This window comes from Saccoglossus kowalevskii, chromosome 12 (assembly GCF_978046115.1).
Source record: "Saccoglossus kowalevskii chromosome 12, keSacKowa6.1, whole genome shotgun sequence".
NCBI lineage: Eukaryota > Metazoa > Hemichordata > Enteropneusta > Harrimaniidae > Saccoglossus > Saccoglossus kowalevskii.
The window spans coordinates 14,164,858-14,236,946 of NC_140652.1; the positions used below are offsets into that span (position 1 = coordinate 14,164,858).

Here is a 72,089-nt window from a genome sequence, read left to right on the forward strand (position 1 = left end):
CAGAAATAGAAATAACAAGGTGATCTTTATGATCACGCTCAAAAGATGTAAGAGGCAGAACAGTCATAATATTTGTGTTAGGATTCTACATCATGTAATTTATAGAGACAAAATAAACGAATCCAAGTAATATGAAAATTCAAATATCCTTCATGGCAACAAAACGTCAGAGCCATGCATAACACAATATACTTGTATGATATATATATTCTGCACCTTTGATATGTCAATATCTAGTTGCCCTGACTGAATACATCATCATATTCACTAGAAATACAAATTCACAATTAACGATTGAATACATATGGAACCCGCGGAGAAACATTCTCTAACACAGCAAAGTTCATAATATGTAGAACTAGTACAAGGTCGTTGTGAGACATGACTCAGATATGAGGCAAATGTCCCCTCTTTGCATAAGGATACCGCACACTTTGCAGGAACAATATTGACCTGCATCGATGTGTGAGTTCTCATAATTAGCACACGATTGTAAATCGGCTTAGGAGGTTTGGTATGTGAATCCAACACTGTGTGGCCATACTTAGACATACGATCCGAGAGCTATTTCTTACATGCTGATCAACTATCACTCGCCAACTGAACATTTCGGTGTTTTGATATTGCTTTCGTTCATCAAAATGCAATACTAATCATCGATACACAATAAAAATGTAGTCCGGATGTTAGCTTAGCCTAAAAAGGACAACAAGGACATATAACAATTTTACAGTGCATGTTATTGTATAAAGTAATATTATTACAGTGCGACAAAATACAACTTGGAAAAAAAATCACGACTAAAGCTAAATAAAAAAAGTTTTCACGCCCAAACTTGAAGTTGTGAAAAAACACGTTGTATATCAGATAGTGAAACTTTGGTCTGTTAAATTGTCAATAATTGCAAGGCTTCGGTTCTAAAATAAATATATTGCAAACTCTCTATGCTGCTTACACATATGTACTAACATACACCCATGTAGAAGTGTCCCAAGATGTCAACAAAACATGAACAAGACACAACAAGAAATTTGTGCAAGACTCAGCTGCTCTGTGGGATCAAATCGTGCTTCCTCTCTTGACTGAGAAGATTATGTAAACCTTAAAAATAACGACTACTTGTTTAAAATGACAAAATACTTTGATTTGAAATGATAGCAGAACAAATAGTCACTCCATAAACATGAATGCACTACCCCCATCCCAAAAAAAAACACGCTATTCAAAGCATGCTACCCTCGTGTTTATTGTCTTACAAAACATAATTTAAATGAAAGGCTACTTCATGGCTACTTACTGTCAATCGACTCTTGAAATCATGCTAACAGATAGATATATTGGCTAGGTGCTGTTAAAGCTGCTACAATTTACGTCGTTATTACACTTTGTACAACTGCATAGTAGATTGACGTTATCACACTGAACGTTTTCTGATGTTCACGCTACATAAGTAAAAAATTTCCAATAGTGACATACCCTTGATCATGCCATTGTCTATAGTGCACTAAAACAAACAATGCAAGCTTTGAATTATTACATTTTATATAACTATAAACCACTTAAGGTAGAGATGCAGTTTATTTGTGAATTTCAATCAAAAATATTTTTTTTCGTTTTTTATATAGATTTTTATCTAAAGAACATTCTGTTAAAATTTGACCAATGAATTCTTATTGGAACACCGTTAAAATTGCTGTTTATTTTCTGGTTAAAAATTAAAAACACTCACACGTGGCAATGTTTATGTCCAATTGCCTAATTTGCATGAGTAATCAAATAACAGGACCTTTGATTGACAATATGCAAATCGAGATTGTACTGGTCATAGTTCATTCAATTCACGCGCATGTGCAACTATTCTCAAATCAGTTATCGCTCGCGAGCAAACCAAACATATTTCCTCAGCGTTTTTTCCTAGTGTTTATCATTACATTATGCGTGGTGTGAAAAGAAAGAGAGGTAGAAAGATGATTTATATGTCGGAAAAGGCAAAAGCTACACTGAAGGCATCAGCCCACGGAACAAAAAACAAAATCGATGTGAGCGTCCAAACGTGACTTTCCCTGAAGGCGTGAATCCGAGTTTCTGATTGACTGAGAGATTTTATTTTTAAATAATTGTTCTCAAAAAATAAACTGAGCATGTGAAGAATAATTTAACATTGTTTACAGTGATAACTGCTCATTGTCGAAACGAAGCTTACCCATTCACGCTAGTCACAATAAACATCATACTCTTGAATAGGCGTCAATGACTACGGTAAAACTTAGACTCTATTTTAGGCATTAGGAATGATTGAAATGTCCGACAATGACGCCAAAATACACCTTAAAAGTCCCATTTTATTTTTTTCTAAATCCCATCGCGAATTTACGGCAGAATCTGGTCTCTCAAATAAGGGACACCTGAGCTTTGATTCTAACCGGATATATTGCACTGGATCGGGGAGATACACACTTTCGTGTATCTTTTGTCCAACGGGTACCTGTACTTCGATCATTCGCAAGTTTTGCTACACAGCTGCTGATCGAAAACGTAATTATAGCGTTATAAGATGGATCAAAATTACGTTTTTAAAAAAACGTTATAATAACCAAAAAAATGAGTCCAACTTTATAACATTAATAAATGATGCATTTACAATGTAAATAATTATGTTATAATGACATTTGCAAAAAAATAGCATAATTATGCTTTGCAATATCATACTAATAACGTTTTTTAAACGTTATTATAACGTAATTTTATAACGTTATAATACTGTTATTTTTAAATGCCACATATGTATCTTCCCTGGGTACGTCACAGTGACGTTTGCCAAAAAATGCTTGTATTGCAGTTTTAAATGTCATAACTTTAGTGTCATTGTAAAAAAAACATTATAATAATGGTATTTTATAACAGAAAAATACAGTCCTTTTTATGTGATTTATTTACGTAAATTGTCATAATGCCATAATTACGTTTTTCAGTGATGCATAAAATACGTTGTATACCGTTATTAAAAATAAACTGATCTGATAGTAATATACGTACTATATTTAACAATACAATATCGCCATTTATACACAAAATTACATTGTAATATAATTGGGACGGAATACTAAAATAGGAGTTGTATACTTGTGTAATTTAAAAACAAATCTTGATTATCCGGCAACAAGCAACAACACTCAGACATATTATCATTTAATTTCATTTTCCAACAACATTATTCTGAAACACAAACAAAGCAAGAAATGTTACGAAAGTAAGTTCATTTAAATACAATTTGTCCCCGAACCACCAACACAGGGGAGAACAAAATTCAAATTTGCCAGCAAGTTCAAAATGGCCGGTCTCTGCTTAGCGTAGCAACCATCTTTCTGATTGATAAGCTTGAATAATCATAGTTTTCTGAGTAAAATCTTTGTCTGAATCATATATATTAATATTAATATACAACTTGTATAGATTATACAACTATTTGACCACTTACCATGCGAAGAATGAAGATAATGCCGGCAACAGTTATACCCAAAAGCTTTATCGTTGCGGGAAAGCCAGCGGATTGAGCATGCTCAGTACTGAGCTTATGGTCCATACCATTTTTTGTATAGGGGTGCAAAGATAAAAACAGTACTAGTATTTATCCGCAATTAAATTACGCTATAATAACATTTTCATAAGAAAAATAATAATATTATTTAACAATTACATCTTTAAAATATAATATACATGTAAGTGTGATTGACTTAACTTGGTTCTCTTAAAACTTATGTGTCTACACAACTAAGTAAACAGTGAATAGCTGCTAATAAATTACGTTATAATAACGTTTTAGAATTTTAGAATTATGAAATAAACATGATTTCAATATACTTTAATTTTGAAAATGGCAAGTCATTACAAAACACTAATACTTAATACGTAATATAATTATGCTGTAATAACGTTTCTGTTTTGGACCAGTATAATAGCAGTATATAAAATTGCATTATCATCGTTTTAAAATAGTTCATATTGAGCCTCATTTTATTACGTTATCATAACGTTTGAAATAAAAACATCATAAATAAGTTATATAAAAACATTGGCGGGAAATTATTTAATGATAGTCCAATACTGATATTTAATAACATATTAAATATATTGTAGAAAATTACGTTATAATGATGTAATTAGAAAATGTTTCGATGTCATGATTTTTCAGATGGTTTTTATGACGTCTCAAAAATACGTTGCATAATTATAGTTGTAAATGTCATAATGACGTTTTCAAAAAACGTATTTTCACCATAACAATAAATAACAGTATAATTACGTAATTAATTATATCATAATTACGTTTCATATGATAACGCTATAATTACGTTTTCAATCAGCAGCTGTGTAGGTGGTGCGAGACAGCTTTGTTTGCAACCGGACGAACTCCGTTTAATTCAATGAAGCAAACAACTGACAATGCTAAAATAAATTGCAGAGGTACGCTAAAATTAATTGAAAGCAACCAAATAATTTCAATGAAAAATAAATCACAGAGAGAGGTAACTTGATTCATTAACGACTCTTTTGACGCGCTGACCGCTTCTCCGCGTCTGGTGTTTTGTTTTCCTTGTCATAATACTTACTGATTGATGATTTGTTTTGATTTTTGAGTTTTTCAGTCTGCAACTCGGCCACGACCTTTGCTTTTTCCGTGAAAAATGGGGAAGTTTACGTCAATTTGACGGACATTCCATTTTTTTTAAACTAACGAAGCACACTGTTTAGCACTCCTATTTTTTTCATTTGCCGATTTCTATTCAGAAAAAAACGACCGCTCGAAAATGCACCTTAATTTTGCACTCTTAAAACATGTCAGATTTCCAACACAAATTATTTAAAACCGGGCGAAATTTTAAAACATTTACGTTACGAGCTGGAGCTCTCTTCTTGCAGGCGACCGTCGCCGGTAGTACAACAGCATGTTTTGTACGTACGTCCGTGCGCTGATTGTCTGCGTCTGTCTTAGAAAATCCCTAAATAAGGCGTTACCAAAATCGGAAAAAATAAAAAAATTGCCTCCTTAAAAAACGAACAGAATTCAAATATTTCTTTTAACAAATGTGTTGCAGTGGGAAAAATGGGATTGGAAACGATGAACAAAACTTCTGTGCCTCGCGTTTCGATTCTAGGATTATGCGATTATTCATTATTGTGCGTTCGCTTCCTGGAGTTGGTTCTCAATACTACATAAAAATCATCGAGGATAAATAATTGAATATCCCACTTTGTACTCTTCACGGTAAACCATAGGCTCTGAAATACTCGTAGATTTTTTATTGAAAATACATCGAAGAGAAGCCATGATGTTTTGATCGTGATAAAAGGTCACCTTCCTAGGACCGCCCCCTGTTTAATAATTCATGAGATGACATCATATTTACTGGCCATTGCCACGTGTTTTTACCGACCCCATCAAAACACTGGTGTGGATGACGTATTTCTGATTTATATATTCAAGTTCAGTTGTTCTGGTCCAACGTTTTTACATAAAATGTTTGTCTATACGTTAACTTTCAATTTCAATAGTCTAGAAAGTATGACAAAGCAGTAATTCCCGGTTTAACGCGCAAATATGCAAATTAGCCTTTTTCTCGTCTTCTATTTTTGGTGAATTCTTGGGGTTTAAATTAAAATAGCTGATAAACGCTTTGGCCATTTGCCTCGAAATTTTCACACATTATTGAAAAGGTGTTCCCCCTTCAAAATGCGTCCTGACAGTTTATTACGGCGAGTGGAACAAAAATAACAAGTCCGCAATTAACATGGATATATAAATTATGCAAAAATAGAAAAGAGTGAACTTTGAGGTCATGCTGTGCGACTTTGAAAGCCGTTAGAGAGATGAGTGGACGCATTTGAATTAGTAGTATACCAAGGTATCCAGTGATGTAATTTTACCCACAAACGGACTTGAAGTTTTTAAGCCATTTTTTTAAAACCAATTTTGTCCAAAAAAGCATATTTTTGACCCAAAATCAAAAACGCATTCTGGATATTTAAAATAAAGACAAGTTTTACAAAGTTTGTATAATAAGCTTTCAGAAAATATATAACATGTTGGATATGTAATACCATCTTCATTGTCTAATTACTCAATTAAAAAGCAAGCCAAATAAACTGCATCTCTACCTTAAATTACTTAAATGTTACAATTAACCCTTTGGAAATGAACCAATATGACACAAATACAATGTCACGGTAATTATGCCTCCTTGTTGCTCGCCTACATATGTAATGCAATATAATCGAAAAACGGCTGGTCGAAACAACTCACGCCAACGAACATGGGGAGCAACGATTACATTGTCCACACACACAAATTCTCCGTAGGGAAACAGATGCATACTTTCCTAATATGTTAGTTATGCATTGGGAGAAACAGTGTATGAATATAAATAAATTTAATATTATCATCCCAATCTTGCTAAGAGTGTCTTTGTTTAAATTTGCGGAAAGACAAATTAGGCTAATTCAAGCAAAATAAATATGATCAGATAAGACATCACTACAAGTAGAGAAGTTATTGATAATATCACAAAATGGTCGGCAATACGCCAATAAGACCTGGTCTGTATCTATTTCATGATAGCAGACTCTCAATGGACTCGTTAATGTCACTTTGCTGCTGAAGGACAAATTTGGCCAATTCAAGAAAAATATTCAGATAAGACACGGCAAACAAAAAATGCACTAAAGAATTGTAACACTAAACTTTAGTCGATGTTATATGTCAGGACAAAGTTGAAGCAACATCCAATTTCTTATTGTTACGCCATGTAAGATAAACAGTGCCGTAAGTGACGGTCCCTCGATCGAGCCATTGAGACTAGTCTGTCCACTGTAATAACATACGAACTTAACCGCAATTCAAATCAAGTGTCTCGCTCCTCAAATAATCACCACTGTCACGCAAACCAGATTTCCTATTTATGTCTTGTATGAATGCCAAAAGTTTCTCAGAAAACAAAATGCTGGGTTAAAACGACTCGAAACACTCGTACCTGGAGAAAGTTACTACGTTATCTACAAATCAGTCAATCGTTACTCTCGTAATGGGTGACGTATAATTGTGCCCATGACGATCATTTAACAACAACTATAACACAGTGTATGTAACAAAGAAGAGGTGTAATTCTCCAAATATGTTACTTATATCGTGGACCAAAAAGTGTATGAATATAAATTAAAAATAATCATGCCAGTCTGGGTGAGAATGTAGTCGATTAAATAGATACGAGGGTGCAATTGGTGATGGACGCTGCAGAAAGACAGATTTGGCCAATTCAAGAAAAATCATCAGATAAAAATTGTAATAACGAACTGTCACACTAAACTATGTCAGTATAACGTTGAAGCAACAGAAAACAAAATGCCGGCATAAAACGACTCGACGTCGACGGATCTGGAGACAATGACCACGTTATCTACAAATCAGCCAATCGTTACTCTCGTAATATCTGACGTACAATTGTGTACATGGTGATTTGCTTGACAACAACTGTGACAAATTCTCCGAACAGAAAGGAGGTGTAATTCTCCGAACATGTTCCCTATATCATGGAACAAACAGTGTATGAATATAAATAAGTTTACTACGATCATGGCAGTCCGGGTAAGAATAAAGTCGATTAAATCGGAAGATGGTAAAATTGTATAAACATAAGATAATACAGCACAAACAAAAATTTTACTAAAGAATTTTCACACTAAACTTTAGTTATGTCACTGCAAAGTTGAAGAAACATCCATTTACTGATTTTCACGCCACGTAAGATAAACAATGTCATTAATGACGGACCCTTGATCAAAACACTATAACAATTGTATGAACTGCTCCGCAATTTAAATTAAATGCAAAAACTAAGACTTCTTAGTTAGGTATTTTGAAAAATGCCAAAAAATCTCTTATGAAAAAAAAGGCTGGGTAAAAACAGCTTGCTGCCAACGGACATGGAAACAACGACCACGTTATCTATTTTTTTTTTCAACAACAATTATCACACTTTCCATAACGGAGAAGAGGGGTGCGCATGTCGTAGAACAATGAGTGTATGTATTTAAACTATTTTTTGACATAGCTGTGTAAAAAATCAAAACGACGGTAATCCAACTGTAAATTTGCATGCGTCTTCTCATGTCGTAGGTGGATATTTAAAAATTCCTTATAGTCTTGAATTCGGAAGGCATTTACTAAACTGGTATATTCACTGATATATTGAATATTAACAAGCAAGTCCGAATTTAAATTTAAGCAAAATCATTAGTGCGTGGATTAAAGACTATGGTTTGCTGTGCCAGGTCACTTCGTCTGATATTAGTGCACGTTATCATGCCAAGCATAGTTTTTCATAACACCACAACTATTTATGGTTTCAGGTGACAAAAATAGCCAACAGTGATGACCTTTGCAAACATAATGCAACCCTGGACTTTGATATATTTAATTTTTTGATTATGTACCATCTTAATTTAAGTGGTAAAATTCACCATTCCACAATTGAACTATAATATCGCAATTTTAAAATACTCACCAATAGAGGACAATGAAATATACTACTTTGTTGTTCATCCACTTATGCAGCCTAATGATGAACTACTAACAATTTTCGTAAGAACACGACCGTGTAGAAACGACTCGAAGCCAACGGGCCTAAAAACTAAGATCACGTTATCTACAATCCAGCCAATCGTAACTCTCGAATTAAGTAACGTACATTGTGTCAAAGTTCATCTAGTTATCGATAACTATGACATATTTCCCGTCATGCAGAACAGGGGTATTCATATCGTACAAGAAACAATGCATGTAACTAAAGTTTTTCAACTTTGCCAAACATGTCTGGAGAATTGAAACGGTGTTTATCAGACTCTAGCTTGACATTTCTCTTCTCGTGCCATGGGTGAATGCATACAAAATTCCGCATGTTCTTGAACTTAGAAGGCATTTACTAAACCGATATATTCACTGATATTTTGAATATTCTCAAGTAAAATCCGAATTTTATTTGTAGTAAATCAATAGGGCGTGGATTAAATATATAGGTGACCCTAGCCAGCATTGTCAGGTCATTTCGTCTGGTAATAGTGCGCGTTATCACACCAAGCATCATTTTGCATTACAACTTCGGATTGATAAAATCAAACTTTGTGGCGATTTGTTGTATGCGATAAATTTGTCGTAAATTTTCACACATCTTCATTTGAATCAGTTTGTGTGCACTAAATTGAATGGCCATTTGATGGAGAGATGGCCGTTTATCGTTCCAAACATGAATATGTCATCTGTTGCAATAATGTACAATGTGTCATCACTAGTTCTTGCTATTTGCAAGTAAAAGGTGCGAGAGAGACAACACTGATATTCAATGTCCGGAAATGTCGGCTGGCAGAAAAACATTATTTAAGAAGTAATACAAATGTTTCAGTTCATGTGTTTTTATAGAAGAAGAGAACAGAAAACAGCGCATCGTTGTCATGTGTTTTATTACTAATGAATTCAATAGTATTGAATTACATACACAATCACGAATGGTTATATACTATTATCATTTCCTATGTAGTGGCAAATTAGCAAAAACAAATCGCACACTATGAGAAAGAAGTTATGCGTGTGTTTTATACGCTGAGGCTTAAAATTTACATTGAGTACGTTCGATGAGAACAACATATATAATAGCGAGAACTGGACGTTTTGTTGTTAGGCTACTTATGGATAGAAACGACCTTATGCCAGCAGACCTGTAGATAATGACAACGGTATCTATATTTCAAACAACTTTAATTCCCCTAATAAATATGTACCCCATGTCGTGGAACAAACAGTGCATGAATATAAATTAGTTTAATATTATCATGTCAGTTTGCTATACAAAAACAAGTGCGTAGTGCTGAATAATTATCACACTGAACTGTGTACAATGTTATTGGTTAATACAAAGTCGAAGCACCAGCCATTTTCTGATTGTCGTATAAAACAAACATTGCCAATAGTGACGGAAACGTGATCAAGCCATTGCATGTAGAACACTATAATAACCATATGAACCAAATAACTTCAAATGGTTCAATTCTAAAAAAATCTTTCTCTCAAAAAAAGGACCGGCTGGGGGGAAACGACTCGACGCCAAAGGACCTAGAGTTAATGGCCACGTTATCTACAAATAAGCCAATCGTAACTCCCGCAACATGTGACGTACAATTGTGTCCATAGTGATAAATAGTGCGTAACAAAGACGAAGTGTAATTCTCCCAATTTGTTAATTATAATGTGGAACAACAGTCTATGAATATGAATCACTTTGATAATATTATGCCAGTCTGGGTTAAATGTGGTCAATTAAATCTAAACGTAAGTAAAATTGCGTACCTGGACACAATGACCACGTTATCTACAAATTAGCCAATCGTAATCCTCGTAATAGGTGACGTACAATTGTGTCCATGGTGATTTGTTTAAATAACAACCATGAATTCTGCGAACAGAGAGGGGGTGCAATTCGCCGAATATGTCGCTTATATCATGAAACAAACAGTGTATAAATGTAAATATAATATAAATTAGTTTACTACTATCATGGCAATCTGGATAAGAAATAGTCGATTCAATTGAAAGAATGGTGAAATAGTATAAACATAAAATAAGACACCACAAACAAAAATTGTAAAGACAGATTTGTTCAATTCAAGAAAATAAATAATAAATAAACAATAAACTTTAGTATAACAGCTGCAATGTTTTATCATGCCAGTCTGTGTGGCAATATAGTCGATTAAACTGAAACGACGGTTAAATTAGATTAGGGTGCTGCCGAAAGACAGATTCTGCCAATTCATGAAAAATATTCAGATAAGACACCGCAAAAAAAAATGCACTAAAACATTGTCACACTAAACTTTAGTCTATGTTATATGTCGAACAAAGTTTAAACAATACCCAATTTCTGGTTGTCACGCCACATAAGATAAACAGTGCCGTTAGTGACGGACCCTTGATCAACCTTTTTCTGTAGCCAACTATAACGAACATATGAACTTCTCCGCAATTTAAATTAAGTGTCTCGATTCGGAAATACTCATCTCTATCACGAAAACTAGATTTCCTACTTAGGTCTTGTAAAAAAATGTTAAAATTTTCTCAGAAAACAAAATGCTAGGTAGAAACTGGAGACAGTGATCACGTTATATACAAATTAGCCAATCGTAATCCTCGTAATAGTTACGTAAAATTGTATCCATGGTGTTTTGTTTTAACAAGAATAACTATGACAAATTCTCCGAAAAGAGAGGAGGTGTAATTCTCCTAATATGTTCCTTATATCAATGAACAAACTGTGTATGAATTTGAATTAGTTTACTACAATCATGGCAGCCAGGGTAAAAATATAGTCGATTAAATCGAAAGGATTGTGAAAATGTATAAATGGTACTGCGGAAAGAGGGATGTGGCCAATTCAAGAAAATACAAATATTCAGTTGAGACACCACAATCAAAAATTGCCCTAAAGTATTGTCACTCTATACTATGTTATATGTCAGTACAAAGTTGAAGCAATAGCCATTTTCTGATTTTCTCGCCAAGTAATAAATCAGTGTTATTCATGAATGACGGACCCTTGATCAAATTGACCTAAATTACTAAAACTAAGACTTCTTTTTTAGGTCTTTGAAAAAAATGCTAAAAATTTTCCTATAAAACAAAAAGCTGGGTAGAAACAGCTTAACGCCAACGGTGACCAAGTTTTCTGCAAATCAGCCTATAGTAACTCTCGCAAAAAACGTAATGTAAAATGTGTCAAAGATTATTTTTTCAACAACAAATATGACACTCTCCATAACGGACACAAATGTGCTCATATTGTAGAACAAAGAGGGCATGTATTTGAACTATTTTTTGACATAGCTGTCTAGAAAATCGGAACGGCAGTAATCAAACTCTAACTTCTAATCCCTCTCCTCATGTCATAGGTGGATATTTAAAAATGCCCTCATAGTCTCGAATTCAGAAGGCATTTACTAAACTGATATATTCACTGATATTTTTTAATTTTCACATGCAACTCCAAACTTAAATTTGAGCAAATCATTAGCGGGTGAACTAAATTTATGACTGACTATGGTTTGTAGTGCCAGGTCACTTCGTATGGCATTAGTGCATGTTATCATACCAGGCATCCTTTTTGCATAACATCACAACTATTTATGGTTTCAGGTGACAAAATAGCCAACAGTGACGACCTTTGCAAACATAATGCAACCCTAAACGTCGATACATTTAGTTTTTTTGATTGTGGTCCAACTTAATTTAAATGGTAAAATTCTCCCTTCCACAATTGAACTAAAATGTCGCTATTCTATAGTTCAAAGTTGAAGCAACAGCCATTTTCTGATTTTCACGCCACGTAAGATAAACAGTGCCATTTTGACGGACCCTCGATCAAGCCATTGGCTGTTGTCCTCTGTAACAACATATGAACTTCTCCGCAATTTAAATTAAGTGTCTCGATTTTAAAATACTCACCCCTGTCGCGAAAACCAGATTTCCTAATTATGTCTTGTATAAAAATGCTAAAAATTCTCTCAGAAACAAAGTGCTGGGTAAAACGACTCGACGCCGACGGATCTGGAGACAATGACCACGTTATCTACAAATCAAGCCATCGTTACTCTCGAAACAGGTGACGTGCAATTATGTCCATGGTGATGCTTTAACAACAACTATGACTCACTGTAAGTAACAAAGAAGAGGTGTGGTTCTCCCAATATGTTACTTATATCGTGAACCAAAACGTGTATGAATATGAATTCGTTTAATAATATCATGCTTGTTTGGGTAAGAATGTAGTCGATTAAATCGAAACGAGGGTAAAATTGCGTGAAGGACGTTGCCGAATAACAGATTTGGCCAATTCACAAAAACTTTAATTCAAACTAAACTTTAGTGTATGTTATATGTCAGTACAAAGTTGAAACAACGGCCATTTTATGTCATGCCAGTCTGAGTAAGAATGAAGACAATTGAATCGAAAAGACGGTAAAATTGCATAAACGGTGGTGCGGAACGACAGATTTGTCCAATTCAAAAAAATATATAAATATTAAGTTGAGACATTGCAAACAGAAATTGCACTAAAGAATTATCACACTAAACTTTAGTCCATGATATATGTCAGCAACAATTTGACGCAACAACCATTTTCTGATTTCCACGACACGTATTTTAAACAGTCCAATAATGGCGGACCATTGATCAAGCCATTTTCTGTAGTCCACTATAACAACCATATGAACTTCTCTGCAAATTAAATTAAAGGTCTCGATTCTAAAATACTCACCACTCGCGCGAAAAACAAAACTTCCTACTTAAGTCTTGTAAAAAAAGCTGAAAATTATCTCAGAAAACATGCTGGGTAGAAACGACTCTACGTCAACAGACCAGTACACAATGGTCACGTTATCTACAAATCAGCCAATCGTAACCCTCATAATAGGTGACGTACAACTGTATCCATGGTGATTTGTGTTAACAGCAACTAGGAAAAATTCTCCGAACAGAGAGAAGATGTAATTCTCCGAATATGTTCATTATATCATTGAACAAACAGTGTATGAATATAAATTATTTTACTACTATCATGGCAGGCTGGGTAAGAATATAGTCGATTAAATCGAAAGTAAAATTGTTAAAATTGTATAAACATAAGATAAGACACCACAAATAAAAATTGTACTAAAGAATTATCACACTAAACTTTAGTACAATATTGAAGCAACAGCCATTTTCGGATATTTACGCCTCGTAAGATCAACAGTGCCATTAATGACAGACCCTTGATCAAAACATTTTTTGTAGTGCACTGTAACATCTATATGAACTTCTCTGCAATTTAATTTAGGCGTCTCGATTCTCAAAAACTCGCGAAAACTAAGAATTAGTTAGGTCTTTTAAAAAATGATAAATATTCTCTCATAAAACAAAAGGACATGGAGACAATGCCCACGTCATCTACAAATCAGCCTATAGTACATTTCGTAAAAAAGTAACGTACAATGTGTCAAAGCTTATTGTTACATGTTCTCCATAACTGAGAAGAGGGGTGCTCATATCGTAGAACAAAGAGTGCATGTATTTAAACTATTTTTGTCATCGCAGTCTAGAAAATCGAAACGGCGGTAATCAAACTGTAACTTAGTATCCTTCTTCTCATGTCTTAGGTGGGTATTTAAAAATGTCTTCATAGTCTCGAATTCTGATATATTCACTGACATATTGAATGTTCACAAATCATTAGCGCGTGGACTAAATGTATGACTGACTATGGTTTGCAGTGCCAGGTCAATTCGTCTGGCATTAGTGCACGTTATCATACCAAGCATCGTTTTGCATAACACCACAACTATTTATGGTTCCATGTGACAAAAATAGCCAACAGTGACGACCTTTGCAAACATAATGCAACCCTGAACTTTGATACATTTAGTTTTTTGATTATGGAAAATCTTATTTTAAGTGGTAAAATTCACCATTCCACAATTGAACTATAATATCGCAATTCTAAAATACTCACCAATAGTGGACAGTGAAATATACTTCTTTGTTGTTCGTCCACTTATGTAGTGTAATAGGTAAGCTACTAACAATTCTCGTAAGAACACGGCCGTGTAGAAACGACTCGAAGCCAACGGGCCTAAAAACAATGATCACGTTATCTACAATCCAGCCAATCGTAACTCTCGTATTAAGTGATGTACATTGTGTCAAAGTTCATTTAGTTATCGATAACTATGACATATTTCCCGTTATGCAGAAAAGGGGTACTCATATCGTAGAATAAACAATGCATGTAACTAAAGTTTTTCAACTTTGCAATACATGTCTGGAAAATTGAAACGGCGGTTGTCAGACATATATGGCCATGTTTTATGCAACTTACAAAAAAAATATGGCCAATAACACTGAAGGAAAATCACAGTAGACAATAGCACTGAATATTTGGCCTTCAATAGCTTTGAAAACTTTACCCGCGTATCTATCACCCTCTTTCAGGCATTTTCTCTGGTCAACCTTTGATTGAGATGATTGTTTTGAAAATGAAGCCCTTGTCACTTAACACGATAATTTGTCGTGTACATTGTAATTGTTATTTTCTCCAATGAGTACACGGTCGGCCAGTATAAAAGGCTCGCTTGATAGCTTATACGAGATTTGTACGGAATTCATACAGGCATTGGGTTAGATCTTTGTGGGCTTTTGAAATTACCAAAATACTTTACAAACTGCCAGGGAATAAATAATAAAATAAAATAAAAAACAGAAATAAAAATGTATAATACAAATACAAATTTAAACATACATTAAACAAAAAAGAAATCTAAGCTTCGACTAGATTTTAATCGGATTGTTTTAAGTGTATTAGAAATGGTTATGGTAACTATTTCTGAAAAAACGAGTACTAGTACTTGGGATCGATAACAATGTACACACGTGTGTATTTCATGTCAGCGACTTTGTATCTTATTTAATAAGATGCCAATTAACCGACTGACCGGGCTTTCATAATACGGACTTATTTCCAGAACTAAGCAAACTATAAATATTTGTTGTCGTTTTATCACTAATGCATTCACTAAACTAATGCATATTGCATTTACATTGCATTTTTCCTAGAATGATAAAAAATAGCAAATTAATAGGGTGAGGCCTAAAATGTGACGGAGTATAGTCTGCAGTGCCATGGATTCGTGCAATTTATCACACCAAGCATAGTTTTGCATAACACCACAACTATTTATTGTTTCAGGTGACGCTGCATCAACATCGCTTTGGCAAACTGCGGCTCTGTAGTGATTTGTGTTTTGATATAAACTTGTCGAAAGTTTGTACACATATACATTTGACTCAACTTGTGTGTGACATATATCGAGGCGATAGCCATAATATCGACCGACGCCGAAGCCGGAGATCAATATTATGGCTATCGCCTCGGTAGTCGTGCTTATCTAACATACACACCGAGCGATGAGTTGCAGGGAAACACCCCTTATTGTATAATAAATTAACCCCGAATCCATTGTATTCTCGTTTCAAGTGGATTGTTCGAAATTTCCATAGAATCGTTATCGGACAAATAATTCAGATTTTAACCAATCAGATTGATTGAAATATAATCTAGTGATGTTATTCGCCAAACGCGCTATCGTGGGATATAAATAAGGAGCCGAGGAAGCATTTTCTCTTATTTTGGCATTGTTGAACAATGAGTTACTCTGTATTTTAAGACATCAGTGAGGACGAGTTGATCGAGACTACCCAGGCTGCCGAGTATCTAAATGAACTCGGCTTGGAAAACGTTGAATTACAAGAATTGCATGTTTTCAAGGTACGTGATATAGCGCTTACTGATTATAATTAATAATAACGAACACCGTTTATTGTTCTATGAAAGACTTAAATAAAAACTGATGACATGTCATTTATTTATATTGTTTTAGAGACATCGACGTGGACGTTTTGCTGACCCTGTGACCGATTCGAAAGTAGGAGCAATTGCTAAAGATGCAAATCCTATGAATACAAATCTACGCAACATGTGGGCACCTCGTGCATTCAACGAATGGGTCATGGTCCGCAATAACACACGCATGGAACTCAGTTCTAAAGAGCACGTGAAAATCCTGCAAAGTCTCGATGTAATGGATATAAAAGATGTGGCTCATTGGTTGACTAAATTTAGAGGCGAGTAAGGTAGTCGGAAATTGCTACCCTCCCAAAACATTACTCTCTTTCGCTGGTTATGGGATTACAATCGCCAACAGCGTATTAATTTATTAACTGTCGAATGTCAAATTTGAGTGTTTCCAAAATGAAACGATTATCACCTACAGGACTAGGAACTAACATTAAACGTGCGGAAAACATTTCGAGATGGAAAATAGATGCCCATTGGAAAATTCGCCTACTACTACAAACAATTTTATTTTTAATTGGAACTAACTTTGTTTCGAGAAGACGTATGGAGCATCGCTCATGGCGTTTCAACAATCCTCAAATAAAATTGTTTGAACCACCTTGTGGAACGACGAATTGAATGTATGTAAAAGATGTTTCCAAAACTAACCAAAGTGGGCTCAAACATTGCAGAGTTCGTCGTCACTCACTTCTGATTTCATGCGAACGTTAATTGCAATATTTGTAAATACTTATGAACTTATATATTCATTTTATTACTCAAGGTTGTAATTTGCTGTGTCATATACAACCCTTAACTTTAGCACGAGGCTGATTGTAATCCAATTGGCAGCTGTCAGTAATTATTGACAGAAAACAGACAATGGCATTTCACACCTTAAAATAATATGAAAACAAAAAAACTTTGGTCATCACACTATTACGAGACGCGATGAACTTCGTAACCTGTGCATATGCATCAGATGGCCATAGCTTGTTATTGTTTACAAACAAACGTCTACCCATGAGCCTTTGCGTATTTAGCGTGTGCTATGGTCACTTGGGACTCATTTCCCGCGCATGCGCAGGTGACGATCCTCCCGCTTTAAACAGTAAGTGACATGTAACGCTATGTCAATGAAATGACTTGAATAAGTACATGTTTATTTTCCACTGAAAACCGACCATTTGTAATCAAGGGGAGGGTGAAAAATTTGTGTTTAAAAAACGCAAGCTAGACACAAAAAAAAAACATTGCGTGTTTTGGGCTGAAGAAATTCGAGTTTGACAAATTCAAAAATACATGATGATCATATCCCTTATTGCATGTTCTACATTATTATTTACACGAATGTCTGGGCACATTGCTGAGCAAACGACAAGGTGAGTAGTTACAGGAAATAAAGCAAATACACAACAAAACTCCAATGAGACCTGATCATTATCAACTTCATGATTACATACTCCCAATCGACGCACTGAACGTACTACTATGTCAAATTTCAATACAAAGTTGAGGCAGCAGCCATTTTCGCACTGCCCTGCCTCTTAAACCAAAGAAGACCTTTGGTCAAGCCATTGTCTGCAGAGCACTACGAGATGCAACTCAAACTTTGATTCATTTGGCTTTTTGATTAGAAATAATAGTACGCTAAATGGTTCACTTCTCCACAAATGTAACTCCACAATACTTACCACTGTCACAAGAACCAGACTTCCTTGTCGTTCGTCTACTCGTCAAATGTAATTGTGAACTAATAATTTCTGTAGAAAAATAAAAAAATGACCGAGTAGAAACGTCTCGGTACCAACGAACCTGTGGACAAGTACAACGTTATCAGTTCAGCCAATCATAACACTGTTACTAAGTGACATACAATGTGTCAAAGGTGATTTTCGTTAACAGAAGTATGACATATTCCCCGTCAAGGAGAAGACTGGTACACTCCCGATAAATTACATATAAACAGTGTATATAAATTATTTTATTATTGTTATACAAGTATGAAAAATCGAGCCGGCGGTAATCAGACTCCAAATTTTCATCCTTCTCTACGTGTCATGGGTTAAAATTTAATATTTTCAGTTTGTCCCAGAATTTAGAAGGTCTTTACATGCAACTAAAATGTGTTTTTATTGTCATAGAATAAAAGATATATCAAATACAAGGAGCGAGGACTGAATATGTGATTGACTATAGTCTGCAGTTCCAGGTCACCTTGTCTGGCGATAATGCACGTTATCATATCAAGTATTGTCTTTCATAACAGCACAACTATTTATGATTTCAGGTGATGCTATCTCTACATTGGATTGACAAAGTCAGCAATTTGTGTTGCGCTGTAAAACTACCGTAAATGTGTGCTATCTGGACACACTATACTTGTCAAAGAGGATACTTGTCTTACATCTAAGTATGTTTTATCCACTCATTCCTGATTTCACATGACTGTATTGTTTGTAAATATTCATAAATTAAGATTCAATTTTAAACGCAAAGTTGTGATTATTCATGTCACATACAGACTTTTACGCACGAGGCTTGTTGTGAAACAAAAATCACCTGAAACGTTAACAACGAATTTACAGATATTTAACTAATGTAATATCCATAACCACGAGTCACCAGTTGTAGTAATTACTGGCAAGAGACGACAAATTTTATATAAAGAAAACTGAGAAACATAATTTCACAGGCTTTTTCGTAATAAAATATTGTCAAAACAACATACTACATGATATACTACATAATATCAATACCAATATAAACAACGAAATAATGTTACTCGTAAAATTACAGAGCCATATAGGACTATTTATGGAAGTGATAACTAACAACATTAATCCGCAAGTTTAAGCTGGATACTATATTGCTGTTGTCCTAGAAATAGATGAATGTACGAGAGCTTTCCGAAGGGATATTGGTCGGCAAATTGGCAGTTGATGAAATCCAAATAAATCCACAAAAAATATTTCAAACCGCGATTATGGAATAAGCGTATAGTGATCAAATTTTTTTGGGGGTATCTCCAGCTTTGTGTTTAGAGGTTGTTTATTGGTTTCATTCATAATCACATGTATATACATCGAAACAATTGCATCTTGATTGGTATCACTAATACAAACGTAAATTTGATTAATGCTTTTTGAAAAAAATTGCACTTATTGGTAAATAAAATTTCAATCATAAATATATATCACATAAGCAAACACATTGTTGTAAATACTCACATTTGGGTGCGTTCTCAATTTTAATGATCAATTATTGTATATACAGAAGGATTAATAACAACAAACACGATTTGTGTTCAATTTTGACGCAACTTGTATCATGCAACAGCCATTAAATGTCCTTCACATTGAACATAAACAATCACAAACACTGGGACATCTGTAAGAACAAAATAACGCATGCGACAGATTCTCCCCATTCGAAAAATGTATTGACATTGTATAAAGCTGGGTGATTGTAATAAACAAACTCAGCAGCAGCAACGAAATAGTGGCATGTATACTCTCTTATACCCGTCCCTTCGAGCCCTTTCGGGCCAAACCCTATTGTAATTGCTTTGGTTATTATTAATCCGCCATTTTTTCTAAGCGCTATTACTTGAAAAATAATACTGCGATAATATTTGCTATATCGCATGCTGATAAAGGGCCATGAGTTGTGGTGCATACCCCAAAACCAGCTATGTAGGTCACATGACCTGGCCGCAATCTTCGGTTGAACACAAACCGGAAATGCTCAATTGCATCACTTTCTGAGGGTCTAGGAACTTCGTTTTTTTTTGTGTGGCATCATTGGCTCATTTCTAGCAAATATCAATACAATCTTTAGCGGTCATGTGACCTTGGCCGCCATATTGCATTCACTGAAAATGACAAAAAAACTTTAAAAATCTTCTTCTTAAAAGTGGCTCATTCATGTGATTAGAAATTTTCTTTTCAGCATCTATGGCCATAGCTTTAAAAAGTTACTGAAGCAGATTTTCTAAAATGGCTTCCTTTGGCAGCCATCTTGGATTTAGTAAAAAGGGAAATTATGCTATAACTCATAAACAATTTGCCAAATTGAAATCAAAGTTGGCATACAATATCCGTTCAATGAGATGATTATGTGTTCATGAAAATATTCCCCATGATTCATGTGGTTTTGTCGGCCATCTTGAATTCATCAAAAAAATGCAAACAAAAAAAAACAAAAAAAATATCTTCTTAAAAACTGCTTGCTTGTTTGACAATCAATTCAGCATATAGTATCTCTGTTGATAGCTCTACGAAGTTACTTAAGCAGATTCTTGAAAAATGGCTTCCTTTGGCAGCCATCTTGGATTTAGTAAAAAGTTAAATTATGCTATAACTCATGAACAATTTGCAAGATTGAAATCAAAGTTGGCATACAACATCCATTCAATGAGATGATTATGTGTTCATGAAAATGTTTGCCATGATTCAAATGGTTTTGATGGCCATATTGAATTTATCAAAAAAATGTTAAAAATATCAAAAAATCATCTTGTTAAAAACTACCAGCTTGTTTTACATTCAATTTATCATATAGTATCTCTGTTTATAGCTTTACAAAGTTACTGAAGCAGATTTAAAAAAAAAAATGGCTTCCCTTGGCAGACATCTTGGATTTAGTAAAAAGTGAAAGTTTGCAGTTTTTTAAATTCTGAAAATAGATATATGGTAGTTAGCCACTAGTCCATTGTTGAGCGCCAAATCGTGAGTGATTTTTTGAAATAGCAGCCATCTTGATCTGATATTCATCTTGTAGACTTCATTCTTAAGACTACATTTGTAGATTAGAGGATGAAAACCTATTGTTTAAGGTAGAGATGCAGTTTACCAGACAGGTATTTTAATTAGTTAATTAGGAAACCAAGATGACCTCCCTTGTCCACAAAACTAAATATTTTCGGAAAGCTTATTGTATGAATTTTAAAATTTTGTTAGTATTTTTTTTATGGACACTGTAGTTTGAAATATGCACAAAAATGCGCTTTTTTGGTCAAAAGTGATTTAAAAAGAATTAGCTTCTAAACCATGCTTCTGTTTCCTGTCAAAATTGGTTCATGGGTACATCTGTTTATTATGAAGAAAGCGCCATCTTGAAAACTGTCTACCAGTTGTCAATTTTGAAGGGCAGCGGCTCTAATTTCACTATTTCAAGTTTATGCATAAATTAACACCCAGGCTAGTTGTCTGTACGATTGTTGTCAAACTGTTCAACCAAAACAATGCCCCGACGGCGTTTTGAAGATAAACACATTGTCAATCTTTTGTGAAAATTTCAAAAAAAAGGTCTAAGCGTCAAGGAGAAATTTTTTTTAAAGTTCTGAGATGTGCCCTAAAACGAAGCGGAGATAAATGCATAATTTTCATAACAATTCACTCAGTAAGAAGTTTGATAATTCTCATAATTAAAATGGCTGTAACAGTTTCAAATTTAAATGTATTATTGTTTTTTTAAAAGTTAAATATATTGCATAATATGGAGATCCTGTCATTTCTTTTTTTCATCATGTTTTTTTTATTATTTATGTACAGCCTTGCTAAATCTTGCTAAGCATTCAAAAGAGAGAATGTTTGTTCCTGTTTTCTATATTCTAAAATCGTTTTTTTGAGTATGTTCTACTATTCACACTTCTACAAAATTTTAACAGTCTATAGCCAAGACTTTTTGGATAATAAAAATCAAAAAAAATAAATCACTCCCAAGTGCTCACGAACATGCATCTCTACCTTAAAGCAATATAAAATGATTTTGTAGTTGCTGGATCATTTGTGTGCATGTCAGTTTGGTCATGTTCATCACCTGCAGTAAGTTCATGAGCCTCAAGCTATAGGGCTCGAAACCCAGTCATTGCTGCTTTGCAGCTATATTTATTATTGTTTTACAAAAATATTTGCATTTGGTTCTTTGAATCAAAAACGTGTTTGCATATCCATCTGGTATTTAGTCACAGTATTCCAAAATAAAATCTTTGAAAACGTAGTCTGACTCTTCTTTTCCCCTCTACGCAATGAACATTGACATATTTTGGATTAAATTCTAAACATTGTTCCCATTCTTTTATAAACTGCAAATGGTTACATAAACATTTTAGTATTTCCTCGTCCTGCACAGCATTGTAGAAGGGCATTGAGATGAAAGCCTGTGATACATTTCAAAATTGTATACGTAGATCTATTTGTTCGTGTTAATACTCGGGTATGAGTTGAACTTTTAACCATAACACAACAATAGATATGGTTTTTATGACATTGATTTTGAAATGGATCAAAAACAATAATCAAATAATATCTATGTGTTTATCACAGTGATCACCCTCGTTTTTTAGATTTAGTGTTTAACATTTGACGAACCTAATCCGCCACTTGAGTTACCCTTACTGTTCAGCAGTTAAATGGCAAACACAAGTTTTATAACGTTTCAGATTAGTCACTAAGTGTGATATATGTTGTTCTCGCAAGATTAGTAACATATATATATATATATATATATATATATATATATATATATATATATATATATATATATATATATATATATATATATATATATATATATATATATATATATATATATATATATATATATATATATATATATATATATATATTATATATTAAATAGATGTAAAATTAGCAGTGCCAGATGTCTACAAAAGGATACGTAGTTCTTCGTTCACCAATTTGCATAAGACTTCAATCACCAACATATATCGAATATGTCCATTCCATGACACATTTTTTTGCATATTGAAATTTACGCTTCTTGATTCTGCCACAAAAAAATCAAGAATGTCACAATAATACATTGGTAAAATTGAAAATCAGTAGCCTGTATTACTAGAAATCTTAGAAATGATAAAATAATGAAGTTAATCAGCTTATGGTAGTCAGACTCTTAATGTTGGCAAAAAAACATTCAAGGGATTACGTAAACAATTGAAATTGCATTCGCTAGGGTAAATGCAGATTTTATGAATTTTCGTGGGTTTAAAGGCTCGTTTAACTGTAATTGAGCTGAAAACGGCAATCAATTCGTTATGGAAAACTGTAATATTGAAATTGTTACTGATGGTTTTAAAATAAATGTACGGAAATGTTATTTATAGTAGTTTATGTTTCCGTATTGAATGAAATAATAGTACAAAATAGAAGGTTAGATAATAAAGGCCACAATAGAAGTAGCGTTAAAGGTATATGATTCTGAACGCTTTAATCCTAGATTCAATGTGAATGAGCTCAAGCCCGCCCTTTATCTGAAGTTGGTAGACAATTTCACGATCCACCCAGTGCTTACGTGCCGTGCCTCACCCTGTAGGTGAATGTTGATTTCAGTGATACGATCAGGTATTTTGATTGACATAGATATGAGACGATGCCACAGTTTGAATGTATGTATCTGATTAATGACCAGTACCCGACTATGATAATAAGATGCAAATTGATCCCAGTGATGCAGTTTGTCGTAAATTTTAGTTAAAACTTCATTTCAATTTTTCTGGCTGAATGTTATGTTATTCCAAATAAATGTATAGAGAATGTTAAGACTTTCCGGATTTAGACAATGTTTTGCTGGGAATTTTGGATACAAAATTAAAGACACAGTTTTTAATTCTTAGTGTCCTTCTTATCACAAAGATTATTAGAGTTTCGCGACACTATAATTGTTTATAAAATTTAGTTGGTAATGCCAGGAGATGTTTATTGAAAACCGATGTTATTTTATTATAACCGACAGTCAAATGGAGGGCGTTTTATTAAGGTATGGCTTTGAGCAGTTTGTGCTATAACGTGTTACCAGGGCTATACAGCTGTAAATAGACATTCATACTTATTGTTCTGGTCTTTGCAAATTCATCATTATCGCCCATTATCAGGAGTGACATGAACATGGAAAAGTAGTTGCAGCGTCACTTCTGTTCAAATGCTTAAAGGGTGATCATACGATTACGCCCTGTAATATGTTTATTGACTGTCCTACAAGAGTCACAGCGAAAAACTCCTGTTACAGTTAGGATTTTTGTTATTGACTTTTTTCTTATTCGGTGGATAATGTGTTAATAAATAATGATTTGAAGTGTCCTGTGTTTTAGATTAGGTGCCGTCTATTATCGTAAAAATGTCTTCAGTTGTATTCAAAATGGGTGTTGGTATACTATTTTTTGAAAATATAAACAATTTCACAGTCCTTTTAACAATGTACATATGTGTATTTCTTTGTCAGTGACTATGTATCTTATCGGAGATTCATACTACGGATTAAAATCTATTATTTCTAGAACTAAGCATATTATATTTATTGTCATTTTATTTAGCAATGCTTTTCGCCATATGTACATTGTTGGTTTAAAAAAATAAAGTACACAGCATTATAGCTGCAGCTATTGAGGGCATAGTTTATTATGAGCCGCTAAATTACACTGACCTCCATGTCAGAGTGAGTGCTAAAATGAAAACAGATGATCAATAGCAACATTGTCTACAATAAATACGCAATACATATCATAGCAGTATCGTTTGTATGGCACAGATTTACATGTGCTTACACCAGGCTATCAATGAAAATACAGAAATAATTGACTACACAAATTCATCAAAAATCACTTTTCTAGCCCCATTTAATTTATATTGTGCAAACAACAACTATCACTACACTATTATAATAGGTAATCTATTTAGAAAAAAATATATCGTTTTCAATTACTGGACACTGAACATGTGGAATGTCAGTGTATTATATGTTTAATACAAATAGTGCCAACATATGCAGATGGATCTGTACAAGACTCCATATTCATGAATAACATGATAAAATCTTGGTAGAAATACATTGACATACTTATTACAAATCAGTCCATTGGAAACCTAGATTATATTACAAATGCATTGAGAGTTGACAAACTAACAATACAATAATATAATGCATTTTGCATTGAAAATTAAAAAAATACAAATAATTAAAAAAACATAATTACATAACAAACATTTTTTGTAGATTAATCAAATAATATAATAGAATAACACAACTTGGATTCAGTTCCTAAACAAGCTAATCTAAGCTAGTCTAAGCTAAATTTGGCAAAAAAAGTACTAGCCAATGTATTCCTAAATCCGGGTAAATGTTCAGTTAACAGCCATATAAATTAACACGAATAATTCGGCTCCAGACTCATCTTTCACAAATAATTGGCCCACTTCCATAAATCTGAAAATTAAAAACAACAATAAATCAGTGATCAATAGGATAATTGATTTAATCAACATTTTGTACCAAATTGCTGTTCGAGACAATATTTACCCTTAAAATGTCTTTGATGAAAATGGCATTACAAGTTTTTTCAGAAGATCTACTCTTCTAATTTCATTTAATAATTTTTCCAACAACTCTGTGTTGTCACTGCTGATTTTGTTATCTTCTCGCAAAAATGTAAACACATCAAATGCCTTCATATCCTCTAAATTGCCCTTTGGTATCAGATAATACACACCACATAGCTCTTTCAGTGTTTTCAATTCATCTGTAAAAAATGAAAAAGTCATGGCAAATTTTAGTCTCGATTCCCACACTCTTGCAATATATTAAATGGCACAAATAAAATATATCTCATATAAAATGTAAAAGACTTGCTCACTATTGATTTATCATGATGTACTTTAAAGTAAAAACTTGAACGAGACCAACAATAGTTTGTTGATAACTAAATGTGATTACTAATTTACCTTTCCCTATTTCTTTAGCAAGATCAACCAGCCTCTTCCCAAATTCCATTTCTCTTGAAACTGTTGGATTCTTTGAAGAACAGGCAACCTCAGCTACGCAGTCTTCTATAGTGACAACAATAAGCAATTCAAGTGAACATCCGCATTGGCTGTGCTAAACAGTGAGTTTGGGGTTCATTCTCATTTCCTTATGCACTGGCAATGTATTGCTGATCGTCCCATATCTTAGTCTGAATTAGATCGGAAACACTTCCGAATGATAAATATGTCAGAATTTCTTTAACTCGTCATACTTATAAAGACATTACTCAAATGGTATCGAGCAAATGAAACAGCATTCATTTGAACAAAATATCGTTCTGAATTTGTTCTCCAAAACAAGGTGCATCAGGGCCGCAAGTTTGAAAGAAACCAAACTAATACTAAATACATGGTGTGACGTAACTCATTAATATTGATGATTGTATGAGACTAATATAGTTGTCATATGGCCATTCGTTAAAGTGCAAACTTCAAAAGTCCAGTTTTCTAAATACAGAAAGACATGATATCATTACACAAACAACATAATACCAGTCAAATATATTCACATATGTAATATACCTACCCTATACTCATGACTGTACCTACCTAGCTAGGTCTGATCAAACCATACCAACTAAATGATACAATCCACTTACACTCCTGGCATATTCTGAGTGGTATATCCAGTCTATACTGAAGACCTACTGTACCTACCTGAAAATACTCTGCTGTGCTTAATGTATATATATATATATATATATTGACTTTAATGTGGACCCCATTTTATTTTGACTTCACTTGCAATGTTCTCCAATATCATATCAGTGTACATTTCTCGTAAAATTACATTGCATTACGTCCTTGTAGTCTCAACTAGAGACGATAGGTTCGATAGGGACTGGTATATTTTTTGTAAGTTTCCTAGTTAAATTGTATAATTTTCATTAATACAATGACTAAGCATCCCCAAAATAATGCAAACCGAGACTGCACATCATAAAATCAATGTCAGCTATATTAAATACTTGACAATATTTTATTTACCTCTGATCTTATCAAGATCCTTTTGACATGGTATTATGTAGTCATTTATTAACGGTTCTCTTTTGATCTTAATCATTAGATTACGTAATAGTGACAAATCATCTGCTTTGATCAACCCACTTTCTTCTAGTCTCAGAAAAATCGCAGATGCTTCATTTAGGCTTTCTTTTTCAGCCTTGGGCAGTTGTGCATTTGAAAGGAACTGCTTAATTCTTTCGACCTCCCGTGGACCAAGTTCCGATTGTATATCTATATATAGTTCACGAAGCCTACTGTACAATGTATTGGTGGCCATTGCTATCTGTAAAGAGACATTTTATATTCTCAAGTCAGAATAATTATAATTCATCACTACATATACAGAACCATGCATAACACAATGTACTTGTATGATATATATATTCTGCACCTTTGATTTGAAAGTGTTGGTGTTATGTTCCTAATAAGTACACCAAAATAACGTTACAGCAGAAATAGAAATAACAAGGTGATCTTTATGATCACGCTCAAAAGATGTAAGAGGCAGAACAGTCATAATATTTGTGTTAGGATTCTACATCATGTAATTTATAGAGACAAAATAAACGAATCCAAGTAATATGAAAATTCAGTTGTTCATTTGAAAGGAACTGCTTAATTCTTTCGACTTCCACTGGACTAAGCTCCGATTGTATATCTTGATATAGTTCACGAAGTCTACGGCTATTGGTGGCCATTGCTAACGCATTCTGTAAAGCGACATTTTATATTCTCAAGTCAGAATAGTTATAATTCATCACTACAGATACAGAGCCATGCATAACACAATATACTTGTATGATATATATTCTGCACCTATGATATGTCTACATCTCGTTGCCCTGACTGAATACATCATCATACTTCACTAGAAATACAAATTCACAATTAACGATTGAATACATATGAAACCCGCGAAGAAACATTCTCTAACACGACAAATTTCACAATATGTAGAACTAGTACAAGTTCGTTGTGAGACATGACTCAGATATGAGGCAAATTTCTCCTCTTTGCATAAGGATACCGCACACTTTGCAGGAACAATATTGACCTGCATCGATGTGTGAGTTATCATAATTAGCACAATATTGTAAATCGGCTTAGGAGGTTTGGTATTTGAATTCAACACTGTGTGGCCTTCCTTAGACATACGATCCGATAGCTATTTCTTACATACTGATCAACTATCACTCGCCAACTGAACATTTGGGTGTTTTGATATTGCTTTCGTTCATCAAAATGCAATACTAATCATCAATACACAATAAAAATGTAGTCCGGAGGTTAGCTTAGCCGAAAAAGGACAACCAGGACATATAACAATTTTACAATGCATGTTATTGTATAACAGTAATATTATTACAGTGCGACAAAAATACAACTTGGAAAAAATCACGACTAAAACTAAATAATGCCCAAACTTGAAGTTGTGAAAAAACACGTTGAATATCAGATGGTGAAAATTCGTGGTGGTGTCAATAATTGCGAGGCTTCGGTTCTAAAATAAATATATTGCAAACTCTCTATGCTGCTTACACATATGTACTAACATACACCCTTGTAGAAGTGTCCCAAGATGTCAACAAAACATGAACAAGACACGACAAGAAATTTGTGCTTTTCAAGACTCAGCTGCTCTGTGGGATCAAATCGTGCTTTCTCTCTTGACTGAGAAGATTATATAAACCTTAAAAATAACGACTACTTGTTCAAAATGACAAAATACTTTGATTTGAAATGATAGCAGAACAAATAGTCACTCCATAAACATGAATGCACTACCCCCATCCAAAAAACACGCCATTCAAAGCATGCGACCCTCGTGTTTATTGTCTACAATAGACTGGTTACAAAACATAATTTAAATAAAAGGCTACTTCATGGCTACTGACTGTCAATCGACTCTTGAAATCATGCTAACAGATAGATATATTGGCTAGGTGCTGTTAAAGCCACTACAATTTACGTCGTTATTACACTTTGTACAACTGCATAGTAGATCAACGTTATCACACTGAACGTTTTCTGATATTCACGCTACCTAAGTCAAAAATGACCAATAGTGACAGACTCCTGATCATGTCATTGTCTATAGTGCACTAAAATAAACACAATGCAACCTAAGCTTTGATTTATTAAATTTAATATGACTATAAACCAAATTACTTAAATGTTACAATTAACCCTATGGAAATGAACCAATATGTCCCAAATACAATGTCGCGGTAATTATGCCTCCTTGTTGCTCGTCTACATATGTAATGCAACGTATTCGAAAAACGGCTGGTAGAAACAACTCGACGTCAACGGACATTGGGAAAAATGACTACATTGTCCCCACTTTAGCCAATCGTAACTCTCGTGATATCTGGCGTACATTATGTTCATGGTGAACAAATATGAAAATTTCTCCTAGCGAAGAAGATGCATACTTCCCTAATATAATAACATTGGAAGAAACAGTGTACGAATACAAATAAATTTAATATTATCATCCCAATCTTGGTAAGAGTGTCTTTGTTTAAATCGAAACGACGGTTACATTGCATGCATGGCGCTGCGGAAAGACAAATTAGGCTAATTCAAGCAAAATAAATATGATCGGATAAGACATCACTACAAGTAGAGAAGTTATTGAGAATATCACAGAATGGTCGGCAATCCGCCAATAAGACCTGCTCTGTATCTATTTCATGATAGCAGACACTCAATCGTCTCGTTAATGTCACTTTGCTGCTGAAAGACAAATTTGGCCAATTCTAGAAAAATATTCAGATAAGAAACAAAAAATGCACTAAAGAATTGACACACTAAACTTTAGTCCATGGTATATGTCAGGACAAAGTTGAAGCAACATTCAATTTTTGATTGTTACGCCACGTAATATAAACAGTGCCGTAAGTGACGGACCCTCGATCGAGCCATTGAGACTAGTCCACTGTAATAACATATGATCTTAACCGCAATTTCAATTAAGTGTCTCGCTACTCAAATACTCACCACTGTCGCGAAAACCAGATTTCCTATTTATGTCTTGTATAAATGCTAAAAGTTTCCCAGAAAACAAAATGCTGGGTTAAAACGACTCGTCATCCTCGGACCTGGAGACAATGGCCACGTATCTACAAATCAGCCAATTGATACTCTCGTAATAGGTGGTACAATTATGCCCATGGTGATTCTTTAACAATAACTATGACACACTGTATGTAACAAAGAAGAGGTGTAATTCTCCAAATATGTTACTTATATCGTGGACCAAAAAGTGTATGAATATAAATTAGTTTAAAATTATCATGCCAGTCTGGGTGAGAATGTAGTCGATTAATTCGAAGCGAGGGTAAAAATGTGTTAGGTATGCTGCAGAAAAACAGATTTGGCCAATTTATGGAAAATATACAGATGAGACACCGCAAATAAAAATTGCACTAACGAATGTTGACACTAAACTTTAGTCTATGTTATATGTCAGTACAAAGTTGAAGCAAAAGCCATTTTGTAATTTTCACGCCACGTAAATTGAACAGTGCCATTAGTGACGGACCCTTGATCAAGCCATAGTCAGAAACAACTATAACAACCATATGAACTTCTCAAAATTTTAAATTAAGTGTCTCGATTCTGAAATACTCACCACTCTTGCGAAAACTAGACTACCTAATTAGGTCTTGTAAAATAAATTCTCTTAGAAAATATAATATAGTGCTTGGAGGAAACTACTCGACGCCAACAGAAGTGGAGACATTGAATATGTATACAAAGTTGAAGCAACATCCAATTAATGAGTGTCACGCCACGTAAGATAAACAGTGCATTTACGGACGGACCTTGATCAGACCATTGTCTCTAATGCAATATAATGCTGGGTAGAAACGGCTCGATGACAAAGAACTTGGAGACAAGACCACGTTATCTACAAATCAGCCAATCGTAACTCTCGTAATAGGTCGCGTACAATTGAGTCGTTGGCGATTTTTTAAAGAATAACTATGAAAAATTCACCGTAACAAGAAGAGGTGTAATTCTCCGAATATGTTCCTCATATCGTGGAGCAAACACTTTTCTGAATATAAATTAGTTTACCACTATCATGGCAGTCTGGGTAAGAATGTAGTCAATTGAATTGAAACGACGGTAAAAGACAGATTTGCACAATTCCAGACAAAATAAAATATTCAGATAAGATCCTAGAAACAAAAATTGCACTAAAGAATTGTCACACCAAACTTTAGTCTATGTTATACTGTATATTAGTACAAAGTTGAAGCTACAGCCATTTTCTAATTTTCACACAACGTAAGTTAAACAGTGCCATTAGTTACGGACCCTTGATCAAGCCATTGTCTGTAGCCAACTATAAAAACCATATGATTTTCTCCGCAATTTAAATTAAATGTCTCGATTCTGTAATACTCACCACTCTCGCGAAAACTAGACTTCCTACTTAGGTCTTGTAAAATAATGCTAAAAATTCTTTCAGAAAACAAAATGCTGGGAAGAAACGACTCGACGCCAACTGTCATGGAGACAATGACCACGTTATCTACAAATTAGCCAATCGTAACCCAAGTAATAGATGACGTACAAATGTGCCCATGGTGATTTGTTTTAAAAACACTAAACAATAGTCATGCTAAACTTTCGTCTACGTCATATGTCGGTACAAAGTTGAAGCAACATCTATTTTCTGATTGCCACGCCACGTAAGATAAACAGTGTTATTAATGATGGACCTTGATCAGACCATTGTCTCGAATGCACTGTAACAAACATATGAACTTCTCCGCAATGTAAATTAAGTGTCTCGATATTGAAATACTCGCCACTGTCACGAAAACCAGACTTGTAAAAAAATGCCAACAAATTCACTCAGAAAACGAAATGCAGGGAAGAAACGACCCGAGGCCAACGAACGTGGATACAATTACCACGTTATCTACAAATCAGCCTATAGTAACTCTCGCAAAAATTAACGTACAATGTGTCAAAGCTTATTTTTCAACAACAATTATTACATATGTTTCATAACGGAGAAGTGAGGTACTCATATCATAGAGCGAAAAGTGCATGTATTTTGCATCCCTTTTCTCAAGTCTTAGGTGGTAATTTGAAAATGTTCTTATAGTCTCGAATCCAAAAGACATTTAATAAACTTATATATTCACATATATAATGAATATTGACAAGCAACTCCGAATTTAAATTTCAGCAAATCATTAGCACGTGGACTAAATTTATGAATGACTTTGGTTTGCAGTGCCAGGTCACTTCGTCTGGCATTAGTGTACCTTATCATACCAATCATCGTTTTGTTTAACAACACAACTATTTATGGTTTCAGATGACAAAAATAACCAACAGTGACGACCTTTGGAAACAAAATGCAACCCTGAACTTTGATACATTTAGTTTTTTTGATTATGGACCAACTTAATTTAAATAACGAAATTCACCCTTCCACAAGTGATCTAAAATGTCGCTATTTTCAAATACTCTCCAATGTACAATGAATTTAACTTGCTTGTAATGACAATTTTCTCAAGAACACAGCCGGGTAGAAACGACTCGACGCCAATGGGCATGGAAACAATGATCTTGTTATCTACAGTTCAGCCAATCATAACTGTTGTAATAAGTGACGTACATTGTGTCAAAGTTCATTTAGTTATCAAAAACTATGACATACTCCCCGTAATGCAGAAGAGGTCTACTCATATCGTAGAAAAAATAGTGCATGTAACTAAAGTTTTGCAACTTCGCCGTACCAAAAATTGAAACGTCGGTAATCTAACTCTAGCATGTCATCCCTCGTCTCGTGTCATAGATGAATACTTAAACAATTTCGCATGTTCTTGAATTTAGAAGGCGTTTACTAAACTGATATATTCACTGATATATTGAATATTCTCAAGTAAAAGCCGAATTTTATTTTTAGAAAATCAAAGGGCCTGAATTAAATACATCGGTGACTATAGCCAGCAGAGTCTGGTCACTTGCCTGGCAATATTGCGCGTTATCATACCAAGCATCGTCTTGCATAACAGCACAACTATTTGTGGTTTCAGGTGAGGCTATCTCAACATCGTATTGATAAAATTAAACTCTTTGACGATTATTATTATGCGATAAATTTGTCGCAAATTTTCAAGCATCTACATTTGATTCAGTTTTTGTGCTCAAATTAAATTGCCATTTGATAGAGAAATGGCCGATCAGCCCTGTCTTGCGGATCGTATTGTTTTGTTGTATTCCCAGGAAATATGTTTATCGCACTAAAGAATTGTCACACTAAACTTTAGTCTATGTTATATGTCAGGACAATGTTGAAGCAACATCCAATTTCTGATTGTTACGCCACATAAGATAAACAGTGCCGTTAGTGACGGACCCTCGATCAAGCCATTGTATGTAGTCTACTGTAACAACATATGAACTTAACAGCAATTCAAATTAAGTGTCCTCAAATACTCACCACTGTCGCGAAAACCAGATTTTCTAATAATGTCTTGTACGAATGCTAAAAAATCTCTCTGAAAACAAATTGCTGGGTTAAAACGAATTGACACCATAGGACCTGGCGTCAATGACCACGTTATCTACAAATCAGCCAATCATAACTCTCGTAGTATGTGACGTACAATTGAGTTAATGGTGATTATTTTAACAACAGCTATGACAAATTCTCCGTAACAAAAAGAGGTGTAATTCTCCGAATATATTCCCTATATAGTGGAGCAAACAGTTTCTGAATATTTTACCTCTAACATGGCAGTCTGGTTAAGAATGTAGTCAATTAAATTGAAACGAAAATGGTGCTGCGAAAAGACTGATTCGTGCAATTCAAGAAAAAAAAATTAAAATATTCAGATAAGACACCCCAAACAAAAAGTTCACTAAAGTATAATCACGATAAAATTTAGTCAATATTTTATATCAGTACAACTTTAAAGTGAGAATGTAGTCGATTAACTCGAATCTACGATGACATTGCATTAACGGTGCTGCGAAAAGATTTGACCAATTCAAGAAAAATATTCAGATAAGACACTGCAAACAAAAAAATGCACTACAGACTTGTCACACTAAACTTTAGTCTATGTTACATGTCAGGACAAAGTTGAAGCAACATACAATTTATGATTGTTAGGCAACATAAGCTAAACAGTTCCGTAAGTGACGGACCCTCAATCGAGCCATTGAGACTAGTCCACTGTAATAACATATGAACTTAATCAAAATTTAAATTAAGTGTCTCTATTCTCAAATACTCACCACTGTCGTGAAAACCAGACTTCCTAATTATGTCTTGTAAGAATGCTAAAAATTCTCTCAGAAAACAAAATGCTGGGTTAAAACGACTCGACACCGACGGACCTGAAGACAATGACCACGTTATCCACACATCAGCCAATCGTAACTCTCGTAATATGTGACGTACAATTGTGTCCATGGTGATTCTTTAACAACAACTATAACACACTGTCCGTAACAAAAAAGAGGTGCAATTCTCCTAATTGTTATTTATATCGTGAATCAAAACATGTATGTAAATAAATAAGTTTAATATTATCATGCCAGTCTGGGTAAGAATGTAGTCGATTCAATCGAAACGAACGTGAAATTGCGTGAAGAACGCTACAGAAAGAAAGATTTGGCCAATTCAAGGAAAATACTAAAATGAGACACCGCAAATAGAAATTCCACTAACGAATTGTCACACAAAATTTTAGTCCATGTTGTATGTCAGTACAATGTTGTAGCAACGGGAATTTTATAGCATGACAGTCTGGGTGAGAATGAAGTCAATTGAATCGAAACGGCGGTCAAATTGCATAAACGGTGCTTTGGAAAGACAGATTTGTCCAATCCAAGACAAAATTAAAAAAATATTCAGACGAGACACTGAAAACAAAAATTGTACTAAAAATTATTAGACTAAAATTTAGTTATATGTCAGTACAAAGTTGAAGCAATAGCCATTTTCTGATTTTCACGCTACGTAAGCTAAACAGTACCATTAATCAAGCCATTGTCTGCAGTACACTATAGCAACCATATGAACTTCAGCGCTATTTAAATTAAATGTCTCTATTTTGAAATACTCACAACTCAAGCTGAAACTAGACTTCCTACTTAAGTCTTAATGCTAAAAATTCTCTCAGAAAACAAAACTCTGGGTAGAAACGACTCGACGCCAACGGACCTGGAGACAATAACCACGTTATCTACAAATTAGCCAATCGTAACCCTCGTGAAAGGTGACGTACAATTATGTCCATGGTGATTTTTTTTAAAAATAACCATGACAAATTCTCCGAACTGAGAGGGGGTGTAATTCTTCGAAAATGAAAATAAATTAATTTAATATTTTGGTGCCAGTTTGGGTAGGAATGTAGTCGATTGAAGCGAAACGAGGGTGAAATTGCGTGTAGGGCGCAGCAGAAAGACAGATTTGGCCAAGTTATGAGAAATATTCAGATGACACACCGTAAATAAAAATTGCACTAACGAATTGTCACACTAAACTTTAGTCTACGTTATATGTCAGTACAAAGTTGAGACAACAGCCATTTTCTGATTTTCACGCCACGTAAGTTAAACAGTGCCATGAGTGTCGGACCCTAGATCAAGTCAGTGTCTGTAGTTCACTATAACAATCATATGAACTTCTCCGCAATTTAAATGAAATGTCTCGATTCTCAAATACTCACCACTGTTGTGAGAACCAGACTTCCTAATTATGTCTTTTAAAAAAATGCTAAAAATTCCCTCAGAAAACGAAACGCTGGGTAGAAACGACTCGACGCCAACGTACCTGGAGACAATAACCACGTTATCTACAAATTAGCCAATCGTAACCCTCGTAAAAGGTGACGTACAGTTGTGTCCATGGTGATTTTTTTTAAATAACCATGACAAATTCTCCGAACTGAGAGGGGGTGTGATTCGCCGAATATGTTCCTTATATGATAGAACAAACAGTTTATGAAAATAAATGAGTTTAATATTTTCGTATCAGTTTGGGTAAGAATGTAGTCGATTGAATCGAAACGAGGGTGAAATTGAGTTAAGGGCGCAGCAGAAAGACAGATTTGGCAAATTCGTGAGAAATATTCAGGTGACACACCATAAATAAAAATTGCACTAACGAATTGTCACACTAAACTTTAGTCCACGTTATATGTCAGTACAAAGTCGAGGCAACGGTCATTTTATATCATGCCAATCTGGGTAAGAATGTAGTCAATTGAATTGAATCGACCATAAAATTGCATAAACGGTGCTGTGAAAAGACAGATTTGTCCAATTCAAGAAACATAAAAAAAATCAGATGAGACACGGCAAAACAAAATTGCACTGAAGAATTGTCACACTTATTTTAGTTTATGTTATATGTCAGTACAAAGTTGAGGCAACAGCCATTTTCTGATTTTCACGCCACGTATGTTAAACAGTTTCATTAGTAACGGACCCTAGACCAAGCCAGTGTATGTAGTCCACTATAACAATCATATGAACTTCTCCGCAATTTAAATGAAATGTCTCGATTCTCAAATACTCACCCCTGTCGCGAGAACCTGACTTCCTACTTAAGTCTTGTAGAAAAATGCTAAAAATTCTCTCAGAAAACAAAATGCTGGGTAGACACGCCTCGACACCAACGGACCTGGAGACAATAACCACGTTATCCACAAATTAGCCAATCGTAACCCTCGTAAAAGGTGACGTACAGTTGTGTCCATGGAAATTTTTTTTTTAAAATAACCATGACAAATTCTCCGAACTGAGAGGGGGTGTAATTCTTCGAAAATGTTCCTTATAATATAGAACAAACAGTGTATGAAAATAAATTAATTTAATATTTTGGTGCCAGTTTGGGTAAGAATGTAGTCGATTGAAGCGAAACGAGGGTGAAATTTGTGTGTAGGGCGCAGCAGAAAGACAGATTTGGCAAAGTTATGAGAAATATTCAGATGACACACCGTAAATAAAAATTGCACTAACGAATTGTCACACTAAACTTTAGTCTACGTTATATGTCAGTACAGAGTTGAGGCAACGGCCATTTTATATCATGCCAATCTGGGTAAGAATGTAGTCAATTGAATTGAAACGACGGTAAAAATGCATAAACGGTGCTGTGGAAAGACAGATTTGTCCAATTCAAGTAAAATAAAAAAATTCAGATGAGTCACGGAAAAAATTGCACTAAAGAATTGTCACACTAAATTTTAGTTTATGTTATATGTCAGTATAGAGTTGAGGCAACGACCATTTTATATCATGCCAATCTGGGTAAGAATGTAGTCAATTGAATTGAAACGACGGTAAAAATGCATAAACCGTGCTGTGAAAAGACAGATTTGTCCAATTCAAGAAAAAAAAATTCAGATGAGACACGGCAAAACAAAATTGAAATGAAGAATTGTCACACTAATTTTAGTTTATGCTATATGTCAGTACAAAGTTGAGGCAACAGCCATTTTCTGATTTTCACGCCACGTATGTTAAACAGTTCCATTAGTGACGGACCCTAGACCAAGCCAGTGTCTGTAGTTCACTATAACAACCATATGAACTTCTCCGCAATTTAAATGAAATGTCTCGATTCTCAAATACTCACCACTGTTGCGAGAACCAGACTTCCTAATTATGTCTTTTAAAAAAATGCTAAAAATTCTCTCAGAAAACGAAACGCTGGGTAGAAACGACTCTACGCCAACGGACCTGGAGACAATGACTACGTTATCCACAAATCAGCCAATCGTAACCCTCGTAATACGTGACGTACAATTGTGTCAATAGTGATTTGTTTAAACAACAACCATGACGAATTCTGCGAACAGAGAGGGGGTGCAATTCGCCGAATATGTTCCTTATATCATGAAACAAACAGTGTATGAATATAAATTAGTTTACTACTATCATGGCAGCATGGGTAAGAATATAGTCGATTAAATAGAAAGGATGGAAACATTGTATAAACATAAGATAAGACACCACAAACAAAAATTGCACTAAAGAATTATCACACTAAACTTTAGTTATATGTCAGTACAAATTTGAAGCAACAGCCATTCTCTGATTTTCACGCCACGTAAGATAAACAGTGGCATTAATGACGATAACAACCGTATGAACTTCTCCGCAATTTAAATTAAATGTCCCTATTCTGAAATACTCACCACTCTCGCGAAAACTAGACTTCCTACATAAGTTCTTTAAAAAAAATGCTAAACATTTTCTCAGCAAACAAAATACTCGGTAGAAACGACTCGACGCCAACGGACCAGTAAACAATGACTACGTTATCTACAAATTAGCCAATCGTAACCCTCGTAATAGGTGACGTACAATTGTGTCCATGGTGATTTGTTTAAACAACAACCATGACAAATTCTGCGAATAGAGAGCGGGTGTAATTCGCAAAATATGTTCCGTATATCATAGAAAAAACAGTGCATGATTATACATTATTTTACTACTATCATGACAGTCTGAGTAAAAATATAGTCGATTAAATCGAAAGGTTGTTAAAATTGTATGAACTAAGATAAGACACCACAAACAAAAATATTACCAAAGAATTATCACACCAAACTCTAGTTATATGTCAGTACAAAGTTGAAGCAACAGCCATTCTCTGATTTTCACGCCACGTAAGATAAACAGTGCCATTAATGACGATAACAACCGTATGAACTTTTCCACAATTTAAATTAAATGTCCCTATTCTGAAATACTCACCACTCTCGCGAAAACTAGACTTCCTACTTAAGTTCTGTAAACAAATTGCTAAAAATTTTCTCAGCAAACAAAATGCTGGGTAGAAACGACTCGACGCCAACGGACCAGTACACAATGACCACTTTATCTACAAATTAGCCAATCGTAACTCTCGTAATAGGTGACGTACAATTATGTCCATGGTGATTTATGTTATAGTTATATGTCAGTACAAAGTTGAAGCAACAGCCATTGTCTGATTTTCACGCCACATAAGATAAACAGTGCCATTAATGACGATAACAACCGTTTGAACTTTTCCGCAATTTAAATTAAATGTCTCTATTCTGAAATATTCACCACTCTCGCGAAAACTAGACTTCCTACTTAAGTTCTGTAAAAAAAATGCTAAAAATTTTCTCAGCAAACAAAATGCTGGGTAGAAACGAATCGATGCCAACGGAAAAGTACAAAATGACTACGCTATCTACAAATCAGCCAATCGTGACCCTCGTAAAAGGTGAAGTACAATTGTGTCCATAGTGATTTTTTTAAACAACAAGCATGACGAATTCTGCAAACAGAGAGAGGGTGTAATTCGCCGAATATTTTCCTTATATCATGAAACAAACAGTGTATGAATATAAATTAGTTTACTACCGTCATGACAGTCTGGATAAGAATATAGTCGATTAAATCCAAATAAATGTAAAATTGTATAAACATAAGATAAGACACCCGAAACAAAAATTGCACGAAAGAATTATCACACTAAACTTTAGTCATATGTCAGTACAAAGTTGAAGCAACAGCTATTATCTTATTTTCACGCCACATAAGATAAACAATGCCATTAATGACGATAACAACCGTATGAATTTCTCCGCAATTTAAATTAAATGTCTCGATTCTGAAATACTCACCACTCTCGCGAAAACTAGATTTCCTACTTAAGTTCTGTAAAAAAAAGCTAAAAATTTTCTCAGCAAACAAAATGCTGGGTAGAAACAACTCGACGCCAACGGACCTGTAGACAATGACTACGTTATCTACAATTCAGCCAATCCTAACACTCGTAACAGGTGACGTACAATTGTGTCCATAGTGATTTATATGTTATAGTTATATGTCAGTACAAAGTTGAAACAACAGCCATTCTCTGATTATCACGCTACATAAGATAAACAGCGCAATTAATGACGATAAAAACCGTATGAACTTCTCCGCAATTTAAAATAAATGTCTCTATTCGGAAATATTCACCACTCTCGCGAAAACTAGACTTCCTACTTAAGTTCTGTAAAAAAAAAAGCTAACAATTTTCTCAGCAAACAAAATGCTGGGTAGAAAGGACTCGACGCCAACGGACCTGTAGACAATGACTACGTTATCTACAATTCAGCCAATCCTAACACTCGTAACAGGTGACGTACAATTGTGTCCATGGTGATTTGTTTAAACAACAACAATGGCGAATTCTGCAAACAGAGAGGGGGTGTAATTCGCCGAATATGTTCCTTATATCATGAAACAAACAGTGTATGAATATAAATTAGTTTACTACTATCATGGCAGTATGGGTAAGAATACAGTGGATTAAATCGAAAGTATGGTGAAATTGTATAAACATAAGAGAAGACATCACAAACAAAAATTGCACTAAAGAATTATCACACTAAACTTTAGTTATATGTCAGTACAAAGTTGAAGCAACAGCCATTCTCCGATTTTCACGCCACATAAGATAAACAGTGCCATTAATGACGATAACAACCGTTTGAACTTCTCCGCAATTTAAATTAAATGTCTCTATTCTGAAATACTCACCACTCTCGCGAAAACTAGACTTCCTACTTAAGTTCTGTAAAAAAATGCTAAGAAAATTCTCAGCAAACAAAATGCTGGGTAGAAACGACTCGATGCCAACGGACCAGTACAAACTGACTACGCTATCTACAAATCAGCCAATCGTGACCCTCGGAATAGGTGACGTACAATTGTGTCCATGGTGATTTGTTTAAACAACAACCATGACAAATTCTGCGAACAGAGTGGGTGTGTAATTCGCCGAATATGTTCCTTATATCATAGAAAAAACAGTGCATGATTGTACAATATTTTACTACTATCATGACAGTCTGAGTAAAAATATAGTCGATTAAATCGAAAGGTTGGTAACATTGTATGAACTAAGATAAGACACCACAAACAAAAATATTACCAAAGAATTATCACACCAAACTCTAGTTGTATGTCAGTACAAAGTTGAAGCAACAGCCATTCTCTGATTTTCACGCCACGTAAAATAAACAGTGCCATTAATGACGATAACAACCGTATGAACTTTTCCGCAATTTAAATTAAATGTCCCTATTCTGAAATACTCACCACTCTCGCGAAAACTAGACTTCCTACTTAAGTTCTGTAAACAAATTGCTGAAAATTTTCTCAGCAAACAAAATGCTGGGTAGAAACGACTCGACGCCAACGGACCAGTACACAATGACCACTTTATCTACAAATTAGCCAATCGTAACCCTCGTAATAGGTGACGTACAATTGTGTCCATGGTGATTTATGTTATAGTTATATGTCAGTACAAAGTTGAAGCAACAGCCATTGTCTGATTTTCACGCCACATAAGATAAACAGTGCCATAAATGACGATAACAACCGTATGAACTTCTCCGCAATTTAAATTAAATGTCTCTATTCTGAAATACTCACCACTCTCGCGAAAACTAGACTTCCTACTTAAGTTCTGTAAAAAAATGCTAAGAAAATTCTCAGCAAACAAAATGCTGGGTAGAAACGACTCGATGCCAACGGACCAGTACAAAATGACTACGCTATCTACAAATCAGCCAATCGTGACCCTCGGAATAGGTGACGTACAATTGTGTCCATAGTGATTTGTTTAAACAACAACCATGAAAAATTCTGCGAACAGAGTGGGTGTGTAATTCGCCGAATATGTTCCTTATATCATAGAAAAAACAGTGCATGATTGTACAATGTTTTACTACTATCATGACAGTCTGAGTAAAAATATAGTCGATTAAATCGAAAGGTTGGTAACATTGTATGAACTAAGATAAGACACCACAAACAAAAATATTACCAAAGAATTATCACACCAAACTCTAGTTGTATGTCAGTACAAAGTTGAAGCAACAGCCATTCTCTGATTTTCACTCCACGTAAGATAAACAGTGCCATTAATGACGATAACAACCGTATGAACTTTTCCGCAATTTAAATTAAATGTCCCTATTCTGAAATACTCACCACTCTCGCGAAAACTAGACTTCCTACTTAAGTTCTGTAAACAAATTGCTGAAAATTTTCTCAGCAAACTAAATGCTGGGTAGAAACGACTCGACGCCAACTGACCAGTACACAATGACCACTTTATCTACAAATTAGCCAATCGTAACCCTCGTAATAGGTGACGTACAATTGTGTCCATGGTGATTTATGTTATAGTTATATGTCAGTACAAAGTTGAAGCAACAGCCATTGTCTGATTTTCACGCCACATAAGATAAACAGTGCCATAAATGACGATAACAACCGTATGAACTTCTCCGCAATTTAAATTAAATGTCTTTATTCTGAAATATTCACCACTCTCGCGAAAACTAGACTTCCTACTTTAGTTCTGTAAAAAAAATGCTAAAAATTTTCTCAGCAAACAAAATGCTGGGTATAAACGACTCGATGCCAACGGACCAGTACACAATGACTACGCTATCTACAAATCAGCCAATCGTGACCCTCGTAAAAGGTGACGTACAATTGTGTCCATAGTGATTTGTTTAAACAACAACCATGACGAATTCTGCAAACAGAGAGAGGGTGTAATTCGCCGAATATGTTCCTTATATCATGAAACAAACAGAGTATAAATATAAATTAGTTTACTACTATCATGGCAGTCTGGATAAGAATATAGTCGATTAAATCCAAATAAATGTATAATTGTATAAACATACGATAAGACACCCGAAACGAAAATTGCGCGAACGAATTATCACACTAAACTTTAGTCATATGTCAGTACAAAGTTGAAGCAACAGCTATTATCTGATTTTCACGCCACATAAGATAAACAATGCCATTAATGACGATAACAACCGTATGGATTTCTCCGCAATTTAAATTAAATGTCTCGATTCTGAAATACTCACCACTCTCGCGAAAACTAGACTTCCTATTTAAGTTCTGTAAAAAAAATGCTAAAAAATTTCTCAGCAAACAAAATGCTGGGTAGAAACGACTCGACGCCAACGAACCAGAACACAATGACCACGTTATCTAGAAATTAGCCAATCGTAACCCTCGTAATAGGTGACGTACAATTGTGTCCATAGTGATTTATATGTTATAGTTATATGTCAGTAAAAAGTTGAAGCAACAGCCATTCTCTGATTATCACGCTACATAAGATAAACAGTGCAATTAATGACGATAAAAACCGTATGAACTTCTCCGCACTTTAAATTAAATGTCTCTATTCGGAAATATTCACCACTCTCGCGAAAACTAGACTTCCTACTTAAGTTCTGTAAAAAAAAGCTAACAATTTTCTCAGCAAACAAAATGCTGGGTAGAAACGACTCGACGCCAACAGACCTGTAGACAATGACCACGTTATCTACAAATTAGCCAATCCTAACACTCGTAACAGGTGACGTACAATTGTGTCCATGGTGATTTGTTTAAACATCAACTATGGCGAATTCTGCAAACAGAGAGGGGGTGTAATTCGCCGAATATGTTCCATATATCATGAAACAAACAGTGTATGAATATAAATTAATTTACTACTATAATGGCATTATGGTAAGAATACAGTCGATTAAATCGAAAGTATGGTGAAATTGTAAAAACATAAGAGAAGACATCACAAACAAAAATTGCACTAAAGAATTATCACACTAAACTTTAGTTATATGTCAGTACAAAGTTGAAGCAACAGCCATTCTCCGATTTTCACGCCTCGTAAGATAAACAGTGCCATTAGTGACGATAACAACCGTATGAACTTCTCCGCAATTTAAATTAAACGTCTCTATTTTGAAATACTCACCGCTCTCGCGAAAACTAGACTTCCTATTTAAGTTCTGTAAAAAAAAATGCTAAAAAATTTCTCAGCAAACAAAATGCTGGGTAGAAACGACTCGACGCCAACGAACCAGAACACAATGACCACGTTATCTAGAAATTAGCCAATCGTAACCCTCGTAATAGGTGACGTACAATTGTGTCCATAGTGATTTATATGTTATAGTTATATGTCAGTAAAAAGTTGAAGCAACAGCCATTCTCTGATTATCACGCTACATAAGATAAACAGTGCAATTAATGACGACAAAAACCGTATGAACTTCTCCGCACTTTAAATTAAATGTCTCTATTCGGAAATATTCACCACTCTCGCGAAAACTAGACTTCCTACTTAAGTTCTGTAAAAAAAAGCTAACAATTTTCTCAGCAAACAAAATGCTGGGTAGAAACGACTCGACGCCAACGGACCTGTAGACAATGACCACGTTATCTACAAATTAGCCAATCCTAACACTCGTAACAGGTGACGTACAATTGTGTCCATGGTGATTTGTTTAAACATCAACTATGGCGAATTCTGCAAACAGAGAGGGGGTGTAATTCGCCGAATATGTTCCATATATCATGAAACAAACAGTGTATGAATATAAATTAATTTACTACTATAATGGCATTATGGTAAGAATACAGTCGATTAAATCGAAAGTATGGTGAAATTGTAAAAACATAAGATAAGCCATCACAAACGAAAATTGCACGAAAGAATAATAACACTAAACTTTAGTCATATGTCAGTACAAAGTTGAAGCAACAGCTATTATCTGATTTTCACGCCACATAAGATAAACAATGCCATTAATGACGATAACAACCGTATGGATTTCTCTGCAATTTAAATTAAACGTCTCGATTCTGAAATACTCACCACTCTCGCTAAAACTAGACTTCCTATTTAAGTTCTGTAAACAAATTGATAAAAATTTTCTCTGCAAACCAAATGCTGGGTAGAAACGACTCGACGCCAACGGACCAGTACACAATGACCACGTTATCTACAAATTAACCAATCGTAACCCTCGTAATAGGTGACGTACAATTGTGTCCATGGTGATTTATATGTTATAGTAATATGTCAGTACAAAGTTGAAGCAACAGCCATTGTCTGATTTTCACGCCACATAAGATAAACAGTGCCATTAATGACGATAACAACCGTATGAACTTCTCTGCAATTTAAATTAAATGTCTCTATTCTGAAATATTCACCACTCTCGCGAAAACTAGACTTCCTACTTAAGCTCTGTAAAAATGCTAAAAATTGTCTCAGCAAACAAAATGCTTGGTAGAAACGACTCGATGCCAACGGACCTGTAGACAATGACTACGTTATCTACAATTCAGCCAATCCTAACACTCGTAACAGGTGACGTACAATTGTGTCCATAGTGATTTATATGTTATAGTTATATGTCAGTACAAAGTTGAAACAACAGCCATTCTCTGATTATCACGCTACATAAGATAAACAGTGCAATTAATGACGATAAAAACCGTATGAACTTCTCCGGAATTTAAATTAAATGTCTCTATTCGGAAATATTCACCACTCTCGCGAAAACTAGACTTCCTACTTAAGTTCTGTAAAAAAAAAAGCTAAACATTTTCTCAGCAAACAAAATGCTGGTTAGAAACGACTCGACGCCAACGGACTTGTAGACAATGACTACTTTATCTACAATTCAGCCAATCCTAACACTCGTAACAGGTGACGTACAATTGTGTCCATGGTGATTTGTTTAAACAACAACAATGGCGAATTCTGCAAACAGAGAGGGGGTGTAATTCGCCGAATATGTTCCTTATATCATGAAACAAACAGTGTATGAATATAAATTAGTTTACTACTATAATGGCATTATGGGTAAGAATACAGTCGATTAAATCGAAAGTATGGTGAAATTGTATAAACATAAGAGAAGACATCACAAACAAAAATTGCGCTAAAGAATTATCACACTAAACTTTAGTTGTATGTCAGTACAAAGTTGAAGAAACAGCCATTCTCCGATTTTCACGCCACGTAAGATAAACAGTGCCATTAATGACGATAACAACCGTATGAACTTCTCCGCAATTTAAATTAAATGTCTCTATTCTGAAATACTCACCGCTCTCGCGAAAACTAGACTTCCTACTTATGTTCTGTAAAAAAATGCTAAAAAAATTCTCAGCAAACAAAATGCTGGGTAGAATCGTCTCGATGCCAACGGACCAGTACAAAATGACTACGCTATCTACAAATCAGCCAATCGTGACCCTCGGAATAGGTGACGTACAATTGTGTCCATGGTGATTTGTTTAAACAACAACCATGACAAATTCTGCGAACAGAGTGGGTGTGTAATTCGCCGAATATGTTTCTTATATCATAGAAAAAACAGTGCATGATTGTACAATATTTTACTACTAACATGACAGTCTGAGTAAAAATATAGTCGATTAAATCGAAAGGTTGTTAAAATTGTATGAACTAAGATAAGACACCACAAACAAATATATTACCAAAGAATTATCACACAAAACTCTAGTTATATGTCAGTACAAAGTTGAAGCAACAGCCATTCTCTGATTTTCACGGCACGTAAGATAAACAATATCATTAATAACGGACCCTTGATCAAAACATTTTGTGTAGTGCACTATAACAACTGTGTGAACTGATCCGCAATTTGAGTTAAGTGTCTCGATTTCCAAATACACGCGAAAACTAAGACTTCTTATTTAGTTCTTTAAAAAATGCTAAAAAGTCTTTCGTAAAACAAAAGGCTGGGTAGAATTGGCTTGATGCAAACGAACATGGAGACAATGACCACGTTATCTACAAATCAGCATATATTAACTCTAGAAAAAAAGTAAATACTCACCACTGTCGCGAAAACTAGACTTCCTACTTAAGTCTTGTAGAAAAATGTTACAAATTCTTGCCGAAAAGAAAATGATGGGTAGAAACGACTCGACGCCAACGGACCTGGAGACAATGAACACGTTATCTACATATCAGCCAATCGTAACCCTCGTAATAGGTGACGCACAATTGTGTCTATGGTGATTCTTTTAACAACAACCATGACGAATTCTGCGAACAGAGAGGGGGTGCAATTCGCTGAATATGTTTCTTATATCGTGGAACAAACAGTATATGAATATAAATTAGTTTACTACTATCATGGCAGTATGGGTAAAAATAGAGTCGATTAAGTTAAACGGATGGTGAAATGTATAAATGGTGCTGCAGAAAGACAGATATGGCCAATTCCAAAAAAAAAAAATATTCAGATGAATTGCACTAAAGTATTGTTATATGTCAGTACAACATTGAAGCAACAACTATATTCTGATTTTCACGCCACGTAATATAAACAGTGTTAATAATGACGGACCCTTGATCAAATTGACTTGAATTAATTTTCTCATGAAACAAAAAGCTGGGTAGAAACGGCTTGACGCCAAAGGACATGGAGACAGTGACCACGTTTTCAGCAAATCAGCCTATAGTAACTCTTGTAAAAAAAGTAACGTACAATGTGTCAAAGCTTATTTTTTCAACAACAAATATGACACTCTCCATAACGGAGAAAAATGTAATCAAACTCTAACTTCTAATCCCTCTACTGATGTCATAGGTTGATATTTAAAAATGTCCTCATAGTATCGACTTCATAAGGCATTTACTAAACTGATATATTCACTGATATATTTAATATTCACAAGCAACTCCAAATTTAAATTTGAGCAAATCATCAGCGGGTGAACTAAATTTATGACTGACTATTATTTGCAGTGCCAGGTCCCTTCGTCTGACTTTAGTACATGTTATCATGCCAAACATCGTTTTGCACAACACCACAACTATTTATGGTTTCAGGTTACAAAAATAGCCAACAGTGACGACCTTTGCAAACATCATGCAACCCTAGACTTTGACACATTTAGTTTTTTGATTAGGACCAACGCAATTTAAATGGTAAAATTCACCCTTCCACAACTGCACTAAAATGTCGCTATTCTCAAATACCCACCTCTGTACAGTGAAGTATACTTGCTTGTTGTTTGTCCACTTATTCAGTGTAACAGGGAAGCTACTTACAATTCTCCTAAGAACACGGCTTGGTAGAAACGACTCAACGCCAATGGGCCAGGAAACAATGATCACGTTATCTACAGTTTAGCCAATTGTAACGTTTGTAATAAGTGACGTACATTGTGTCAAAGTTCATATAGTTGTCAATAAGTATGACATACTCCCCGTAAAGCAGAGTCGGTCTACTCATATCGTAGGAAAAATAGTGCAAGTATCTAAAGTTTTTCAACTTCGCCATACCAGTCTGGAAAATTGAAACGGAGGTAACCGGACTCGAGCCTGTCATCCATCTTAGGTGAATACTTAAAAAAATCGTATGTTCTTGAATTTAGAAGGCATTTACTAAACTGATATATTCAGATATATATTGAATAATCTCAAGTAAAATCCGATTTTTTTTGGAAAATCAATAGGGCGTTTTTGCGCATTTTCAAATCAATCATCGTTTTGCATAACATCACAACTATTTACGGTTTTAGGTGACGCTACCTCAACATAGGATTGATAAAATCAAACTCTGTGTCGATTTGTATTATGCGATAAATTTGTCGTCAATTTTCACACATCTACATATGAATCAGTTTTTGTGAACTAAAATCAAATTGCCATTTGATGGAGACAGGGTTGTTTAGCCCTGTCCTGTAGTCTCGAACATGAATTATGCAAGTCTGGGTTAAAATGTAATCGATTAAATCAAAACGTCGGTAAAATTACATAAAGGGTGCTGCGGAAACAGAGATTTGGCCAATTCAAAAAACATATTCAGAGAAGACGCCGCAAACACAAAAATGCACTTAAGAATTGTCATGCTAAACTTTCATCTATATTATATATCAGTACAAAGTTGAAACAAAATCCAATTTCTGATTGTCTAGCCACGTAAAATAAATAGTGTCGTTGATCAAAACATTGTGTGTAGTGCACTGTAACAACTATATGAACTTCTCCGCAATTTAAATTAAGTGTCTCGATTCTCAAATACTCCTTTGGAAACATAATGCAACCCTGAACGTTGATACATTATTTTTTTTTTTGGATTATGAACCAACTTAATTTAATTGGTAAAATTCACCTTTCTACAAATGAACTAAAATGTCGCTATTCTACACTACAAAGATGAAACAACAGCCATTTTCAGATTTTCACGCAACGTTGGATAAGAAGTGGTATTAATGACGGACCCTTGATCAAGCCATAGTCTGTAGGCCACTATAACAACATATGAACTTCTTTAATTTTGATTAAACGTCTCGATACTGAAATACTCACCACTCTCGCGAGAGCTAGACATTCTAATTAAGTCTTGTAAACAAAATGCAAAAAAATCTCTCAGAAAACAAAATGCTGGGTAGAAACGACTCGACGCTAACGGACCTGGAGACAATGAACACGTTATCTACAAATCAGCCAATCGTAACCCTCGTAATAGGTGACGTACAATTGTGTCCATGGTGATATGTTTTAACAACAACTATGACAAATTCTCCGAACAGAGAGGAGGTGTAATTCCGAATATGTTCCTAGTATCATGGAACAAACAGTGTATGAATAAAAATTATCTTCCTACTATCATGGCAGTCTGGGTTAAAATATAGTCGATTAAATCGAAAGGATGGTAACATTGTATAAAGTTAAGATAAACACCAAAAACAAAAACTGTACTAAACAATTATTACACTAAACTTTACTAATATGTCAGTACAAAGTTGAACAGCCATTTTCTGATTTTCACTCCACATATGATAAACAGTGCCATTATTGACAGATCCTTGATTAGCAAATCATTAGCGTGTGAACTAAATTTATGACTGAATACGGTTTGCAGTGCCAGGTCACCTCGTCTGCTATGAGTGCACGTTATCATACCAAGCATCGTTTTGCATAACACCACAACTATTTATGGTTTTTTAGGTCACAAAATAGCCAACAGTGACGACCTTTGCAAATAAATGCAACCCTAACTTTTATACGTTTAGTTTTTTTATTATGGTCCAACTTAATTTAAGTCGTAAAATTCAACCTTCCTCAATTGAACTAAATGTCGCATTGCATAGTACAAAGTTAAGGCAACAGCCATTTTATGATTTTCACGCAACGTAAGATAGACAGTGCCATTAATGACAGACCCTCTATCAAGCCATCGTCTGTTGACCACTGTAACAACTAATGAACTTCTCCGCAATTTAAATTAAGTGTCTCGATTCTGAAATGCCCACGACTCTTGCTAAAAACTAGACTTTATGCTTAGCTTTTGCAATAACAAAAAAAGTATAAATTTCCCAGAAAACGAATTGCTGGTATAAAACGACTACACGCCGACGGACGTGGAGACAATAACCACGTTATCTACAAATCAGCCAATCGTTACTAAGGTTCTGACTTTGTCTCATGGACGTCTATTACTCTACGCAACGCAACTATATCTCACCCACCACATAATTTTGGTGCCGAGACCAGGATCGAATGTGGATTTTGTTGCGGAACTCACAACATTCTACAAGCAAATTGGTAACCTCTACAAGTAAACTCATCAGCAGGTTACAACTGATCGTTTAAACTCTATTAATATTTTTGATTCGATTAATTGACATTCTCATCCCAATCCTTCAACTACTCTCAAACTTCAATCCCATTTATTCGTGACATTGTTTCTGATTAACTTACCGCTTCCAATGTTGGTATATTGGGATTACAGTGGAATACTCATAATGATACAATGAAAATTAAAACACCTGCGATACCGTCTTTAAAAGAAGAAACGTGAAATTGTGGCTTATACTGCCATGGTATATGACCCACTTTGTCTATCTACACCTATACAAATTTAAGCGAAATTAATCATATAGTCTCTCTGAAAAAAGTAATCATGACTGGGATCAAACTATTGCTAGTGAACACTTGGATAATGGAAATTTCTACCAAGACCTTCATAGCATTTGCAATATCGATATACCACAACAAAATTTCACTACTGCTGTAAATAACGTCGAGATTCATGTATTCTCTGATGCCTCCATGCGTGTATATGGAGCAACCGCGTATATACTCACGGAAACTGGCGAATCTTGTCTCGTGAAAAAACAATCTCTTACTCTTCCCCGTCTCGAATTAATGGGAGCAGTTGTAGGAACACGACGTGTTTGTCGCCGTATCGTTCGTTGAGAAATACAAAATCTGTCTGAATTTTAAAACATAATCAAGAATTTCGACATGTACCCACTGTATCTAATCCTTCTCACCCGAGGATTATCCCCAGAAGATTTAGAACAATATACTCTATGGTGGATGGGACCAAGCAGGTTGTCTGATTGAAAGAAATGGCCGGAATGCAAGTTGTTTGATGCTAAAGATGTATCCGAAAATCCATCATCCAAATCAGCGAAACATCGTGAAATCGAAGACGAAAGTGTAACCGGAAGTGCCGCTGATATTCAAGTATGGGCGCCCAGAAACGAAAGCGTGTATGAAGGACAGGAAAACGCACGAACCAATCCCATTCCAGATACAATCGTGACCGAAACCACTCGTGACATAAACCTTAGTGTTTGTGTAACCGAAATTGACAAAATCAAAAGACTCTGTCTCGACGTCTTGATTTTTCTACTGTACCGAGCACTACCTAAATTACCCAGACAGATTCAATTGTATCAACTCCGCCAAAACTTTGGAAACTTCGAACATCAATGAAACCGAATGGACTAAAGAAAATGTTGATATTGCAAATATCATTGACATTTCTAAATTCAATCGTCTGTCCCGACTACTGATCGTCACTGCATGCGTAATTTGTTTCACCGAGAAGCTAAAGTCGCACGTAAATCTACGCAGCTCAACATCGCCAGATAGTATATCGCCTTCACCGGAAGAAATAAATAACGCTGAAACGTAGTGGGTCAAATATGTACAAGGTAAACATTACGAAGCTGAACAACAGTCGCTACAGCATAAACGAAAATCGATTGGACAATTGCAATATCAATTACGATTATATATTGATGACTGCTCAATACTACGTGTCGGAGGAACACTTCTGAACACAAAATTCTTCTCCACCTTCTTAGACAGTACATCCAATTCTACTCAACGGAAATCATCCCTATACCACTCTGATGATCCGCGATGCTCATACACGACTAGAACATGGTGGGCCCGTTACTACAGCTACAAAGAAAAGCGAACGATATTGAATCCCAGCGATACGTCGTCATGTAAACTACACGCTACGACATTGTGTTGTTTGCAGGAAAGTAGATGGTCTTCCATAGCCGCGACCATTTCAAACTGCCCTACCGAAGTGTAGAGTTAGGACAGCTGCGCCATTGGAATTTTGTGGTGATGATTTTACCGGACATTTGTCTGTTAAAAGCCATACAACGAAACTGTTCTCGAATCGTACATTTGTTTGTTTGTTTACATGTTGTACAACACGTGCGACCCATCTTGAATTATTGACTGATCTCTGTACTACCTCGTTTCTATTAGCAATACGTCGCGTTACCACACGCCGCTCTAAACCTCGCTTTTATTGAATTATCAACTTTATTATCCGAAGTGAAATCTTCAGTAAATGACAGACTCTTGACTTATTTGATGCCAAGTGTTCATGATTTATCACCCCTGACGCCATCCCATCTTCTAAATGGTCGTCCACTACGAAGTCTGCCTCAAATCAACGCCAGTAATTCTAACCCTAATTTCGAACTGAATATGATTACTGCTAACAATCGAGAGCAGTACCTCTCTACATTTCAGAATGCGTTCTGTATACGATGGGTAAAAGAGTATCTGACTTTCCCTACTGAGCGACATTTGAACGAAATTTAAGTACCCACATCAAATCGTGTTCGTATTGGAGAAATTGTTTTGATACATGAAGATGTTACTAAACGTGTGAATAGTACTCACACGTGTTACCAAACTTCTACCTGGAGCTGATGGAGTTGTTCGTGTTGTTGAATTGAAAACCGAACATGGTAAGACTAATCGACCTTTATCACGCGTCATGTTGCAAGTTAGGTGTTGATCTTGTCGCCTCTTTGTATAACCTTTGACCTCGTAACTAAGGCTAATTACTTGTTGCTATAATAGTGGAATCTTCCACTTTGAATTAAACTAATCACAGTTGTGTATTTTATTTTGATAACATTATGCAAATACTCCAAGCTATAAATTTGTGAACGGAGTAGTTCTGGTTATGACTTCCATGTACTCTGACGAGTTGCAATAAAGTGGATTTCTTAGAACTCTGACTTTGTCTCATGTACGTCTATTTCTCTACACAACGCAACCCTATCTCACCCACCACAATTTATTCCTTCATTGCTAATCAGGACAGCCTCAGTGCAGAACTGTTTCAAAGTTGGCTGCTCACGTTCTTCAGCCATTCCATCCTAGAAAAGGTCATCATGAGGATTTCAAATAAAAAAAAGGTGTATAGATCTCCCGGAACATCATTGAGCAATGCACAGAGTAGCAGACACATGTTTATATCAACTATGTACATTATGAAAAGGCCTTTGACAGCACACACTGAAAGTATTAGACACATCCTCGGGGCATACGGAATTCTTCGGCAGATTGCTCTGGTCAGTTTGTACAGGAACTTCAAATGCAAAGTTGTAAATAGCGAATCAATGTTCGAATTAATGACCGAAGTCAGACAAGAATGCGATGCTCTTCAACATATTAATATTGATGAGAACGACAGAGAACCAACTAAGATGCATCAGGTGGACACAATTCTCAACCCTCAAAGACCTGGACACATGCAGAAGAAGACGACGGGACTCAGCATATTTGAACAGCAAGTATGCCTTAAAATCAGGCAGAAGAAAACAGAGGCCATGTTACTCAATTTCAAGAACTCCTCACTTGTAACAGATGATCTGCCGACGACAGACAAATTCACTTACATTGGGACCATGTTCTTGCACGTTGAAGAACAGGCAGCGACATCAAAAACAGCATTAACAACGATTTTAGAATGCTGAAAATGTATCGAAGTCATCTCAAGACCAAACTAAGACTGTGCAGACAAAGTGTGTATGTTTAGGTGGAATGATTGTCATTAAAATGATGCTATGTAACTATTACGATCTTGCCTATTGAGAATCTAGAGTGATATAATTTTACTGTATCAGTGCAATCAGTATTACAGTGTCCCTGTTGTAGTGTTATTAAAGTAATACTCTAGCAGATACAATGCAATTTCTCAGAATTAAATAATCAATTATACTGTATGAGTACGGTTAGTATTACATGGCTAGTAAAATTGTCAGTACGATTGCTGAAACAAAAATGAAGTAATAGTATATGACACCATAATAATAATATTGTTATTTTACTTAAACATAATTATTACGTCATTACCACAGCAGTAATTATATAATCGGTAATACTATTACAAATAATTTCAGTATTATTAATAGTATGATATTTTATTAATGAGTATGACTTTTATTGCAGTATCACAGTTTGTAGTATACCTATAACTGCAGTTCTGTGCCAGTATCAATGTAGCACAATGTTACCGTGACATTACATCATTACTGTATCAATATACGTGGTATTACATCGTAAATAGTGAAATGTTGTTGCATTATTATACACGTTAGCATTTGTATGATAATATATACCATTAACTAGCTAAATCTTGTTAGTATGTTGCACCCAAAGAGCGAGTGTTCATATACAATATTTGCCTTTCAAATATGTTATATTCTCTATATCATCACGTTCACTCGTCCCCTAATATTAATATCACGTTCTAAATTGAATCTACATTCATGAATATTTACAAATGTTACAATTAACAGCCACAGGCAGTCAGAAATGAGTAGAAAAGTATACTTAAATATCAGACGTACTTTTTTGATAGCTTTTAACTAGCAAGTATACTGTGACCAGGAGGTTTGTGGCCAGTAATTAAGTACACTAGTCAAGTGTGTCTTAACTTAGTGATATCATATACCTGAATATGTCACACGCGCCTGAATCAAATGTTGAAGAGTACAAATTCACGATAGAAATCGACACAGATGTTGAAATATGGTTATCTGAAACCATAAATAATCATGTTACTAAGCTAACAGATGATAGGTATGATAGTTCCTGGATTAATAGAATACTTGAAATAATACGTGAATATTTTCATTCTTTGATGAAATGAGTTATTAGTAACATTCTAGAAATGGAAAAAAAGTACTACGAGCATTGCCTTGGTGGTCTTTTTATGTAACTCGTACATGTAATGATTTTGAGTCTTGCTCAGACTCCGAGTTTTAGAAAACGTACGTAGGGCGCGTACAAGATATGGCCGCGCGCTTTTCGAAACATCCGAATATAGAACGCTTTCACCCCGCTCTTGGTAATAAATAGACGGTGTATGACAAATCCAAAGCTGACCAATAGGTGTTCGCCATATAGAACACGTGACCTTCAATTTTTCATACAATGCTCGTACTATTGTTTACGACGTCGTGTACAATGCTCTTCTTCGCATTATTATGCATGTCTGCCTTTTATAAAAGAAGGTATACACCATGTCTAATCATTAACAAACATATTCACTAAACTGGGCTAAATATCGAACAATTGCCGTGAAATGCAGAAACTTTAATAATTGCTGTTGTGAGGGCGATTATGATGCATCGCTGTCACTAGATGCGTAGCTGCCATTCTGTGCATATTAACATTAGTTCGATGGCGGGCGAAATAGTCTTACCGCCAATAAAACAACGATATACCCTCGCAATACTGCTTCTACAATAACTGATGGGTTATTAACAACTAACTACCCGGATGACTCTGATTTTGAATAATATGTTTACAGCCGACGTCAGGGTGTGATAACTCAAAAAATATGTTCATGAAAAATGTGGTTTACTTATGTATTTATAAAGATTTTTGAAAACCATCACATAAACATTACGTACTATTTTACATTAAAATAATGATGACGTGGTTATTTGGAACTCAATCGTCAACTATGAACACCATACGTAATGTTTGCGAACAAGAAGCCTGGTACGTGGTGTGTCCGGAAATGGAATGCGCTGTGTCATACCTCGTTTTTTTATAGTTTAGGGGAATTTCTTAATTGTAGCGGAATATCAACGCGCACGCAACTGTGAAGTGAAGCGCGCGCAATTCATCGGTGGCGGCGCTGTTAAATGTTTGTTTTGCATCTCTCATGTACGCTTATGACTTTCTAAATTTATCCAGTACGTGTTAAATTGGTGAAGACATTAAATATATATATAATGGCACAGTATCTAGATATTTAATACGAATAGTATTTCTTCAATATTTCAAAGCAGAATGTATCACTGATCCAACACATTTGACTAACGCCCTTGCGTGAACTATTGCTAAATGAAGTGACATGGCACTGCATACTATAGTCATAGTTGTTATTAACTTGTTGATTTGTTAACAAATACAAGCTAGACACAGAAGACAAACAAAACATTGCATGCCAGGGGCTGCAGAAAGTAGAGTTCAAGACAAAACTGATAATCAGATAAGAAGTCGTGAATCCCTGATATCAAAGTACTAAGCCTTATTGAATTTTTTACAGTCTAAGGCTGATTTACTTGAGTGCCTGGCCCCATTGCCGATAAAACTACGAGTGATCCAGTTACAGGAAATAACGCAAATGGGCGGCAAAATACCAAAGTGACCCAACCAGTATCAACTTCATGATTAGGACACTCAATCGACGCACTGAACGTTATACTATGTAAGACTCTTTCTGATTGCAACGTCACTTAAAACAAAATGACTAATAGTAACAGACCTTTGGTCAAACAATATTATTATTGCACTAAAACAAGTATAATGCAACCATTTTTACACAGACTTTAACTCATTTAGCTTTTTGATTAAAGTATGCACTTTGCTCGGGTGCCATCAACTGATTGCCCAGAGGCGGCGTCACGAAATTGTTCATGAAATCTAGACCCTCTGAAACGTTATTTCCTGCATTTTGAGGGACAAGTTTTGCGGACAAAAAAGGTTTCATTTTGATTTTAGGGGGGCGACGCCCCTCCAACATTTTTATTCGAGGGGGCGATCACCCCTCTGCTCTCCTTGTGCCGCCGTCACTGGAGGCAATGTATATGAGCGTTGCTGTTTAATCACGCCAGGTGCCAGAGGAATGATTAACACAGGCAATCACAGGCGCATATTTACAATGCTTATTCATAAACTTTATATGAGTGGAAGCGTTCGAAGGTCATCGGTATGTACATATGAATAAAGGTTTAAAGGTCAACAGCTCCTGATGCATTTCGGGAAGGGGTATTGCCCTTGTGACGTATCTTATGTCAGCGTTGGCAGAAAGAAGTGTATCTGGAATTTTCTTGGGACTCAATTAGATCGCCATTGAGGGCGCTACGGCCAAAAGTTTACGTTTTTTTTCCCAAAAAAAGTAACTTAAATATTTCTATTCCTAACATAGGGCAACAAACATCGGTCTGACCGTGGAAATGGGGGTTAAAACATCGGTGAATACCAGTATACCCTAACAGTGATGTGCTATACTTTTTATTCATTATACATCAATGAGACCCCATGAAGTCAAGAAGAGGTCTTCAGGGTTTATTTAAATCCACCATGGTCATCAATATACCTGACTAATCGCCAACACGGTTTTCAAACATTACTCTAATCAAATATTTTTCGATGTTTATCATAGCGCATAAATTCACGTGATATGTTATACTTTTATTTGTAATATTGGCCACTTCTCTGTTGGCTTAACAAATGTGACCGCCGAACTACGTGTTCAATCACAGTTTTGAAATTCAGCCCCACTAACTCATATTTTATGTATTATGATAACAAATCACAGCATCCTTATTAACAGTTCTCTCATACAAGTTCTCTAAAGCAAATGACGGAATGAGAAATAATAAAATCAGAACGGGGAAAAATGAATCCGAACCGTTTGAGCTTGAACAATGCGTGGTAAAAAATGATTGCATCGACCTTAGTAAATATTCTTTCAGCATAGTTTGCGATACCTTAATATTATCTATTGAGAGTTTACTATGATGGAAACGAAAATGACAAAAATGGTTCAAACTGTGCCATTTGTCATATATTTGATAAAATGTTCACAACTAGTGTATAGTGATGAATTTGATCGGGGGATGCCTAAATTAAAATGCATATTGTGGAAATAGAAAGGCACGTGGTGATTATACTGATAATGAAATCAGGGTAACAAACACAATACTACTAAATAATACTATTTTTATTAACATGAAGCATCATTGTATTTGATACATGTAACTTTTAGCCTATTTTAATTAAATTTAAGCAGCCAACAACTTCACGTACTCATGTGTACCTTTATGACATGTGTCCCAAATGTGAATCAAATGTAACACGAATCAAGCTGGGAATTAATGTCACGCGTTAACGTGCGATTTTAGTTTCGCTGTGATAAACTTCCCGGTATTCTTGTAAGAACAATATTTGTAGAGTACACTTGTACAAAGTGTAGATATTATTGCCTACATGTCACTGTAAAAGCCAGAATATTTGGGACTGTCCTGTTAACTTCAAACGTAAATGGCGCATTACTTAAGCAGATGTAGAATCAAGTTATTAAAATTAGTATTATAGTGACAACTACAAGTCTGATCCCAAAAGCAATGTAATTAAAGATAAAATAGAAAGACTTCACTTTATCCGCCAATAAATATTCCACGTTTGCAATGTAATTAAAGAGAAAATAACAGAAATATTCACACAAAACAAGGATCATCATGGTTTATTGTAAGCTATTTTGATAAAATAATATTGAATGTACATACACAGCCAAACACCATTTACGTGTCATCGAAGGTGACACAGCAACGATGCTGGGCATATTATCTTACGTAAGCCTACCGTCAACCTTTGAATTTTCATCTTCTTCATGAAAACCAGTAGCGTGAGTTTTTGATGATTAGTATACAAGTACCTTTAGTTTTTGAATACTTCGATTGATTTAGTACTTGGTAGTTATGTGGGTATCTTGGATTAAACTTAGTAAGACTGTTTTCATTTTGTGACGATATTAGTTATTCTCTATTATCAGAAAATATTTCGTCATGTTATGTAAAAAAAACGTGGTCATTCATGAGGTGTTCGTGGAACCACTGATATATATGAACTAGAAGAGTCAATGTTTCTATATTATATTCTAGTAAAACAAGAGAATAGTTGAATTACCAAGTATGCTGTACAACATCAGGCAAACTGATGTCAATCATTAAAAAAAATGACACGTACCGTGTTAGCATGGGAAACTTCCATGTCTTGTAAACTCGTGAAAACTCACTTCCAAAAATCATATAATTTTAAATACCTTATAATTGTTCTAAAGAGATATACGGTTGGCAGGAGTCTGGCACCAATTGACATCCCGTAAATTGTTGAAGTGTCTGATTGGTTGAGCCTGGCATTTATTTACATATACATATCTTTAATTATTTATTTTAATTATATTTACTAATGACTTCAATTCATCCGCCAATGAATACTCCATGCTTGCAATGTATGATATATCTGTAAATAATATAAATGGTCGATAACTATTTAACGAGAATTTTTTAAACCGAAATAAGTATCAAATATGTGTTGACACAATTGTTCTCTTTTTTTGTGCATGCAGGTCAGGTACATCTACATACATTACTATGGGCATTCAGTTCTGTAAACGTAAATTATTGCGCCCTCTAGCATATGTGGAGAATAATCTTTATATTTTCCTGTCAAATACATTTATTGTTCTAATGAAAAATAAAAATATTGTTTCTCTTAAACTTAGACTCTTATTGATTAAGGCATTTTTAAAATCGTGGTTGTTAACTCTGCTCAAGTTATGACCCGTGGTCCCCCATAAAATAATAGTTGCATCCAATATTAAAATAACGATAGCGGACTGTAACGTTGATTCATCTCGTTCTACATTATTTGAAGCAAATAAAAATCTTAGAATGTTAATATTTATCTGCCTGCGTTTTTTGCCACATATCACAACACTCATTTCTATGTGCCACACCTTAGAACAAGTAGTCAAGTCAGATATTGCTTGGAGCTATTTTTATCTAGAAATGGTCATGGGGAATGACAAACTCGGTGGTCAAACAGTAATAAAAATAAGCACCGACTTACTCTGCCCATTCCACTATGAATTAAATGGTTGTTTATAAAGCCAATTCTGATGGTTTAATGTTTTGTTATGAATAACAATTTTAATTTTAAGTTTCTATGCTCTTGTACCTAATCGTCGGAAACCATCATACTAAACAGGTGTCTATATTACTATCTGTTTAGTAATAAATGATAAAATTTGATTTATTTCAGATACCGTAAAAAGTGTTTTTGTCGATCTCTCATGAAATGTGTTGTTAAAAATTTTCATATTTTCTGAGCTTTGGGAGAATTGCCTCACGTTTTTAATAAATCGGATGTCATGCCACCACCAACACAGATTAATTGCGTTTTCTATTCATTATCGGGTGGGACAAACTACAGCTTCGAACCTGATACTCGCAAGTATACCTGAAAATTGGACTATTTATGGATTTGACACTCAACTGGCTTCATTCCACACCTGACTCAGTTCAAACACCTGTAAATCAGAAACCACAATTAGTTCAGAGCTGTTTTTACAATATAACACATAGAGATGTAAATCATTACACATGCACAATTTCATCTAGATCAGACAACTGGAATTGGGTCGGGGGTATTACCTTTTGAACGTCCCTCGTATTTTACACTAAAATAATGATGATGTGCTTATTTGGTACTCGGCCGTCAACTACAAACACCATAAATAAGGTTCGTGAACGAGAGGTCTGGTACGCGATGTGTTCGAAATGGAATGCGCTGTGTCATACCCCGTCTTTTTCATAGTTCAGCGGAATTTCTCATTCATAGCGCAATATCAATGCTCACGCAACTGTGAATTGGGAGGCGCGCACACTACGTGAAATAGCGAAAATATTGTTAAGTACAGACATTTATTAAAGCCTGTATTTTTGGTAAATACAGGGTGATACACATGAAAACAGGAAACGGAAAAACATTTTCTGTATTCATACCTTTATTCACCTGTAATTGCACTCTTGTAAATACATGGTGATTACATTGTGAATACAGGTAAATACTTACTATAAATACATTGTTTATTTCTGATGTATTTACCATTTATTTCTACGGTGTGTATTTACTTGTATTAGCCAAATACAAGTAAATACATATGCATCTAATTAAATATACTGATACATACTGGCACATAATTCTACTTGTGAGGGGATTTGATTTGATTTGACGGACTGGTGGGTTTACACAGGGAGGTGCAGATACATAGTCGACATATGGAATTGATCTTAACGGGGCTATCTGTTACTGTACATGCTGAGAAATTTGAAGACATGTTTTGAACTATACTGAAAAACTATAAGTACATATCTCACCTCGGGTATTTATATGTTGTTACCGGTATGACCCCTTGGGTATACCAAGAAATAACAATTTCCTCATTAAAAACGACACAACACCCCCAATTCAAACTCGCCCGTGCAATGCATTATTGCGTGATAACAAAGTACAAATTTGACATATTGCTATTTACTCCTGGGCAATTAGTTTCCCCGTATATGTAGTACAAACCTTGTTTTGCTTTCCTGCAAGTTTGCCATACTTGATTGGGAATTGGACATTAAATCATTTATGGTAACTATAATTGTGCAAGACTAGTATGTATACTGACAGCCATGTTTAGGGGTTGTAACATTGCTTTGTTATTAGACTGGCACAGTCTGGGCGAATATTTTTTTTTAATTTAAAATTAAGAAAAAAAAATAGCGAAATGGAGGTGTTACCGCAAAATCCCCTTTAAACGCAAAATTTTGCAAAATTATTTTTTCCATTTTTTTTATTATCATTTAAATGAAAAAAAGTCATGACAGCTGGGCCAGTCTACTTTGTCATGAATGCTTCTAACAAACATTGCATTGTAAGATACTTTCATGAATGGAATGGGGGGGGGCGATGTGCAGCAGAAAACATTTTAATTTCAAGTTAAAATGAACCAAATCAAGTTTTTTGGCACAAACTCAGTGGTTGGAAGAACCTTTTGTGTTGATGTTCAAGATGCATATTGACCAGTGCTGTATACGTGTACAATGCAAACACTTAAAATCAACACAAATTCACAAAATTTTCATTTAAAAAAAATATTTTGAAACACAGAATACATCATAATTATTTAAAAAGTTACATCTCTGGTAAAGGTGGACCTCAAACATTTCGCCAAGTATTAATAAAAATACAGACTGGCAGATTTACCATAGCAATAAAGCACATGCAGTACCTTATTCAATCAAATGGGAAGTGCATATCAAAAAATAACACCTGAAACATGGTATTCTGTTTTGCAAAACAAAATGATTTATTAAGAACACATTTTAAAGCACATGAACAGAAAAATATTTGCATATTAGAAGCGTATTACCAATAGAAGCATATAGACTGCTGGCATCGGTGATTATAGTCCAAGGTAAACTTTTAAAAATCACATTCTGAGTAAACAAGTATGATTATGTAGAGCAGACCAGCATATAAAATAATAAAATAATAAACAATTATATACAAAATCTGAAAAATGTATTCGCTCTCTCACAGCTGTTATCAAAGAAAATCCGAGATACTGAAATAGTATGCCCTATAATGCATGTTATGACGCCACATACAGTAACTTTTCTTTTGTGACACAAAACATCTGCAATTTTTACACAATTTATTACTGAAATACATTGGCTGATGGTACAGTAACCAGTCCACATTCAATGTAAGACACAAGTGAAATTTACTTTTAAAATATCCTTCATTGAAAAAGTCTTTCCACGCTTTCCCGTCATAGATGTCATTCAAAATGTTTTTCCTGGTTGTCTTGCTCTCCACTTGTTGCATGCAGATGTAAATCCGGGTCTTCTAACAAACATTTCTAGGGATGTAACTGGACTTCTATAACAATAAACTTTCTTGGGATACAAGTACTGTACTCTCGACCATTTTGTCCTTTTACCTTTTTGAGTAACACTTCACCACATTGCTTTTGACGTGACCGATGTTGATGTTGTGGAAAGGCAACATGCTGGCACTTTAATGAAATTTTCTTTCCGTTAAACTTGGTTTTAAAACAATCCTCAAATAAATAAACACTATGGCATTTAGCACATACCACATATTGCTTGAATGCGTCTCTGTCAAGTCCCAGAAATTTCCTAATAGTGAACAATGTGCCTGGTAAAATTTTTACAAACTTTGTCAGCGCATCAATGTTAAAGATCGTAGCTATTGTCAGTAGCAGATGTTTGATGAATGCCACAAGGCACTGAATACCTCTATCAGAAACAACATAGTTTTTTTGCCATGAAAGAATAAACAATAATATTGCAGTCATCAAATGAGAATGATCCGTTTGCGTTGTATCAGCATGTTGAGTGTCAGGCACATCGTTGTTGAACTGCATGGCTTCCTTGATGTCAGCCTCATCTACCCAGACCTCTTGTACATTTTCTTTATTGATTGATGGCCCAATTCCAGATGACTGACATCTATCATAATTACTTGATCTCTATAAAATAAAATTACACTGTTAATGAGCATTGGGGAGAAGTATACACTTTTCAACAAGCTGTGATCATGTCAACAAATCTATTGGTTAAGTGGACAAGCGTTTACAATGCACAGTCCCTGTGCTCTTCTGTTCTATATTTAATGACCGGAGATGCTTTCTTACTTTTTTATTGTGTACTTTTTCAACATTGGGTATAAAATGACACCTAAAAAAAAACAAAGCTTGGTATGATTGTCCATGTCATAGGAAAACATGAGAAGAAAATAGAAAAAAAAAATTCAAAATGTGTCCATTATCAATAAATTATATTGATCTAATAATGATCAAAATCTTTGATTTCATAAATAAAGTTTAACTGATTGAACTTGCGTTTTTAAAAGTTTGACTGTGTGCCATTTATTTCACCCACTTAGGCAGTGTGCCATTTTATTTGCAGTTGTAAACAGCTCTCAGACTGGTAAAGTTCTGTCATTGTGTTTTGGGGAGCATTTGGGTTACTCAATCATGGAAAATGTTGACATGAATGGCTTTGAATATAAATACCATGATTAAACATGATAATTATGAATAGTAATTGCATACGTATATCACAATTTTTTTGTGAGAAAAACTGGTGTAACGGTTTGCAAATGTCACAGTAGAAAAGCTTACATGACTGAACAGTGACAATCACTTAAAGTGCCTGTGAAATGGCTGCTATTTTCACGCCCAAAATTATCAATTGATAAATAAATATTATTAATTTTTATGTTTCTAAACATGAATTATTTTTTTAAGTGAAAAATTGTGTTTTAAACTCAGTCTACAGCAACTTTATTTTTGTGTATTTTAAAACGAGGCTCCTCATTAGCTTCTCATTTGCATACAGAAATTCCCCTTGTGACGTCAGAAGGGGAAGTCGCATGGCAGCTTGCATTGCCGATACGTGTAAATAAGGCAAATTTCTTGTGCAGTTTTCTCGTCTTTGACTATATTGTCACTTATGTACTTGTTCGTCGGGGAGGAATGGACCATAATGAACACATAGTATCAATTTTTGTTGCATGAGGTTGAGTTAAATGCGAAATATGTCCGTTCTGGTGTAGCTGGTCACCGTGATCGTCACCGACACCGGCGCACGTTTGTACACTGTCGCTGGACAAAATAGAATTTGACATCGGAATTATCTCGTTATTTAGCAGTTTACTAGGTACGTCACTACACTGTTTTATTTCATCGATCGTCTGAGTAAAACTTTCAAAATTAAAATAAAAGAGAACATATTTTCACATTATAAACATTAGACTATAGTGATCACTATAAAATAATTAAAAAAACGACAAATCACAGTTACTAAATAAATGACAGCCGCGTGGAAATAAATTGACATTTTGTTGAAATAGGTGAACGCGTCGGGTCACGGCGAAGGCAAGTGCGTTAAACGCGGCGTCTAATTGGATAACAAAAATAATCGAGATCGACACACATACAGATACATACAGAGTGGATTCGAGTTAGCGTGATCCATGGCGTGATTGTCATAATTATAACATCGTATTAAAACTTTATTTGGTGGAAACACATTGACCAAGCCCGGATTCTTATTTCATAAATTATTACGCAGATCAAGCTGCAAGCATGGAGGTAAAAAAGAACAGAGGTGTGAATTCGACATTCAACACCAATCACCAAACAATTCAGAAACTTTCAGCCTTCGAAAATGAAAACAGTTAGCAGTGTGGAAGGGCTGTGTAATTTCCTGTTTGTCCGACGCTTCGTTTTCGTGTCACTGTCAAAATTATTGCTACCTTTTACTTAACAGGAACTAAATGGTCTCTATAAAACGATAATCAGGATCGCAAAAAAAGTCAACTCATTTGAAACACTTGCTGGACGTCTCTCTCTCTCTTCTGAAATCCGCCTCGGTTATCATGGGCTGGTCCGGAATCTATTTCTATCAAAAGTGTTGCGCCAGGTTTACGTTGTCGGCGTTTCTCTTTAAACCTAGTCGTTTTTTTCATGGACGAGGACAGTCCCCCCCCCCAAAAAAGAATATAAGGTTAAGTGACTGTCGCACCTTCGGATCGATTAGAAACGTGTGAATACATACACTATGGCTATACGTTTCACTGCAACTGCCCACGACACAACATCTTAAAACTATCTCTCTCTCAAAAAAAAAAAAAAACGCCGACCGAAAAATGTATATCGTTTAAAAGTATACTGAACGACCAGTGTTATTACGGCTCAGGGGTATGACTTCCTCTCACATTTTGTCATTTGGTGGCTCACTTTCGGCGAGAGTCGGAAATCCGGAAACAGTCGACCGTTTCACGATAGGTGGGCGTGACTACAACACGAGAAATATCCCAAATTTACTTGGATACGAGTAATCATTTTCAGCAAAAAAAATCAATAACTACCCTTTTCAGTGGGACACAGATCTAAAATGGGAAACGTGAGGGTGGGCATTGCACAGGCACTTTAAATACTAAACAAAGACCAGGAAACCATCTACCCTGTGCTGCAAGATGTAGCCACACCTCAATAATCATAGACTTACTTGATTGCTATCTTTCTTTTCTTCAGAGCTAGAATATACATCAAATTCACTGTGATCTTCCTCAACATCAGTGATTAAACTGGAAATGATGCCATAAAATATAAATGAGCACAATATCTATAAGGATTATTTTATTTGATGAAACATTGATCAATACATGCCTTTCACTTTCCCCATTTCACATAAATTTTAGTATCATATGACATCCATATTGAAGGCCAGACTGAATTTCCTCCATACATTCAACATGTAACAACTTTTCAGACTGTAAAACAATTTTGTCATACACCAAATACTTACAGCAGCACACTGTCAAAGAGTGCAAAAATACAATGCCATAGACACAAAAGATAGTTTGAGTGCCTTTAGCATGGCAGACTTCCTGTTTAATCATACAGGCCTAATGACCTCCATACTGAAATTCTATACTGTAGAGCCTTTATTTGGGACTGAATTTTTATCAATAAGTTAAATTATCTCACCATTGTTCCTAACATTGTTCATCTGATTCCTGTAATGACTGGTTATGGGCATCGTTTGGTAAAATTTGGACAGCAACAGCATCACTGCCATCAGGCACATGAACTGGATGTACTTCAACTTCATGTAAAGCTGCAACTAAATAAAATACTAAACTTATTGCAAAAAACTAAGAATTATGAGTTGAATAAAAGAACATTCAATTAATTTATACTAAATTTTGTGATTTAACTTTATCATGATAATCCTGTTTAAATATCATTAAAATAAATTATTTTTATTTGTAATTCTGTTTTAATGTGTTCAATGGGACAACAGTGTATAGCATGTGATTACTTCAAAATAATATGGAATACAATGACTTATTTTCTTTTTATATTTGACTAAGAACAAAAAAATAGATCTGTTTCTGGTCGTCAGCTCAAAAGGCCGCTCTCGAAAGTTTTTTTTTTTTAATTTGAAAAAAAGAAAAAAAAAATGAAGTATGCTTGTCGTTGATGGCACTGTATCTTGTTCACGCATGTGCAGATTGAATTTCTTGATTTCTCTCTATAGTGTCTGTGTTAGCGTATGACAAGTCAGTTTCATCCAGTTTTGTTTCTAAAACTCAATTTAAAAAAAAAAGGAAAAAAAAAACGTATCACCGCATTGTTTTTTAAGAAACTTCGGCCCAGAAACAGATCTATTTTTTTTGGCCTAATAATTGTTACCACAAACAGATTTTATGTCTTTTTTTACATTATAAGGTATGAAGACCCTTCATATTGTTCACATCAATATTTTAGCTGAAAGTCTAATGTCAGTACACATCCAGCTTTAAAGTGGTATTCTACTCCTTGTTTTTATCGATATCGCATTTACAGCCCAGAAATGTGTCTCATTTGTCAAAAAACACTGAATGTTAATGACAAAACTTTCGCCACCTTGCGACACTCAAAACATGCCCATAGAACATGTTTGATTTCATTTTAAATATATATGCACAATCTAGATTTTCAAAATAAATTCAGACAACAAAATGTGCTCATGAGCCACAATATTATATTTTTATTACCCCTATGTCACCAGCAAAGGTTTGTGATACAAATACAAATCTTCGCTATAAGAACCATTGGTAAAAAGTTCTAAAACACTATCAGTACTATACCCTAGTTTTTCTTTTGAAACTGTATGGTTAACTCACGTTTTCTGCACAGAAATAAATATACACTGACTCAGTGAACAAAATACTGAGATTTGGACAAATTTTAGGTTGTATTAGTGTTGAGCAGCCTTTAAACTTAAAATCCAGCAAATTTATTAGCAATTTTTTTTTTATTTGTAAGTGTTGTGTATCTTGAAGATGACAGTGCCATATGATCATATCCCACTTTGTGTTTTTCTATAATTGTTATTATCAGCCACATAGACATTGTTGGTGTGGTATTGACCCCCCCTCCCGCAAAGAAAAAAAAATATTGTAAAGCAATACAATGCCAATTGCCTACTAACACCGTCTGCTAAGAACTCTATAATTTCTGTCTGTGTAGACATTTAAATCTTGCATATCATACTGGTGTTCCTGATGGAAAACATAACAGTGCAAAAGCATGCTTACCTGTTTCGACTTCAATCTTTTTTCCATCATCATCAGCCCAGTAACCGTAAGGTCCGAAATAAGTACGCTTGTGGTTGTAAAACGAGGACTTTCCCATCCATCTAAAACAGTGGCCGCATTCATATAAGCGTTGTTTTGACAGTGGTTCTGACGTGCTAATTTCGAGGTGCTTCAGCAATACTAACTAAATTATAATAATGCTTGAAATTTTGCAGACAACGGAAAAATGATTCAAACACAGTATGGTGAAACAAGAATAACTTTTGTCATTGTCAAGTGTGACAAGACACATTGTTGACCTCACTGGCATAGAAAGGCCTTATAGACCGGCCTCTATTCTTACTTAAGTCGAGGTAAACTTGATGTCTTCAGCTGTTATTGAAACAAATGCACATCAAGGATTGAAAATTAATTTTATATGCGATATTTGCATATTGTGGATTTACAAACACTTAAAAAAAAGAATTAGGCACACGTTTTAATGATACAGCTAGGTAGTCACAACAGCGCCACCATACGACAACATTTCGTGTACACAAACTAGTGAAGGGTCAGTCTATGTTTGTCATTGCATCCGTGCAGCCTTCTTCAACTTTACACCCGAAGTTCAACATCCTAACATGAATTCAAGAAGACGTCTAAATGCTAATAAAGCATTCAACAACATTATGGAAGAAAACGCTTCATCAAGTTTTGCCGAATCTGATTTCAATAGTAGTACTCCGTTTTACCCGACTAGTTGAGTTCAGCCATCATGGTTCAACCTCAGGAGCCTCATGCTCAACATCCACTCTATACCTAGATGCACAGACAACCCAGCCACCAAGATGTTCAACACCAAGACAGCCACTTCAACAACAGAATTCAAATACTGTGGGGTATGCTCAAGATAGTCAGACTGCAGGTAATTGTTCAGTTTTATATGCGAGTTAATTTCAATCAATCGCATTTGCACCTTTCTAGTTATTTGTGGCGCCGATCCTGGATCTAAGATTAAATATATAACGTTTAATTTTTCCTACAGTGTTGGTGTATTTATCTGATATATTTGCTATGTTAGTAGCATTTCTTATATTTAGTTTATGTATGGGCATAGACACTCAAAGCATTGTTTTGTCAGCATATCCTGTGTACCATATGTTGTGGATCCTGATTAAAAGTCAAGTACACAATAGTTTCAAACAATAGGCTTCTTCACAGGATGTACTCTCTCTTTTGTTTAGAACTTTAACACACATTAACAAATTTGCATATATGCTTCTTTACAGACTTTCAAGTTATATATGAGAATTTTAATTCTCTCCAGGAAACTTGCAGCAACATATCATCACAGCAAGAAGATTTGAAAGACTGCATATTGTCTAGATTAAAAAAATCTGGAAAAAAAAGTTGAAGATTCTATTCTACAACAACGGCAGCAACGGCAACAACAATGTCAGACACAGTCAACAAAAAAACAAAAAATTAGAACACCATCAGAACTTTCGGTAAGTGTTGCTTAAACATTTACACATGCTACAAACCAATCCGATGCTGTATTGCATTATTTTGCAAATATGTGTAGTTTAATGTAAGACGTGGGGAGAATTGGGGTTTGTGAAACAAATTTAGAAATTAAAATAAATATTTATTTAAGCTCTGCATGACACTGATTTGTCAATTTCATTTACCTTTAAGATTTAATATAACCATAGACCCTTTTAGAGGGTCTGTGGTATAACCAACTGCTGTAATTGATCTTGTTTTCTGTGTTTTTTATAGATAAGAATCAAGCAATTATGTGCACATAATCAGAGTTTGGCATTTGATGCTATTGCTGGGTGAGTTCACAAACATAATATTTTAGTCTGTAACATACCATACATATAAACACAAACTAAAAAGAAACAGCTGTGAACCACTGTGTGTGATTAAAACCCCAAAAGGGCAACCAAATTAAAAAATATAATTTTGTTTATGTAAAACTTTGTAGCAATACTGTTTGATCGATAATTTTGCATACATGTGCAATTAAAGAAGTTAACAAGATGACTCAACAGGTTCATGTGTATCATATTATGTTCGTCCATGTACTTTATAATAGATTATTATAGGGTCTATGGTTTGTCATCGTTAGGTAATTTTATCTTTTTTATCAGCATTAGTTTATTCAGTTTTTGTTTTTTGTTAACAGTTGGACTGCTGAACACAACAGACAGATAAAAGAAAAGATTATTGACCAATTAAGATTAAAGTTTGACGACAAATATTCAGAAAATGAGTATCAATGTAAGTAAAAATTTTATTATCAGTTACTGCTTTGCTTATTGTTGACAATTATACATGTAACTCTAGAAGTGAACCATGTGGTTATTGCTTTGTGGTTTTCATTGATGTTCCAATAGTTGATTCCTATCGGGAACACTTTATTCATATTAATTATTCGTTATTGATTCGTTTAATATTCACTTTGCGTCACAGTACTGTTGTATTTCTTTGAAATTACATGTATCCCTATGGCAAACTAACACAACCTTGACTGTTTCATGCAAATCCTGTCTTCTATTGTGATACCCAACCACAATTTCATGTGTTTCAATGTGCTATCAAAGAGACATGACTGGTTTAAATTTTTGATGCATTTTAATGAGTGATGAAGTAACTTGAATATATTACTAATGAAGAATACTATTCAACTCATTCTGTATTAGTTGCATTGTAGTACTGTTGCTTTATCAATTTCTTTCTAGTCGCTATACGAAGAGCTTATGAAAATAAGAGGATACATGCTAGAGAAGGACAAAACCCAGCATTAAAACACAAAAATAAGATGGCGAAGCGTCTAAACACACTATGCTGGCAGGTGTGTTGTGATAAATTATAAATATATTGTTAGAATATACAATAAATTTGTGTACTCCAACACTCAATAATTTATCACATTCATTTATTGTGATTTAACTATTTCACCATAATCAGCAGTTATATATTTGTTTTCATGTAATAATAACATTTTGCTGATTATCGGTAATACAATTACAATTGTATTTTTGTTGACTACTTGACACTTTACTATAAGTTGTAATTGTTACATTAGTATTTATGTCATCGAATGTTTTCTTACAGACAATGCAGAGACGCATGAGTCTTAGAGAGTGAAGAGGAGAGAGCCATGTGGAAAGAAATGGACCCTGAATTGATGTCCGGTGAAGAGGACCGGGAGGATGGCTCTCTCCTCAAATCACCAAGATGGAGAGCTGCTCCAAAAAATGAGCTCATCTATTCACTAGATCGTCGTCTTCATGACAAAGGCATAATGAAAAGATTGGTTAAAAAATGCCTCCGCTCAACAGTGTTTACAGAAAGGCAAAAACCAGCAAAACAAGTTTAAAGGATTTTTCACATTTACCGGGGGGTGGGGTAATTTTTCAGATTTAATTTTTACATAGGGAAGGGGGTCGAGTTTTATTGTTTCTTATTGTATTTACATGTGTGGGAGGATTGTATGTTATTATTTACAAGTTTTAAGAAATTCTTTCACATTTATTGTTATTTTTTGAGGGGGGATTCACACACATTCAATTTTGATAGAGGGTGGGGTCTTAT

General features: G+C 34.8%; 1 protein-coding gene across 1 annotated transcript; it reads right to left on the bottom strand.

Moving 5' to 3' along the window:
- Positions 1 to 24,782: 24,782 nt before the first annotated feature.
- Positions 24,783 to 31,737, bottom strand: LOC144354704 (caspase-8-like). Its single transcript, XM_085506147.1, has 5 exons — positions 31,719 to 31,737; positions 27,281 to 27,581; positions 26,213 to 26,317; positions 25,791 to 26,010; positions 24,783 to 25,697 (listed from the first exon to the last, which is right to left on the bottom strand). Exons 2-4 carry the CDS (start codon positions 27,573 to 27,575, stop codon positions 25,793 to 25,795), a joined length of 618 nt encoding a protein of 205 aa, XP_085362273.1. The 5' UTR covers positions 27,576 to 27,581; positions 31,719 to 31,737; the 3' UTR covers positions 24,783 to 25,697; positions 25,791 to 25,792.
- Between the last annotated feature and the right edge of the window lie 40,352 nt (positions 31,738 to 72,089).

What these genes read in the sequence shown, in the direction of transcription:
- LOC144354704 (XM_085506147.1), bottom strand. Translation starts at nt 27,575, where the DNA reads ATGGCCACCAATACATTGTACAGTAGGCTTCGTGAACTATATATAGAT. An exon ending in GGATCTTGATAAGATCAGAG is followed by an intron (nt 26,318 to 27,280) that starts GTAAATAAAATA and finishes TTGTCACTATAG; the next exon opens with AAGACTGCGTAGCTGAGGTT. An exon ending in TGCTAAAGAAATAGGGAAAG is followed by an intron (nt 26,011 to 26,212) that starts GTAAATTAGTAA and finishes CATTTTTTACAG; the next exon opens with ATGAATTGAAAACACTGAAA.